Source organism: Castor canadensis, chromosome 8, assembly GCF_047511655.1.
Source record: "Castor canadensis chromosome 8, mCasCan1.hap1v2, whole genome shotgun sequence".
NCBI lineage: Eukaryota > Metazoa > Chordata > Mammalia > Rodentia > Castoridae > Castor > Castor canadensis.
This window is the reverse complement of record NC_133393.1, coordinates 47,737,082-47,809,170: the sequence shown is the minus strand read 5'-3', so window position 1 is coordinate 47,809,170 and position 72,089 is coordinate 47,737,082. Positions and strand designations below refer to the sequence as shown.

Sequence of the window (72,089 nt, the reverse complement as noted above, 5' to 3'; positions counted from 1 at the left end):
TAGGCACCACCAAGCAACATCCAACCAATCCCACAGTGACTGGAGGTACCCTGATCATCAACTGATTAGATACATACCTAGAAGCATTTTGTAAACTTGGCTGTCAGAACTTAGTCATTAGAAGGTACAGCAACATGGATGAAATGAAAAAGCCAGTCATTCATGTTGAGTGACTAATAGTCAAATAATAAGGGTATACCTACTGTAAAAATGTCAACACGCTAGGAGAATGTTAAAAGAGCAGAAAACTTGAGGCAGACAATGCAAAAAGACAGAAGTAGAGAAGTTGGGAGGAATTCTGCTGGCCTTGGATCAAGACAGTAAAGAGGTTTCATGTCATGTGTCGTGGTGGTTCTGCCATCTCTGGGCTCAGCTGTAAAGATGATGGACGGCCATCACAGGCAGAGAAGGAGGAAGAGCCATGCATGTGTTTGCATGTGTGTATGGCACTAGGGGGTGGCCAGAGGCAGGAGGTGACCACAAGGATAATGTCAACAACAGAGGAGAACTGTGACCCATGAAAAATCTGTCTCTGATTTTTGTTCTATAATATCATTTCTTTTTTCAACTTCTGTGATGCGACTCACAAATTTATATTCTCTTCACATCTCCAAACCCGTATCTCCAACTGTCTGGTTAAAATTTCTATATGGATGTCTAAAAAGGTTTCTACCCCAATGTGTCCAGAGCCAAGCTCTTCATCTTCTTAACAGGCTTCTCTTCCAGGCTTCTCTCCAGGCTTCCCTGCCTTTGTGGCATCCCTGACCACTCTTCCCTTCATACCAGAACCCCCAGTATAGCCTTGATTCTTCCCACTGGCTCCCCACCTGACCTCTGAACCCATTCACCAGTCTCCATTTTCCCAGCTTCCACTGCATCCAAGCCATTGTCATTACTTGCCTGGACTTCTGTCATAACCCCCAAGTTGTCTCCTTGCTTCCATTCTCACCTGCTCCCCCAGAGCCTAGTCTCTACAGGGCCAATGGAATAACTATTTGAAAGCCTAAGTCTGATGGCCACCTGGGTGGGTCAGATGCATTCCATACTCCATGAGCTGCTAGACTCTGGTCCCAGCCCACTTCTCACATCTCCTTCTGGGCAGAGAAAATGCTGCATGTCTGGGTTCCATTCCTAAGGCTCTTTCTTCCATTTGCCTACCCTTTCCATAGAAATCAAGTTCCCTTTCAGGCTGAAATGTAAGAGGTTGGCTTATCTCCTCAGGTCAACGCTGAAGCCAACCTTGTAAAATCTCTTGCCCACTTTAAAATTCTTGAAAAGCAATCTTGATCCCCAGCCAGACTCCCTGCCCACATGCTCCCCACACGAGTCCTCCAGCACCATCTGTCCGCCTCCTCGGGTCAGCACCACAGCTGGGCCTGTCCCCTCAGAAGCTGACGCTCCGGCAAAGGCGGTGGATTTATAGTGCAAGGTTACCGGGTGCGTAAATCTGGGCCTCAGGAATCAAGGCCTGTGACATTTTTACTGCCTCCTCCCCCAAGTCCCTGCATGGATATGAAGCAACTGAAGGGGAGAACATCTGGTTTCACTTTTTTATTCACTACCATGGCTCCCATCTGACAAAACGCTTGATCTTGACAGCAGCGTTCTGGTTCCTGGCTGAATCAATGAGCACTGAGGCCACACTGCCAGAGGTCTTGATTTTCCTGTCTCATCATGGTGTAAAGAAGCTACCAGGAATAAAATCTACTGAAACAAAGCATTTTCCTGAAACCAGGCCTGGGTGGTCACCCGCCAGCTTGACAGAAGTTAAGGGGCCTTTCTGGGGGAGGCAGGCAGGGCCCCTTCCCCACCTTTTTCAACAGGGGCTGTGGCTCAGGAGAACCCTGGTGCTGGGCTTTGCAGTCTTTGGGCAAGATGGCCGTGTGGGAAGTCATGGTACCAGATGCAAGGCATGGGCTCTTTCTTACAGCATGTCCCTATACTACTGTAAGTCATGAGTATCATGACTTGCTCAGAGCACTACCTCATGACAAGGAACTTTCTTTTCATCTGACTGAGAAAGTCATGCTGGAGCCAGTCCAAGAAATGTGTCCCACCTACCCTGTCCACTTGTAGCCAGCAGGGGTGATGAAAATGATGAGAAACAGGTCACTCTGTACAATGTTCTTCTGCATTGAACAGAGCACAGGATCTCCCTGTCCCCAGCCACTGGTGTGGGGTTCTGGTCACAGCCTGTAAGGGAGACAGTGACCTTTCTCATCTGTTCCCCAATCTATACATTGTCTTCAAGATGCCAAGAAAGAAAGAAAGAAGGGAGGGAGGAAGGAAGGAAGGAAGGAAGGAAGGAAGGAAGGAAGGAAGGAAGGAAGGAAGGAAGGAAGAAAAAAAATCTAAGCAGAATGGAGCATGGTGGCCCTGTGAAGAGAGCCAAAGCCACCAGAGCTGCCTACAAGCAGGTCTCCAAGCCACTTACTTGCCAGGACTTCCAAAATAGTCTGCAAGTCACTCCAGCTCCAAATCCCTCCCAAGTCCTCACAGCCTATGCAGTGTGCGCCTCTCTACACATTTGTTTTTATGGCCCTATCTCCCTACTTTCCTATGCACATCCTGAATTCTAAACAAGAGATTTGCTACTGTGAACAATGGCCTTTTATCATGTACTTATTAAATGCTATGAGCTATAGAAAATATGTATACCCATTATCTCATTCGATACTATATCAACCCAAGGGAGATACTAGTATGCCCATTTTTCAGATGATGAAACAGAGGCACAGCAATAAAGGTCTTCACATCACCTACTGTCATCAAACCTGCAACCAAGCAGATAATTCTGTGAGAGGTAAGCATGTGGCCAGTCATGGGAAATACAAAAGCCCCTCCACATTGCTTGGCAGCATTCATAAGTGCCCTCTTTCACAGGTGAATCCTGGGACCACTCTCTGTCACCCCCTTTACCAAGGTCATCTCATCCACATCCATAGCTTTCCTGCTCACAACCCCAGATCAACACACAGAGCCCCACGTGGACTCATGTCTTACATGTAACATGTCCTGACCATACTCTTCCTCATGGAGATGGCATCTCTTCCAGATTGACCCCAGCCCAGACTAACTGCAAGGATTTCCAAATCTTGTCCACTCCAGCACCTTAATTTAGTCTCTCAAACTTGTGCAATATTCTCACTGCTTCAGGTTAGAGTACAACCCCTTTTCTTTTTCACCTGAATTACAAACAATATCTTATTTTAAAAACTCCACAGAGGGATATCTAAATTACATCCAGCTGTTTGGCACACCTTTCTTTGAATGGTGGGCTTTAGTTCCTTTAACCTTGAATGTGAGCTGGACTAAATGCTCTCTTCTCGTGCACAGAATGAAGCTGAACTGGTGGATCATGATTTCTGAGGTCAGGTCATAAACTGCATTGCCACTTTCCCCTTGCCGTCATGGGTCATCCATTCTGGGGACAGCCAGTCACCATGTCATGAAGACACTCAAGCAGAATGCAGTGGGTTCTCTAGTAAGCGAGTGCAAAGCCGAAAAGCACAACCAGGAGATAAGAGTGAGAAAGGTGCACAGAGATAATTCTCAAATCAGTGGATCCATAAACAAAAGTAAGGGGCTGTTATTGGGGAAACTTACACATACTCCTATAAGAAAGACTCACCATCACATAGAAGCAAGCACATTCCTGAGCATGCTCCGTTCATCCTTCTTCCTACATTGAATATTAAGAAAAAAAATGGCAGATGGGACTGCCTCTGGGCAGAGAATGTAGTATTTTTATGAGCACGATTTATTCTCAGTCACCTACAAAGAGTGGGCCAGAGTGACTTGGGATTCAGACTGGTTCCTGTAAGTTTCTCTGGAGGGCTTTACCTGAAACAAACAAACAACAACAACTTTGAAGGAGTGTTAACCATCATTTAAAGGGGCCACGCCTTCCACACACACAAGCATAGGTGACTGCTTCTAAAAGTACCTGCCTAGACGTTAACAGCCTGTGGCAAGGTTCATGTAGAGAGGCAGTAGTGACCCATGGACAACAAGCCCAGCAAGAGAGCAAGTCACTTAGAAATAGCCTCCACCCCAGTCAAGCCTTCCATTGCTGGAGCCTCAGCTAGTGTCTTCACAGCATCTTCCTGGCAGAACCTGAGCCAAACCTCTCAGCTAAGCAACTCTGGGAACCCTGACTCTCTCTTCCCCCAAAAGCACTGTTGTTTAAGCCACTGTGCCTTGAGGTAATGTACTGTGTCCTCAGCAGCAGTAAGTCCATTCCATATCCCTTCCCCACTTATCACAGCCAAGCTGTATTTTCAAACTGTTAAGTGCAATTGTGTCATTCCCTTTCTTAGAATTCTTTTATGGCTCTCCATCACCTCCAGACCAACAGAGAAACTCATTGAAATAGCATCCAAGGCTCTTCAGGGTCTGGCCTCTGGCCTCAAGTCTCAAGAGCTCACTTAGACCTCTTTCCTCTAGCAAGCCAGAACTTGTTTTATGTCTGAAGCTCCTCTCTCAGAGATCCCCCTTGAAGTGTCAGCTCACACACCTAAGAGTCGTTCCTACCCTGTTTATCAACACACCCACTAACATTTGCCAGTGCCCCACCCACTCCTAACTGGAAAGATTGTCTTTCTATCCATCTCCCCAGCACTAGAATGGTCCTGAGCTCCTGGGAGGCATTCCATGAGCAACAGAAGATAAAATGAACAGAAAAAAAAAATTATTGAAGATTGACTTCTAGCAATTACTGACTGACTGACTCAAAGAGCACAATTCAGACATTCGCTGTCAACTCATCTCAATAAAACCAGCCTCGCTGGAAATTCTGTCTATTCTGAAGGCTGGGAGTCTGATAAACTTAGGCTGTTTTGCCTTTTTGGGGAGAAGAGTCAGAAGATAGTGTGATACTCTAGGGAGTGCCTACATGGCAACTCATAAGGTAAAACTGACACCTGGGTGCCATTTGAAACTGATGTGAACTTGGAAGGCTAATTTCAGGTTCTGTGTTGGTTTGTGGAGTGCACTTATAAGAGGGAAGGTTGGCTGGATCTGGGAGAAGGCAGTTTTAGCATGCTTACTTTCACCACAAGAATACAGCTGAGACATTACTAAATCCATGACCTTGAGATCATTTATTTATTTTTAAAACCCTTTGTAATGTTTTTTATGTATTCTTTTATTTTTAAATTGGCATACAATATGATAATTCAATGTATACAATGCATATAATGTATAACGATCAGATCAAAACAATTTGCATTTCCATCTCCTTCAACATTTATCTAGATGTCTCTTCCAGTTCTTTATAAAACATATAATAAATTGTAAACTACCATCATGTCATGTTGCTATAGGATATTAGAACTCATTCCTCTTGTGTTTTTGTTCCTGTTATCCAATTTCTCTCTATCCCTTCCCACTACCCTTCCTATTTGCTAGTGACCACTATTCTACTCTCTACTCTTAAGAAATCAACTTTTTTAGATTCCTCATATGAGTGAGGCCACACGGGATTTGTCTTCCTGTTTCTGGCTTATTTCATTTAAATGATACCCTCCAGTTCCAACCACATTGTTATAAACTTGTCATAAACAAGTTTATGGCTGAATGATATTCCACTGTGTATACATGACACATTTTTTATCCATTCAACTGTGATAGGACCTTTTTGTTTTGTTGGTTGGATTTTGGTTTTCTGAGACAGGATCTTACTATGTACCCCAGGTGGGTCTGAAACTCACTATGTACCCCAGGTAGGCCCTGAATTCTAGATCTTCCTGGCTTGGCCTCCAGAGCACTGAGATTACATCAGTGCTCCACCATACCCAGCTGGAAACGCTTATAAAACAAAAATATCTGTGAGTGGAGAAGCCAGAGAGGTTCTCCTTGGAAGGTCACTTTTAGATTTGTGGTTGCCTCACCAAAATGAAGGACCTATGACTTCCGCACTTAGAAAAATCCCAAATTGTTCATGGCCTACATGGGCCCACTGAGCTACATGGCTGCCCAGGTGGCTGTTTGGCACTTTCCCATCACCCGGACCTTTCCTTTCATTCTGGGGAACCTTATATCTCCTCCTCCTCCATCAAGGTTTTGCAGTGCTGGTTCCCTGCAGCCATTCAGTCCCAGCTCAGGTGTCACCTTGGGGGCTTATTCCTGTTCCCTCTTTCAGAAGGGCCCCCTCCTTGCCTCTCTCTATGTAAGACAGGCAAGGAATTTGAATTGAGTAAAGGAATCCCTGATAAGGATGACAGAGAAGGCAGGAGGAATGCATTTCTTCATACCAAAACCTTTGATGGAGATGGTGTGGTGAGAATTCCTTTTTGCGTCAGCTCTTTTTCTGCAGTGAATGCTTAGCCATTGGCTGTTGAGTGTTTAGCAGTTAAGGGAGGAGGGACCTAAGATGTTCTACTTTTACGTAATTGTTTGTTTTATTCTCAAGTGTTTGTCTAATTGCATTTAATCAGCAAAAGCTAAAAGATGCTGAGGGCTTAAATACTGGCAACCGATAACACTTGCTTACACAGTTATTTCACCTTGAGGCAATGGATAGCGTTTGTGCCCTAGGGTGGGAAGGGCAAGAGGGTGCAGTAACCTCTCTGGGCCAGGAACACCCCATGGGCAAGTCTCTGGAGAAGGTCAGAGGAGAAAGTTCTTAGCTGAGCATTACCATCTGGGTAGAATCATCATACCCTCACCTTATTAGTGGCTCTTCCAGTTTAATTGTAAGCTTCTTGTCAATTATAAATAGATGCTCCTTGATAAAAATCAAGGATTTAAAAAAAATAAAAAACAGCTGCAACATCTGTCTTCTCCATTCTAAGTCAACATCAGTGCTCTTTACGGGAAGGGAGAGATGAGAGGAGGTGGGGTGAGCCCCTGGTGTGTCATTTGCCAGTGTCCCTGGTGTAAATAGTCATGCATGGCCCAGCATCTGGGGAGTTGCTGGGAATGTAACTCTGTAGTAGAGTGTTTGCTTAGCGTGTTCAATCCCCAGGACAGCAATTAAAAAAAAAAAATTCAACTCATAGGAATCCACACGAGGGGGCAACACACACTACTGCAAAACGCCACCCCATCGTGTGCATTTACAGACTGTTGCAATCTAAGCTCTACCACAGGCCCTAATGGCAGAAAGTACAGACCAGCCAACTCCACAAATGCTAGCAGATTGATTTTTCCTAGAGGAAATCTGAACTAGTGTGTGAAAATCTGGATACGAGTGAGCATTCATGAGAAATAACCCATAATCACCACGAACAAATGTGTCCTATGAGAAGAAGATGGATATTAATTTCGTGGCCTGTCCTGCTTCTCAGTTTGTTGCTGAGTGTGGGGCCTGAGGAGAGTTTCTGGGAGCCCTGCTCTTGAATACTTTTTTGCCTCCAGCCTGGTAAGAAAATGCTTGACTCACAGGGAAGCTCAATTATGCTAAGAATAGATAGTGGCCCTTACTAAGCAAATTGAGAGCCACAACCTATACAAAAGAGTTAGATCAAAGCCAGGAGTGAACTTGACCCAGAAAGAGTAGCAGGGCAGAATCCCTTCCATCTAACAGATGCAAACAGCTTTCATCTAGACAGATCTGGAAGGCAAAGCCTTGTGGAACCTGGCCTGGCTCCAGCTCAAAGTTCACTCACACACCTGGACCTGCCCCAGGTAAACTGGAAATTTCAAGGCTAGGCCAGGTATGAGGCTGTGCAGAGAAAGATAAGACATGTATGCTGTACCTCACCCCACACACTCTCCAGTGATGCTAACCACATCCCATCTCAGCTGAAGGGGCAGAAAACAAGACAAAAAGCTAAAACCTTCAAAAAGAAAAAAATTCAGCAAACAGCTCTTGGGACCAGATGCCCAGCCCTGCTAAGGAATGGCTCTGTGCTCTAGTTCCTCCTGGTCATGGAAAAAACATATGCAAGACATACATGTTCTGCACTCATATGTTACATGTGGATTAGAACAATGAATCTGCTGTTTCCTGGGCTGATTATGTAAACTTTCATGGAGGCCTTACGAGGTATCAGTGTCTGGGCAAGGTGCTGAGGATACAAAGGCAAAAGTACAGTCTGTGTTCCCCTTTAGAATGCCTCTCCCTGGCAAGCACAGCTGGGTCCCTGTGTGAAGAGGTCTAAGAGACTCTGGGGTGCCTGAGGGCAAATGGGTGTCTGTAAAAAATGTGGAGCCAAAAGTAGCAAAAGATGGAGCCCAAAGGTGAAGCCAGGCAGAGAAACCAACACTAGGAAGGAGATGAAAGAACTAATCACAGCCACTGAGACAGAGGCAAGGGGCCTTGGAGTGGAGAGTAGAAGACTGGAAGATTCTTGGAATGGTAGAGAAGGAGCCTGTGACTTCCCTAGTTGGGAAGTAAGCAGTTAAAACCACTATCCCTGGTTCAGAATTCCCAGGGTTCCCACAGTCAATTCTCCAGCGAATCTCAAGTACCATTCATACTACCATTATCTGGTGTGCCACAAAGAAAGAAAGAAACCGAACAAATTATGATCCTCCTAAATGTTCAAAGAAGAAACAACATGTATCTTAGTATCAATGAAATAGAGTAGTGAGGCATACATATTTGCAGACAATATTACCAGGGAACATAGATATTGACAGTGAATTGTCAGAATGGATTGAATAATGACTCACTGCTTGGAATATACTTTGATAACATTGGAAATCCAATGTTATATAATGGGGGATGAGGTGGTGGCCACTGGTTGGCTATCTCTAAAGATAGGAACATCATCAAATCTACCAGAGATTCCAATCTGCTAGTTAAGGGACCCTTATAACTTGGTCTGTATGCCTTCATCCATCCCTTCTTCTACATCCAATTTTTCCTCTTAAATCATTTCCATCCATGGTGGGGAAATGCATATGAGTACCTGGATGGCTGAGCAGAGCATTTCATACAAACCCTGTAACCTGTAATCCCTTTCCTCAATGTGTATCAATTCTACATATTTATGCATAAAACACACCCACACACAGTCTGCTCTCCAAATCGATGGGTTTCACATCTTTGGATTCAACCAACCATATACTAAAAATATCCAAAAAATAATTGTGTCTACTGATCATGTATGGATCTTTCACTGTCATCTTCCCTTAACAATGCAATATAAGAACGACTTACTTTGCATCAAGTATTACAAGTAATCTAGAGATGATTTAAAGTATTCAGGAGGATTTGCATAGGTTCTGTGCAAATACTACGCTGTTTTATATAAGGGACTTGGGCATCTGAGGATTTGGGTATCTGCAGAATCCTGGAGCCAACCCCTTATGGATACTGTGTATTAAAAATCTGGCAAGACAGAGGGTGTGACTCAAGGCCCTGAGTTCAAACCCCAGAACTGTAAAAAAAATCTGGCAAAAACAAGGAGTGATATTTCTTGACACCCATAAGCTAGGCATGGTAGATGAATGACCACAAGTGGGAAACAGCTAGCAAAAAGTTAGGTATAACAAAGCTACAACACAAATTGAAAGCAAAGACCAGAAAAAATCACTTTGAGTCCTGAAGACACGCACTGAAGACCATGAGGAATGGAAGGAAAGATGTTGCTATGGATTGAATGTGGAACCAAATTTCATGTGGGAACTTCGCCCCCAGTGCAACAGTGTTGGGAGGTGGGATCTAGCCAGAGGTGTTTAGGTTAGTGCTGTTACCACAGGAGTTGGTTAGTTATCAGGGGCCAGATTGTTATAAAAGGAATTTCTGTCCCCTCTTGCTCTCTTGCCCTTCTACCTTCCAACAGGGGAAGAAACCCTTGTCTGATGGTGGTCTTTTGACGTTAGGTTTCCTAACCTCCAGAACTGTAGGAAAGAATTTATTTTCTTCATAAATTACAGAACTGTTATAGCAGCACAAAATGGACAGATGTCTTCAAACACAGACCACAACTGTATTCACTACAGAAAATTGATCCTAGAAGAACCAATAGCTAGAAAGTCATGAAGGGTCTCTTGCCCCCTTCCAACCCTCCCCTGGTCCCAATACTATCAGCATGGAGCTGCTCCTTGTTGGGGATGGGTGGGGGGCATTGTGAAGCCAAGAGGTACTCCTGCACTGAGCTACAGCCCCATGAGGACAGGTCCTATGTCCTCACTGTGCACCCTACCCATGGTAGAGTATAGGCCTTTAAGGTCCACACAGAGCAGGGCTCTGGGAGGATTTCTGGGTTTCTCCATTACCATCCCCCTCAGCAGTTGTGACCACTGGCCTTTATATACTAGGATGTTCCTGTGTAAGGTATCTGGGCCCACAGGCCTTTGTCCAGGTTGGACCACCAGGCACCTGCACACGTTTGCCTTCAGTAGAACAAAGGCTACCAGGCTCCATTTAACCATCTGGGTCAAAGCTAGAGAGGCCTGGGGCTACTCTCCCATGTCATGTTCCCTGTAGCTCTCTGGTCACCACATGGTCCCCTTCAAGTGGGTCTGCACATGCTGGTGTCACAGGATCAGCCAGCCTGCTGGGAGCCACCAGCAATGAAGGGACCCAACCCTGAACATGCAGAACGGCAAGTCTCAGACACAGAGTCCCTGCTGAAACAGGGGATGCAGAATATGGTTTGCCATAGAAAATATTCCTTCTGTTTAAAAAACCTAGATGGCACCACTGTAACAAGAGATAGAGCAGAAACACTGGGGCGATGCTGTGTCCTAGGCAGCTTCCCTGCCCCCCATCATCACTCTCCTTGCTTTGTGCCACTGCCCTAGGAGAGCCCCTCTTGGTGGCTCTGCAGAAGGCCACCAGCTGATAAGGACAGTAGGTCTGTGTCTGTTTCTCTTCAGCCTCTTTGAGGTCACTGGGTGCCAGAAATGGAAACATAAATGGCAGTTACTGTGATGAAAACAGGTGGCTGACTCTGACGTGGGAGGAGGGGGTAGAAATGATTTATGTGGCCTGGGAACTGCAGAGTAGAAGTAAGCACTTAAGTGGTCGTGTGTGGCTATATTCATGTCGTATATGCCTGCAAGTGTTGGTGTGTAAGTGATGAGCTGTAAGCTCCTGGTGTCTCTCACATACACACAGACACACATGTGTAACTCACTACACACAGTGACACATAAACATCACACCCAATTGTAGTGTCCACAGGCTTCCAGACAGCAAGCAATCAGTGCATATTTGTTGAATGCTGAATGGAGGTGGAATGATTGGGCAGGCAGCCAGGGCAATGGACGCATCTGCTTTTAAGTGCTGAGTCTAGGATTTGAAAAGTACGGAAGCACCACAAAAGTGTGTGAGGTGATGAATTAATACAGTCAAGAGCCAGTGCACAGGGAAAATCCTTCCAAGGAAGGAGCTAGAAGGCCCAGGAGCAATTTTTCCAGCCCCACCATCTGTGAATGATTGATGGGAATTAAAAGTTAGGAAATTTAGAAAATAAAAAGGGAAACCTCCTGTGCAGTGTGTTAATGTTCTTGTTTTTCTAAATATATAAATATACACACACATATATATACACAGACTCTGCACCATATACTAGACTCACCATCTGTGTGTATATATATATAGATACACACATACACATACATATACATAGAGTGTATCTATGCTATATGGTATGAAGTATTTGTGTACATATGCATGAATATGTATATATATACATACTCTGTATAACACTATATGTGTATATATATATATATATATATATATATATATAATATATATATATGTGTGTGTGTGTGTGTGTGTGTGTGTGTATCTCCAGGTAAGCAAGGGCATTTAATAGTCAATGTATAGTTGGTATATAGCATATAGTGTATGCTGTATATCTACTATGTAGTATATATCTAATATATATAAATGTGTATATATAAAAACATGTATGTACATGGTATATATAATAAATACAATGGTAGTGTATACACTGGCTATTTCCACACAAACAGTATCCTAATTTGAACTAATTAAAAGTATTGATACTGTAAATCACTGTCCTGATTTACAACCAGTTGAGTCCTGGCAGAATTTCCCAGGACTGAGATGAAAAGCCCTGAAAATCCCACGTCTGGTGGCCCCTTCATGCCAGCTTAACCCTAATTGCCTACAGTAAGTCCAATTAGTGGCAATCAGATTTCCCTTCATTTCATCTGATGAAGTAAGCTTTGGCAGAAGCATCTGCCCACAGCAACTGGGGCAAAGAGGGAGGAAGAACAAGGCAGCAGAGAGAGGGGCAAAGAGTGCAGCCGCAAAGGCTTAGCCCGGCCCTCCTGCCTGAGACCCACAGGCTGTGACACCCCACGTGGCAGGCACCCTGGTTCCTTCCTCTCCTTCTCACTCCTCCCCTCTTCCTCACTGACCTGCTGATGCTCCCTTCCATTTCCCACTATTCCTCTCCTAGCATCAAAATTTTCAAGAATGAACTTTCTTGCAAGGAGCGGGAAGTGTTAGAACTGATTTTGGTGAGAATCCACTGTACAAGGACAGTCCTAGAAAAAAAGTCACCTGATGCCCTCTGTCTCTCTTCCCTCTGTCTCTGCCTCTGTGAGTCTCTCTAACATACGTGCACAGCCCACTCAGCCTGTGCCGTCCTGCAGGCCTGGATGCAGGTGCCAGCCCAGAAGGATGCAGGATGTCAGCCACAGCCACGCCATTGACACCAGGGCACAGATACCAGGGACTCTGGCTCCATGTGCAGAGCGTCCTGCCAAAGCCTTCCCTCTCTGCCTGTCAAGGTCACAATAATAGATTACGAAAGAGTGGAAAAGCACTGCTCAGAAAATGGGCCATGGGGACTTTCCTCTGGTGAGGAAGGAGAGAACAATGCCCTGTGTGGTAGCAGGCCGTCTGAACCCTCTCGAGGAAGGAAACGTGGACTATGGGATCCCCAAGTGCCAACATCTGCCTCAACTCCCCTTCCAACAGCTTTGGAAAAATATGATATGGAGAAGTGTCAATGATCAGACCACTGGAAACTTCTTTCTAAGGCATTCTGATGTAAGAGAAATTCTATCACAAATATTAACATGTTTCATAAGAACCAAATGGTGTTTCATGGCGGCTACTTTTTTTTAATCCCTTGCAAATTAAGGTGAAATAAATGTTCTCATAAAATAAACATTTCCCCATCTTCAGAAACCACTGATAAATAGTGCAGGCCTCTCCTCAAAAGTTATTTTAGAGCAGCAAATAGAATGGCTCTTCTAGCTCCCAGAGAGAAGACAGGATTGTCTTCTCTCACTGAAGAATGACATCAGTTCCCCAGATTGGCAGCAGTCACATTCAAAGACAGTTTATGATGTAGTTACTACCTTTCAGATCTTGACTTCAAAAAATAATACAACTCAACAACAAAAATACATTTCCTCCATACATAACACTTTTTTAAAAAATCAAGCCACATTCAGTAGCTTGAAAATATATTGGGGTCCTAAAATATTTTTCCTAAGTTGATAGCAAGTGTTTAGAGTAAATTGGACCCTGAGAAAATCCAAGGCATTTGGATTTTACTCTCTGGGCAACTTGTCCCTGGGGTGCAAAATATCCAGGGGAGATGACCAGAAATAGAGTTAGGGATTCCAGAAGGTCTGCAGGCTCTGCCTCCTGCCCACCCCAAACATTTCTCCTAAAACCACGTCCTCCTGGCATCTCCTGGCAGCTGCAGGTTTGGAAACCAGTCTTACCAGTTTCTGAGCCACCAGCAGCCTTCTCTGAAAGTCTGAACTAAGGCCCCTTTTCCCCTTAGCAGACCTGCAGGGGCTGCTGAGCTGGGTGCTGGAGTGTCACCTTGCAGTGCTGACTAAGGGAGACATATTGTACAAAGAAGCCACCAGCTGGTCAGGTTCGCACAGAGTGATCCCTACATCATGACCCAGGCCCTTCACAGCACAGTCAGGCCCTTCTCAGAGCAGAATGGATCACCTCGCCAGCCAGCCCGAAAGCCCAGCTGGGGTGTCTCAGCTCAAGTTTTCCCTCCAGGTTATTTATCTTCCTTCTGTGGCTTCAGACCCGCCACCCTGTGGAGCTGCCACTCCCCAGCCTTTGCAGAAGTGGAGAAAAGAGTGTTGACTTCCAGATGATTCATGCTGGATGTTTACAGCAGGGACCAACAGAGACAGCGTGGTGCCTCCTCCTTCCACTGCATAGAATTAGCAAGTGAGCTGGGAGGGTGCAGAGAGGCCTAGCCAAGATTCCCCAGTGTGCCAAAGTCTGGGTGCTCTGCTGCCCTGCAGACCTGTGAGGGGGTGTGGGGGAAGCAAAGCCTTGATGCCCATGAATCCAGCATTCCTGGCCCTGCCTGCAAACTCCACAATTCAGAAGGGGGAGCCAGCAACGCACTGGTGAAAGGACCTGGATAAGACAGACTTCCTCAAATCACTTCTGGACAGAATAAAGAAAGCCCATGCCTTCTTTTTAGGTATATTTTTTCTTAATTGCAAGATAATTTACATATGTAGAAGAGTGCAAAATAGTAGAAGAGCAAAAGCCCAAATACCCACCAATTGTCTTTTCACATTTTGCCATATTTACTTCAGGACTTTCATTTAAAAAAAAAAAAAAACACAATCACTAAGCACACAGCAGCTCCCTAAGGGATCGGAAAGGACACAAAAGTACTTGACCACATGATCCCATGGCACTTCTCACAAAGCAGCTGGGCTCAGAAGTGCTGTTTTTCCAGAGTCTCTTCTGCTGTGTGCATGTCCCCAGGACTAGTGCTGCAAGGTCCAGGCTGTGCTGTTGGTACTAACACTGTTCCCTGGGTTCCCTACCTGGATTCAAGTCCTGCCTGTGAGCTGTACAAATGCAAATTGGCAGCTTCAGAACCCTCTGACTCAACAATCTGGCTCCTCCTCTCCTCCTGAGCCCACGGCTATCCATGCCCTTGTTCCAAGGCTTGTCCACAGGTGTCATGCAGTTCCAAGTCCATGCCGTAGCATTTCTAGGAATTCTAGGCTTTGTGAGATATTCATTTGTGGGGTGTGAATCCTGTAGGTGTGTTCCAGTGGGGCATGGTGACACACATTGTAATCCCAGTACTTGGGTGGCTGAGACAGGAGGGTCTCCAGTTCCAGGCCAGCCTTGGCTACATAGCAAGACACTGTCTCAAAAAAAAAAAAAAGAAAACAACAACATTTTTTATTAGTATTTGAAACAGGAGCTGGTGGCTCACACCTGTAATCCAAACTACTTCAGAGACTCAGATCAGGAGGATCGAGGTTCAAGGCCAACCTAGGCAAAAAGTTTACAAGACCCCATCTCAACCAGTGGGTCCAGTAGTGCATGTCTGTCATCCCAGCTACAGCAGGAAACATAAATGGAGGGTCATGGTCTCAGGCCAGACCAGGAAAAGCAAGACCCTATTTCCAAAATAACCAGAGCAAGAAGGGTATGCTCAAGCAGTAGAGCACTTACCTAGCACGTATGAAACCCTGAGTTCAACCCCATACTGAAAAAAAAAAAAAAGCAGCACCTTGATGTCATTATCCTTGTTAGTCTTGGATTGGCTGCTGCAGATGTTAACTGCAGCCCACTACTAGGACTCGCTCAGATGAGACTGGGACAGTGGTGAGCAGAAGACAGAAGAGAGCTAGCCCTTCTCAGACTCCACGACCTGTAGAGCAGAAGGAGTCCTGGTGGAGCACTGTGATTCCAGTTCACAAGCATCCAGATGCCCCACAAAGCCTGCTTCCTAAGCTGGGCCTGGAACAGAGGACTAGGCACAGCAGGTAGTGGGGCTACAGTGCCCCTCCAAATATCTGGTCACTAATTTACCCAATCCTGAGTCTCCTCAGAGTACCCGCAATCCAGGTTTTTCAAAGTGAGAGTACCACCAGCCAGCCTGCGAGAAGGGTAGGGGGCCAGCAGCCTAACAAATGTGATGCAATTCCCAAGAGCCACCCATGTTGGGTTAGGGGGTGGCATGCTTCAGGAGCAGCAGAGAAAAGGGCTGCAGTCACCCCCCTTCCTCTACCACAAGCCTTGGGTCTGTGCCTACAGAACCACCTGCATGTGGAGGTGACAGGCCTGGGACTGCTCGTAATCACTTGCTCCCTTGACATTCCATAGAGGAAACTGACCTAAGGCCATAGAACTATGATAGAAACTGAAACTGTGTTCTGTTTATGTCCCAGCACACACATTCCTCAGCACACACCAGGTAGAGGGTAGGAGGACCAAGCCCTGCCCAGCCTCCACTAATGGCTCACTGACATCCTTTTGCATATAGGCCTGGCTGCCTGGTGGGCAGGTGTTGTATTAAAAAACCTACTTTTAAACAAATCCTGTGCTGACCATCCTAAGACTTGACAAGTACACTAAATAGAGGTCTCTCTCCTTAACCAGGCCACAGGGCACACTCCATTTTGTCTTCTCTTCTTAGACACTGACAAGATGGAGTTCCATGCAGGTGACAGGGTGGTTTCTGGAAGCACAGGAATTTGCAGTAGTGAGCTAAACTGTACCTGTCAGCGGAGGTCTGGAAGGAAGCAAGCGCTCCGAGTAAGACTCTTCTAGAAATATGCCAGCTCCCATTGCAGCCAGGGTGATGAGGGGGAAAATGCTGAGGTCCTCTGGTGCAGCGTGCCTGAAAGGAGCATGAAGGAAGGGAGGAATGACAGGAGGCAGGGAGATGGGGAGTGGAGGGGAGAAGGAAGAGGAAAGGAAGGCAGGCCATTCACATTGTCAAATCTTAAGGACTTTATTTTTATTCGACCATTAGTTAACCTTACAAGGTATTATATGAATTCTGCCTTGTCTATTAAAACATACCTGAAGGTAACTTCTCAGGAGCCAGCTCAGTCCAGGCTGATACCTGTCCCCAACACTGGATAATGACCTGCATTTCTTTCAGCCTATGTGGGAGGGATGCCTGGAAGTCAGGCAGCCCACCTTGCTGCAGACATGGTGAAGGGTGTGTGATGAGTTGGTGTTGTGAGAAATAGGTATTTTGGTCATTGTCCTCAGTTCCTGGCACAGAGCTCCCAAAACCCTTCCAATTTCCTGAGCAACAGCCTCCTTTGACCTAACATTTGGTCTTTGACTGGATTCCTGACACAGAACTTCTAAATCCCTTGGGATTTCCTGGGTCATAAGAGCATCTTTTGTGCTAATAAGTAATTCTTGGTGGAGTCTTGCATGGGGGATGGTCCCAGAATGATGGAGCCACAGTTAGAACTTGGAACTTTTGGCCCCACACCGTATCCTCTGGAAAAGAGAGGGGCTGAAGACTGAGTTAATAATCAGTCACATGAAAGACTGGCAGAGTTGCTCAAGTGGTAGAGTATCTGCCTAGCAAGCACAAGGCCCTGAGTTCAAACCCCAGTGCTTCGAAAAAAATAAAAATAATAATCAGTCACATGACTACACGGTGAGGTTTCCATAAAAATCCCTGAACTGTGGGGCTCTGGAGCTTCCACGTTGGTAAATAAGAACACAGATGCCTGCCAGGAGGGTGCCACATCCAACAGCACATGGAATCATTGTGCCCCTTCCCCTGTGCCTTGCCCTACGCCTCTTCAGTTTGGCTGTTCCTGAGTTGTATCCTTTTATAACAAATGGGTAAAACTAAGTAAAGTATTTCCATGGCTTCTGTGAGCCATTCTAGAAGATGATCAAACCCAAAAGGGGATGTGTGAGCCTCAGATTTTCAGCCAAGTTGGACTGAAGCTTTGGATAACCTGGGAATGTACTACTTACCCTTGTACCTGAAGTGGAGAGCAGTCTTGCCAGGCTGGGTTCTTAGCCTGCAGAATCCAATGCTCTCCAAGTAGATGGCGTCAGAATTGAATTGAATGGTAGGACGCCCAGCTGGAGGCAGAGAATTGATGGGTGTGGAAAAACCCCACATATCTGTTGCAAGTGAGGGAACAGAGAAAGAAAGACAGTTTGGCAGTTCCTGTCTCACAAATGGTCAGCAAGATCTCAGCCTATGACCTACAGAAACCTGGGGGTGAAGGAAGCCATAATCTACCAAGCATCGTCCAAACCATCACATTCAATATGGCGGCTACACCAGCTACACCATCAGCTGAGCACTTCACAAGTGGCCATCGGGATGTGCTAACAGTATAAAACACATATGGAACTTCAAAGACAGCGTGAAGGAGAGAATGCAACACTTCTTAGTATTGATTATATGTTAAACTGATAATAATCTGCTTTTAATGGCTAAATATATTATTAAAATTATTCTTTTTATTGTGACAAAATACATACAACATAAAATGTACCACCTTAGCCATTTTGAGTGCACAGACCAGGTGCTGAATCTGTGGCATTGCTACACTACCATTATCACCATCCTCACAGAATTTTTCATCTTCCAAAACTGTTACTTTGTAATTTGCATTTGCCTTGCAAGTTCAAGGCCTGGAGTTCAATCCCCAGTATGGGGGATGGGGGAGGTGGACTCCAAAGTATTGCTTTTTGTAAGTTTCCCTGAGTAAGCAGTATCAGAGGTCCAAGACCCTCTTCCTTTTATTTTATCTCCTATAGAGCCCCCAGTGTCATGAGCTACCCACCAGGGAAGGACAAAGGCCTACAAATGCCATAGCATGTCATTTAGTTTTGATTCTATTCTATTTTATTTATTTGGTGGTGCTGGGGATTGAACCCAGGGCCTTGTGCATGCTAGGCAAGTGTTCTACCACTGAGCTGTGGCTGCTACCATCAGCCCACCTATGACAATTTAAAAGGAGAAAAGGAAGGAAGAAGACTAGGTAATATGGCTTTAAAGGACAATGATGACAAATGCTTCAATGCCAGGTAACAAAATGAAGATGACACAAGAATTAGGAATCTTATTTATTTATTTATTTATTTATTTATTATTTTTGTTGGCAGTACTGGAGTTTGAACTCAGGGTTTTACAATTGCTAGGCAGGCTCTCTACCACTGAGTCATGCCTCCCTCCCAGTCCTTAAGAATCAAATTTTAAAAATAGAAACCGGTTGCTTATGAAAATTTGATGTAAAGAATAATACTAAATAGGAGAGTGTATTTGGAGGAAAATGCTGTATAAATACAGCATTAGGACTTACGTGCAAAACATATCTCACTGTGGTCTTGATTCATATAAATACAGGAGATCTGATAACTTAGAAATAAGGACAACTCTTACTTTGATAATTCCTTTGTAACCCAGACTTTTAAACCCATAATTCTTCTGTAACAGAGTTCTCTAATCTCCCTTATGTCAGTTTCCTCACCAGAAGAATTAATTAGAAGATATAATTTGCTACTTGTGATTTTGGGGGGTGTTGAAGCATCTAATGAGATAATAGATGTATGAACACTTCAAAAATTAAGAGTAGCATGAAATGATTATTATGAAAGTAAGTCATCTCTCAGTATCTGCAGAGGACTGGTCCCAGGACCCCCTACAGACAGAACATTCGAAGATACTCAAGTTCCTTAAACAGAAGGGCATAGCATTTACTATTACATACTCACATCACCCCTCATTCTTTAAATCATCTCTACATTACTTAAAACACCTAATACAGTGTAAGTGTTATGTAAATAGTTGGATGTATTGTTTAAGGAAGAATAACAAGGAAAGAAGTCTGTACATGTTCAGAAGATATGTACATTTTTTCCAAATGTTTTTTGATCCATGGTTAATTAAATTTGCAGATGCAGTGCCCACAGATAGAGGGCCGATTGTAAACACAGTTCTCTACACTAGTTTTCCTATTAGTGAATGAGAAGAGACTGGTTTTCATAGAAAGAAATGAGAACCTATAGTGGCAACACAAAGGGCAGAAATGAGACAAGATTTACCCCTTTCCCCCAGAGTCCTTGGATCATCTTTTTAGGAGGTCTATAGAGAGGTGGTGGTACAGTGTGCATCACACACTTTATGTTTAAAGTACAAAACCTTTTCTTTAAAACAATGTGGATGAGAGTGGGAGAGAATTAACCAAAGAAAACTGAAATAACACTGGCACCTCTGCTATTATGGGCAAGTAGTAGCCAAGTTCCTGGGGAGGGAAAATAAAGGGGGGAGGAGAGAGAGCGTACTTTATAATTACAAAACTCCTAAGGACTGTGTATTTTAGGAAGGCCTTTCTCCATCCATCCTTCCAAAAAAGGAAGCAGCCTTAATGTAAGCAGCACAGACATCGTCAAGCTTCTGCCTCCAGCCCTGCCTGAATTATTAAACCAAGGAGGAGCCAAAGACTGTACAGCCCATTGCTCTGGCATGGATGGCATCTTAGCCTGTAGCAGGTGTGGCAGCAGCACAGGTTATTTGTTTTCCAGGGTCAGGTTGGCACATTTCTAGCCTAGGGCTGTGGGTAAATGTTTAGATTTTATTTTCAGTCGTCTGGTGTTCAATTCCTTAGCATCAAAGGCAAGCCCCTGCATGCTGCCCTCCTACATACACCCTTTGTCTCCTCCAAGGCTGATGGGAATGCAAGAGGTGAGAGGAGAGGAGAAGGGAGGGGAGCAAGTGGGTGCTTTGCAGTGTCTCCAACTCTTCCCAAGAGCTACTTCTGGGCACATCATATTCCTCCTTTCTCTTTTTTCCAGGGCTTGTCTTGCTCCAGCACTGGGAATTGGGCTTGTTTACAGAGCTCATTATTCTCGCTTTGCAGTTGCTATAGCAACCACCAGGGGTCAGTTTATAGAAGGCAAGGAAGTTCACTTTCAGGGAGTTAGCTTTCCAGCTCCCGTGCAAAGCACAGCAGAAAACAAAAGCCCAGATACCCATGGAGGAAACACATTGAAAAGCTTCCTATGAGCGCAAGCGTGGTTCAGGGCACAAAACTTCCCTCATTGGTGCCACGTTGCTTCCTGGCTGAAAGGGCTATTCTAGAACAGCTGATAGGAGAGGGAAGGTTTTACCATTACATTCTGCAGGTTTCCCCCTCTCCTGCTTTCCCTTTGCCCTAGTGGCCTGGAGGCATTTGTTAGTGAGAATAATAAGGATGACTGCCAGGGTTCATTTCATGCAATTACTTTCATTAATATTATGTACGAACTGAGAATCAGAGAGATCTTCACAAACGTTGTTACTCCCATCTTTTTTCCTGGGAAGGGAGGCAGCACATCATTGAACAGCAAGTGATGTCAAGGTCCAAACCAAACCTAATGGAGCACCTCTCCCTCTGCAGATCATGCTGAGAAAACTACCAGGATGCATGCCCAGTAAACAATGTCCAGCATTAAACCGCCTGGCTAACCTGATTTAGCAAATAAACACAAATGACCAATTAAATTTGGTTTTCAGAGGCATCACTTTAAAAATCTGAGATAAGTTAAATTTAACAAAGTTTTTTTGGACAAGAAAAGTTTCTGGAGGGCTTGGGGGAGTGGCTCAGTGGCAGAGTGCCTGCCTAGCAAGCACGAAGCCCTGAGTTCAAACCCCAGTGCCGCCAAAAAAACAACAACAAAAAAAAAAAAAAAAGAAAAAGTTTCTGGAAACAAGCAGCATTCTTTCAGAAGATGGAAGAAAGCTGGTTCAGAATGTTCCCCTGTATCAACCACATGCATAGGCTATATTTATAGACAGAGAAAAGGAAGTGATATGCAGAAACAGCCTGATTGGCTGCAGTCAGTTCTTGACTTCAAAAGTCATGTTTTGCCAGCTTTCAGCCTCGATTGGCTAAAAGTTCAGTTACTATGATTGGCTGAGGCTCAGTTACTTGGCTCTCAGAATGTACTCTTAGATTACAATTTGCTTGCACATCAAGCTAGGTTTCAGTTCACCATATATGGAGGTTACTTTGGGCCAAAGTTTATCTCTCAAGACCAGAAACAAATTTAGGCTAAACTTCTCAATTTAACACAATGAATAAATTTCTGCATGTTCCACACAATATTTGGGAGATCCATATAAGTCCATCTAACTCAATCCAAATCTATCCTAACCCTCCTCTTCACCATCATCTGTTATCCCAATAGCAGATGAGTTCTCTCTCATATGCAAATCAAATGCCAGATTACCATTTAGGATCATCTAACCCTTGGACTATTATACTGATCATGAAAAAAAAAATGAAAGGTGCTATTAACATAAAATAAAATTCAAATCACAAACTGAAGTGGGTCAACCTAGCCACAGACAGGATCTTTCTTCAGATCCAAACATTGACATAAGTTACTTGGTCAATAAAGAGAAAATAATTTAGTTCTGCATTTTTTGAGGTATCTACTTCTACTTTTTCACTAGTAGTAAAAAGCTTTCTAAAATACAGTAATTTTTATTTATTTGACAGGAGAGGGGTGTATGTATGTGTATATGTGTGTGTGTTAAGGAATAAATAGCATTTGTTTCTGAACATTAGACAGGGAAACATTTGAGGGAAGAACAAAGCTGGTTGAGTTGGTATACTATCTATAACTTTTTGGTTCTTTGTGTGTGTGTGTGTGACATCCAAACACATACACATACTGGCAAAAATAACATTTACATTTATCAAAGTCACACTCTTTCCAGCACACTCTTTCTTTTGCTAAGATAGTTTTCCTGCTTCTTTACCAAGAAGACTGGCTCAGTGAGAATTTGTAGAACTCCTAGAAAACCTAAATTGGTTGTAATGCAGTTACCTATGGTAGCTTTACAATTGTTTTGACCCTAAACACATACTCAAAACTTTAAGGCAAAGAAATCAAGCTGTTCATGCCTGTAATCCCAGAACTTCAGAGGCTTATACAGGAGTACCAAAAGTTCCAGGCCTGTCTGGGCTACATGGTGAGACCCTGTCTCTAAATAAATAAAAAAGTTTAAAAAATTTAAAAAATCAAGAAGTGGGTTAGAGCACAGTGGTGAAGCATGTGCTTAGTGTGTTGGAAGCCCTGGATTCAATCCCTAGTCAATAAATAAATAATGAATAAATATCAAGAAGCATAAGTTTATATGAAAAGAAAGCAAATAGCACCAAAAATACTCCATCAGACCCTGCCAACTCAGACTACAAGAGTTCCCACAGCTCTAACTCAAAACAGGTAATTAAAGGAAAACTGTCAAGATAAACATCATGTACAATAAAAATGTTCTCACCTGATACTAACTCTAAAACTGTCAATAGAGTTTTTACCAAAAGGTGGGAGAAGGAGTATAATTTTAGAAGTTAATGCTTCAAGTCTGGAGCTGTGAGTTCTAATTCTGTTCTGAATGTGGCTGTGAAAGACCCTGGGGTTTTTTTTCTAGGATTTATTCCCTGTAGACAGAGTGCAGCTATGGAATCAGTATTATAAGGGCTGCTTCTCTAACTGAAGGGGTATTGTATGAGTATCTGTAAATCACTCTGAGCATTCAGACAAAGGGCAGGAAGTATGAAATGTGATTATTTGTGCTATTCACTTTTTGAACAAGCAAATTGATTTAGGAGTTGGAATCAGTTTAGTTTGGTCTAAAGAACTTTGAAAGGACTTCATTTTTGAAATCCTGTTTTCATTTATTTAAAAAGCCAATAGTTCTTTTCTCTCTTTTTCCTTAATCATTTGTTAATAAGCCCCACATCTGAAGCTCAAGCTGTCAGACAGTCTCTACTTAACACCGTTCGGCAGCTGTTAAATGGGCTAATCACCTGTTTATCCTCATGTCACTAACTCAGATGCTAATTGCACTCCAGACCCTGGCTTATTCAATCCCACTCAAGCCTAGCCAGGTGTGCTGCACTAAGAGGACATTGCAGGATCACTGGCCTCCATTGGTTCACTTTCAGTGACCCAGACAAAACAGCAACACACACACACACACACACACACACACATGCACACGAACAAACGTACTGCTCATAACTGTGAAAAACTAAATGACCTAAGTGTCAAACTACAGTGAAAAATAAAACAAAATAAACAACCATGGAATGTAGTTTTATGCAACCACTAAAAGGATATTTATCAAAATGATTAAATAACATAAAAATACTTTCTTATGTTAAGTGAAAAAGCAGTGTGCAAAATTATTACGTGATGACAAATATGGGGAAAAATTTGCAGACAAAGGCCTAGAGATGAAGCTCAGTGGTAGAGCATTTGCCTAGCATGCCAGGAGCCGTGGATATAGTCCTCAGCAAGAGATAGAAGATAGATGATCGATAGAGAGATAGATACACAGATAGATAGATGATTATAGATAAGACAGATAGATAGGAAGAGAGGAAGAGAGGAGAGAGAGAGAAGAAGGAGGAGGAGGAATGGAGGGAGGAAGAGAGGGAGGGGAGCTCTACCACTTGAGCCACTCTGCCAGCACTGTATTATAGTCTTGAATGTAAAAATCAATCAATATTTAGAGTTCTGATGAAGAACAAGGACAACCCTCAGAGCTGGTGATATGTAATAAGCTCCTGCTTTCATGGAGCCTACATTCTACAGGAGGAAGACAAAGAACAGGAATTCAAATAAGTACGAGGTATTCATAATAGCGGTCCTGAGAAGAAGATTTACAAAGGGCTATGGTGCAGAGACATCAGTTCTGCTTTAACTTGGGTCATGAGAAACCCCAGTGAAAGTACCCAGATGGGGAGGGCTTGTCGTGGTTAAGGAATGGGCAGGCAACAGATTAGTGTGTGCAGAACGAGGGAGAGAGTGGTAGAAGGTGAGTCTGGAGAGTTGAGAAGGAGTCAGATCACCTGAGGGAAGAGGGAAAAGTGGAGAGAGATCACTTACAGTTACTGCAGGGGCTCAGGTGTGAGAAGAAGTGGGGATGCAAGCCGGGGTGACAATCATGGAGATGGAAGATGTCAGTGGACACAAAGACATGTTTTGAAGGTAGAGCTGGCATGACTTACTGATGAGCCTTATTTGGGGTTAGATAGGTTAGGGGATGCTGAAAAATAAAATCTCATATAACTCCTGAATTTGGGGCTTCAGTGATGAATGCACTAGAGTTCCACCTATTGAGTTGAGAATGACTAGTGGAGGAACAGGTTTGTGGTGAGAAACTGAAGGTGTATTTTGGCTATTAGACATTTGAAATGTCTCTTAGCTCTCCCAACAAGGATGTTAGGTAAGCAGCGCTAGAGTCTGGATCTTGGGAGGAGTCAGGGCTGGGAATATCTTGACAGAAGCACAGAAATTTATCGGGTCTGGGGGCTGGGAAGTTCAAGATCAAGGAGATGACATCTGATGAGGGCCTTCATGCTGTACCATCATGGTAGAAGGCAAAAGGGCAAGACAATGTTAGAGAGCAAGGGGAGGCAAATTACCTTTTGTAATAAACCCACTTCTGCCATAACAACACCAATGCATTCGTAAGGATAAATCCCTCATGAACCTAATCATTTCTTAAAAGCACCACATCTCAATGTATGCATTCGGGATTAGTTCCATGGACTTTGAGGGAGAAATTCAAATCAGAGCAATGATATTTAAAGCAAGGAACGGAAGGGAATGATCTAGAGTGACCACACAGAGAGGAAAGACCCCCAAGACAGAACTAGAGACTAGCTCAGGAGGAGGAGCCAGAAAACAAATGACCAGCACGTTAGCAAGAAAGACAAGGAAGGATGGTACACCAAACCCAAGAGAAAAAAGTAGACTTAAAATAGAAGAAAGCCAGTGGGAGGCTCATGCCTGTAATCCTAGCTACTCAGGAAGATCACAGTTCAAAGCCAGTTTGGGCAAATAGTTTGTGAGACCCTATCTCAAAAAAACCCATCACAAAAAGGGTTGGTGGGATAACTCAAGGTGTAAGCCCTGAGTTCAAACTCCAGTATGACAAAAAACAAAACAAAACAAAACAAAAAACCAAAATGGTGGCACACTCTTGTAATTCCAGCTTTTCAGGAGAGGCAGGAGGATCACAAGTTGGAAGCCAGTCCAAGAAAAGTTAGCAAGACCCTATCTCAAAAGCAGAATACAAACAAAAGTTCTGGGTTAGGCCTTGGCTCAAGTGGTAGAGCGCTTGCCTAGCAGGGATGAGACCCTGGGTTCAATCCTAGTAACACACACACACACACACACACACACACACACACACATGCATACACACAGAAGGAGGAATTACCAAGTGCATCAGAAGTTGCCAAAAGTTTGAGAATTAGCAAAGAGAAGTTGCCTCTCATTTTGGCCACAAGGTGACCCTTACAAGATTGGGTTCAGTGGAGTGGTGAATGGAAAGGAATGGGGGGAGGGGATGCAGAAAACACTTGTGAATGTCCCTTGGAGGGAGGCAGAGGCAGAGAAATAGATGAGAGTTGTGCTGACTTGGTCAGGGAGGACTACTTCAGGGGATGACTTTACAGCAAGTTTTTCATATTTGGTATCCTAAATATCCCCCAAAGGCCCATGTGTTAAATGCTTAGTCTCCCACCTGTGGTGCTTTTGGGAGGAAGTGAAGGAAGTTAGGTTGTTGGGATGTACCTCTACGGGGACAAAGGGACCTTAGCCAGTCCTTTTTTCCTTTTTGCTTCCTGGATAGCATCATGAGTGATATTGCCCCAAACACATGCTCCCGTCACTGTGTGCTGCCTCACCACAGGCCCAAAGTAACTGGACAAATCAATCATGGACAAAAACTTCCAAAACTGTGAGACAAAATAAATCTTTCCCCTTTATAAGTTCATTATCTCAGGATAATGAACAAAAAGCTAACATAATATTTTAACACTGGTAAGAATGATCTAATAGAAAAGGATTAAAAAAAAGATGAAGGAAAAAGAGAGGTGACAGAAAAGCAAGAAGGAAACAGCTATAGAGAAGGTGGAAACTGACCTTCAATGGCAGCAGGGAAACTTCATCCACAGCAACATGAGAGGAGACAATGGGGATGGACGGGTTCTGGTAGGACAGGCGATTCAAGAGAACAATGGACAGGGGTTCCTTTCTGAATGTTTTGATTTTCTTGGTGCATCAAGAGAAACTCATCAGTGGGGAGTTCTCAGCTCTGCAGCTTCAGGGTGAAAACAGTCGCCAGTGATACTTAAATGAGCACACATAACTGTGTGCCAATAAAACTTTATTTATGGACACTAAAATTTGAATCGCATGTAATTTTATCTTCATAACATATTCTTTCTTTCTTTTTTTTCAGCTGTTTAAAATGGAAACACAGGGCTGGGTATGTAGCTTAGTGGTTAAGTGTTTGCCTAGCATGCACAAGGCCCTGGGTTTGATCCTCAGTACCGCAAATAAATGCATAAGTAAATAAATACATAAATGCATAAATACATAAATAAAAATGGAAACACTAGTCAAAGCTCACAGACCATATGAACACAGATGGCAGGCCCATTTGGCCTGCATACCATAATCTGCTGACCTTTGTGTCAGATATAAGTGTGCCATCCATTTTAGTGACAGACTGAGGAGTAAGCAAGGGTCTTGGCCAGGGCTCAGCTCCATGGGGTCAAGGGACCTTCTAAGCAAGAAAAGAAGTGGAGCTCCCTCTTAACTCCTGCTAGCAACGTCTATTTTGTCTTTCAACCTCTGTTTTCCAGTTGCCTTTTTAAACTCTGAGTTATCTCCACTCTGAGAAGTTAGAGAGAAACAATTAGTCCCTTTGCGCTCACCCAAGTATGGAAGAGAACTGGAGCCTGTGCCAGAGTCCCCACCCCACCCCCACCCTCTCATCCCACACCCCAGCATTCCTCATTCCCATCATTGTGTGGAAATTCCAAGACCATTATGGGTATATTTTAATAATTTTATTGAAAATACTGAAGTGATCATTTCTTTTCAGTATTCTAATTAGCACTTAAATTAAAAGGAAAAAAAGAAAACCCTACTCAGATTTGTTTGGGTTTGGTTTTTCAGATAGTTTCACTATGTAGGCCAGGCTGGCCTCCAAGTCTCAATCCTCTTGCCTCAGCCTCTCAAATGCTGGGATTACAAGTGTCATTCGGCCACCACATCTGGCTTCAGATTATTTTTTAAGGCCTGTATGTTCATGTGTGAAGGAGAGAATGAACACAGTTTTAAATAAATAGATGAACAAGACAAAAATGCAATTCAGAAAGAAAAGTATACAAGTTGTAATTTCCTTTTTAAAAAAAAGGGAGTTGAATTAGAGATAAGGGCAAAATAGTTTCTGCAGGGTAGCGAGGGGGCGAGGGGGGGTAAGGGAGGGGGTGGCAGAAGGGGGGAGAAATAACCCAAACATAGTATGCACATATGAATAAAAAAAAAGGGAGTTGATAATGAAATTAAATTCAATTAGAAGATCAAAATTTAGGGTAAGGTCCACTTATGACCAGTCTAAAGAATTTTTAAATGTTTAAAATAGCTTGATTTTTTTTAAACAATTGTAAATGCTCTAATTTTCTTAAAGATAGAATATAGTTGTATTTTTCAGGCACATTTTCATGTTTTAATTTCTTTCCAGTAGTTGAAATAAAATGTATGATATTCAATGAATAAAATGAAACAAAATATTTCAAAGATGAATCATTAAAAAAACACAGTATTTTTTAATATGCTTCAGTGGAGTTAGGGATCTGTCTACACTGAGTATATTTCAGTCCAGTGTTTCCTGCATGCCTACTCCCATTCACAGCTTTGAGAAGGGCTGCGTAGCAACCTGGACCAGAAAGAATTAATGCTTCTGTTTGCAGCAGCTTGAGGTAGTATAAAAGCCCAAGATTTGCAAAGAACATGGAGACCATCCATCCTGGTTGCTCCACTTACTGTTTGACTTGGGCAAGTGACCTGTACTTCTGCGCTTTGGATCAAGCCCCCACGACAAGGAAAATATAATAACTAACACTTGGGATTGCTGGCAAGATTAAACAGATAACATAAGAAAAGCTTGTAGACAGTGCATGGAGACAGGCAGATTGTCCCCACGAGGAGGACTTTTCTTCAATTCTCAACATGAAAGTACCTAAGGCTCTGCAGCCTCTGTCCGTCATAGGGAAGGGACAAAGCAGAGTACTTGGCACATAGTCAGCATCCCATAAACATTTGGAGGTTGATGAGTTAATTAACTGACTAATTAATCAATATAACCAAGGACCTTCCATAAAAGAACAACAAAATCACAATGTTTTATTTCTCTGGAGGTTTTACAGTCTCCCCAGTGAATGAGTCATGTCTAGAGGACCACATATTGCACAAGGAGGGATGGAAGCTAAACAGTGCCAGAGTTGTGAGCTGTGGAGAACGATGTTTCTCTCTTCATGTTCCACCTATTTACTCTTTCATCCAATTTTCTTTCAATCAGTACTATAAACTTGTTTTATTGGCTGCCCACCACAGTCTATAAAAGAGATAATCCTACCAGGATTCCCACCACCATTCTTGCTTCCTTTCCTACCATACCCCTACCAGTAACCCCAGAGTGCCCAATGACTTGGACGGGGCAAGGGGTTCAAAAGCTTGCCAGAAGCTGGGCATAGTGGCACACACTTGTAATTACAGCACTCAGGAGGCTGGGGCAGGAGGATCATGAATTCAAAGCCAGCCTGGACTACATAATGAGACCCTTGGCCAACAAAAAAGAAAGAAAATGTTTGCCAACCAGTGTCTTTCAAAATATTGAACTGAAAGGTACAAACACAATTGACAAATGACAATGAATTCTACAGTCATTGGTAATGTTGAAAAGTCAAGGTTGGTGGCATTACTGAGCCATACTCACAGTAAGTCAGCAAAGGAAGCCAGTTGAAAGAAAAGTAAGAGCAGGTGTACAAGGAGAGGCCACATGAAAACTGACACATAGGGGCAGGCGGGAGGAACAGCTGTCCCAGGGTCAAGTCTGTCCTGGTATTAGCTCTCAAGCCACCGAGACCCTAAACATCTATGGCTGTAGAGTATCCTCTCTGGATCTGTGACACTGCCATCTGGGCCCACAAGACATACAATAAAGTTAAATATCCACTCCAGTCTCATCCGACCCATGTTAAGCCATGCCACTGGGAAAGCAGAAGTTCATCTTCAGTTGCTCATTTGTATTATCACAACAATCCAGCTGTAACTCTAGGCCTTCCTGACTTTTATATGACCACTTACATGGGAGTGTTTTGCACACTCACAGCTGAATAATGGCTTCTCTCTACTTGACTTCTTGGTGTCAGTCTGTGACAGCCCAAACCAGGATCACAGTGGCTATGCCTTCCTTTTCTCGTTCTCTCAGGGTGAAATTTACTCTCACCACCATTAAAGTTTAGGAAATATCTGAATTATTCACTCAGAGGAGAAATGCACCATGTGCCAGAGGTAAAATTACTCTGTAGAATACTTAGTCAAAGAAAGGGCTTATAAACTTAAATCTATCTAGTCTGAAGAAAGCAAGCAAGCCCACACACAACCTCTGTCCAGTCTTACATTAGCTCAGGAAAGTAAAAGCAACACTGAGCCAGGGATTTGCATACCAGTGTTCAGAGCTGCACTAGGGGTTCAAACATTCATGTTCACAGCTTCACCAGGCACAATAGCCAGAAGGTGGGGCAACCCAAATGTTCATAAGAAGATGGACAAATAAACAAAATGTTATATATACACACAGTGGAATATTATTCAGTCTTAAAAAAGAAAGAAAATCTAACATTCTACAGCATAAATGAACCTTGAAAATATGCTACAAAAAATAATCCAGTCACAAAAGAACAAATGCCATATGTTTCAACTTATAAGAAGTGCATAGAGCAGTACAGTTCAGAGACACAAAGAGTAGAATGGCAGTTGTCAGAGGCTGGGGGAGAGGAATGGGGAGTTGGTGTTCTATGGGTAGAGTTTTAGTTTGGGGAAATGTAAACATCCCCAACACGGGTGGTGGTGATAGAGGCAGGCACCCTGCAAACCCTTTCTATATGCTGAATATATTCCTATTTCATTTTAAAGTTTACATTTAAAGACTGAAAGTAAGAGAATAAGAGACACAGAATTCCTGCCAAGAAAACCAGGGCCGGGGTAGAACCAGAAGAGGTTCGGTTCATTTTATTCCTTAAACTCAATGTTCCCTTCCTCCAACTCCTCTTTTCTCCTCTCAGGGCGGGCAGCAGACCAGACCTCCACCCCAGGGCCTGTGCTGATGTCCTTGGCAGGACTGGGGAAGGAGCTTCCTCCCCGTCACCCTCTACCCCCAGGAGAACATTGCCCAACTGGCAGGTGGAATGAAAGGAGTTTTGTCTGAGATGAGGACAGTAAAATCCGACTCACATGCGTGAAGTTTTCATGAATAAAGAGCTTTCATCAGAATGAGTTTGAACTTTGAAATGAAAGGTTGAAAGGGCTCAACCGTATCTCTCAATAAAATCACACTTAAAAGTTTTGCTTATAGTCATTGTCATTACTTAATTAAATTTATTTTAATCTCTGCTATTACTAGACGTGTATCATACCTCTATATAGGTAATGTTTCTAGATATGCATGCTGCTTTTTAGCCCAAATGTCCTCAGATTTTACAGGCTTTTTTGATGTTCCTTTTTTTTTTTTTGAACTCAGGGCCTCTTGCTTACTAGGCAGGTGCTCTACCACTTGAGCCACTTCCCCAGCCTCTTTTTTGCATTGCTTATTTTTGAGATAAGGTCTTGCTTTATGCCAGTGCCAGCCTGAATCACAAGCCTCCTATTTGTGCTTCCCATATAGCTGAGATGACAGGTGTGTACCACCACACCCAGTCATTGGTTAAGATGGGGTTTCATGAAATTTTTGTCCAGTTGGCCTCGAACTGAGATCCTCCCAGTCTCTGCTTCCCAATCACAGGCTTGAGCCACCATGCCAGGCCCCTCACTCTTTAATCATTAAGTGAGTGTGCTCAAGCCACGATCTCTGATGGCTATACAAAGACCAACACCTCCCAATATTAAGGAAGAAGGGAGGCTCTGCAGGTCACCAGGCTTGCCTTGCCTCTTTCTGCAACACCCAGCTCTGGCCTGGTGCTTGGGAGCATCAGGTGTTTATCTCTCTCCACAGTCACCACATGTAATCACAGCCCCTCTCTCCCATCACGTTCCCTGAGAACATATGTCATTGTGTGTGGCAGCCAATTCATGAGGGTACAGGAAGAACCCAAGACTGAATATAAGACCTCTTGCTTCTAGAAATTACTGCCATTTTCTGGTGCTAGGTGCAGGCCTCTCACAAAGTGGCTGGGAATATCACCTGTCTCAGGGCACTGCTGTCCGACACCTTCTCTCCCTGGAGGCCCTAAGCCCTCATCTGTAGGGTTGCCAGGAGGTAACACAGAATTCTTATTTTATTGTGCAGAGCCGTTTACCTAGAGAGGTTTCAATGTCCCCATTAAATAAAAAAGCCCATTAATGTGTTTTCCTTGTAAATGAGACATTTACCTTGACTTTTTACCTTTAGCAATCCAAAGTAAAACCAGTAGAAATATTTAAATTATGTGTTAATTAATTGAAGAACGCTCTCCTGACTTCAAGCTTTGCCAAAGAGCACCTTCTCAGTGAGGCTGACGATGGTCATGTTCTCTGATAGGCAGCCACCACTCTCTGGCTTCTGAGTTTCCTACTCTGCTACCTGAGGTTGTGTTCCCTGGAAAGGACTCTGAGATGAGATTGGCCTGCAGGAGGCTCCTGGGGACTTGCACCTGTAAGGCAGAAAGAGAAGCCTGCAACCCACATAGCTGACTGCCACCAAGGCCTCAGTCAGCCCTGCAGGGAACTCTAGAGCTGGGATGGCCCTCAGAGAGCCCAGATTGAGGAACAGGGCTGAGCTACATCCTGGAAGGGCATTACCCTGGGCAAGGCAATTCCCAGAGGCTGAGAGCAGTTCCTGTGAGGGACACAGCTCTGAGCCATCAGCAGCCAATAATCTCAGCAGCTGGGGGATGGGGTACCTTATCCCTGAGGCCTAGCACCATAATATCCACTGTGCCTGCTCTGTCCCCCCACCCCCACCGCACAGCACCTGACATTTCCTATCTTACTGTATAAAGTACCGAAATATTCACTACAACCATTGTTTATTGGCTGGCCCAGCTCCTTCCCCCACCATGAGAGCCCAGCTCTTTCTGTTTTGCTGGAGAAGTAGCAGAAACAACAAAGATGGTGCCCAGCACCTAGGAAGCATTCCATTAAGTCTTTGCTGATGAATGAAAGCATTCATATGTCTCCAGTGAAATACTTAGATAAGGTTCGGGTACTTTCCTCCACTAGCCATCTCTATAGGGAAGCAAGTGGATCTTTTCTCTCTATGTTTCCAGAGCAAATCTTCTTCCTTACATACTAATGGTTTATTTTCACTCTTTGCTTGGTGATTAAAAACTACATGACCTTGACCTAGTTACCTGGTCTCTCAGGGGCTCTTCCTCTCTATTTAAATTCCTTTGTGTATATGTGTATGTGTGTGTGTGTGTGTGTGTGTGTGTGCGTGTGTTACTGGGATTTGAACTCAGGACCTACCCCTTCAGTCACTCCACCACTCCTTTTCTGTGATGGATTTTAGTCTCATGAACTATTTACCTGGGCTGGCTTTGAACCATGATCCTCTTGATCTCTCAATCCTGGGTTGCTAGGATTACAGGTGTGAGCCACTGGAGCCCGGCTTAAATTCCTTTTTATTTGATTGGTGACATTAGAGTCAAAGTCATAGATGCCAACTCCTCTTGCTGTTTGCTTATTCAAAGAATTTGTCATTGCCCAGCATTCTCCCTGTAAGTGTTTGAAACATTCTAGTTTTAAAATTCTGCGAAACAGGTCTAGTGCACACAAAGCATTTTTCTCATCCTTGGTGATTGGGTAACTGTGGCTCCTGTTCCGAGGAAGAACTTTGCCGAACCAGTCCTTACAATGTTCAGGAGCACATTCTAGAAGGTGAAACACAGTGAAAACGCTTCCTTTTCCTAAATTCCTCCTGCCACAATTAGTCTGTGTTTCTCTTTGAAAAGAATTATTTTTCACTGAACTGAGTTCTTCTTAGAAAAAAAAAAAAGGTAATTTATGTGGAGATGTGGAGTCTGCAATACAGCAGGTTCTCAGTGAAAATTAAAGGATTCATTTATTTCTAGGCTTGAAGCCTTAAACTTGAGCATTCTCTTTTCCCAGTAAATCAACCTGGTTAACACAACTAGGCTACTCCCAATCACAGCACTGGAGAGCAACACACCAGGACAGTTAGACGGTCAGAGCTTACCCTTCATAGATGAAAACATTTTGGATTGTCTGAACTTCTAATAAATCTATATCCAGGGCTGGAATGTAGCTCAGTGGTAGAATGCTTGCCTGATATGCACAAGGAATGTATTTCTAGCCCCCAAGAATAAAGCGAGTTAGAAGCTATAACTTTGACTATGACAAGGCTGTTGGAATAATGGCAGAAGTGGGCACCACACTTCCACAATGAAGAAGAGCAAAAAGAAATGCACCAGACATCAAAAGCTCGCAGCATAACACTTTGACCCCAGGGGAAACTTGCCTTGCTCTTTCACGGGCCCCCTAACCTGTTTCACAAGATTCCTCAGTGTTTGCCCGACTGGCAGAAGGTCTGCTCCATGGGTGTGTATGGACAATCAGGTATATTGGTGAGGTTGTGTTTTTTACATTTAGAGTTAGTGGTTTTGTATTTGTTACTTCATTCTTGGAACTGAATGAAAATTCAGCAATCCTAAAAAACACACAGTGGGCTAATGGGTCATTACCTTATCTTGGAGTCCAGACCTATTTAGTCTTAAACCCAAATCACACTCCTTCTGCTGGGCATCCAGGGCGGTGAGCATGGATTAGAACTTGAATGGACTCTAACAGCAAAATGGAGTCAATGCTTAATAATCAATAACACTATTCAGAGACCCAGTCCCTCAACATTTACCTTAGATATAAGGGCCCTTTCACCCAAATTGGTACACAAGGTGCAGAATGGACTTCTCAAATCACTGTCACCATCACTACCAAACACAGACACACCTACAACTGTTCATGACCTACATAAATGCCTCTTCTCTTATTAGAAAATCACTTCCGGTAGGTTTGATCAAAATGCAAATACCTCTAAATGTACCCTCAGAATGGTAAGAAGAGGTGATCAAGAAGAAAGAACCATGGGTGTAGGATTATGGCTTCCAAGGTCATGTGAAGAAAATGGTTTGGGGTGAGCCAAAAATAAAGCGTTCTAGATGAATATGAAGTTAAAAGTTAACAGGGACCAAGCTAACCCAGCAAGAAAAAAGAACTGAGGAAATTAAGCCAGAAGGCTCTTCAGAAAGGCTGTTCTGAATGAGAAGAGAATGGAAAGTGCCAGAACACACCAGACAGGAAGAAGATCACATAACTCACGGAGCAGAAAGCAGATTGTGGAGAATCCCTCCTCTCCTTTTCCTCTGGAGGGTTCTAGAGACAGTTAATGCGCTTCACTGATTGAAAAAACCTCTTCTGTCCCAGCCTTACCACCCTGCACATACGAATGTGGCTTTCACATGTCTTTCTTTGGTTCCCTAAATGGTTTTGTGCACAGATCATCAGAAAAAGACATTCTTCTAGATAGCCACAATGCACTCAATGCATCTAAGAAAATTAACCATAATTCCCAGGCTGGGAGTGTAGCTCAGTGGTAACTGTGTGCTTAGACTGCTCAAAATAGTGGGTTCAATCCCCAGCATGAGAAAATAGTAATAATGATAATGATAATGGTAATAATAATACTATCATCTTATATTCAGTCCATATTCCAGTCTCCCTGAGGCAGGAGAGGTAGATGAGGAGACAGGGAAATTATACTATTTTAATCAATATTTAAAGGGCCAGACTCAGACACTGGAGCAAGGAAGTAAAGACTACAGAACCAGAGCAGCTAGCCCCCTCCCATCTTCTTTTATATGCTAAGTTACAGGAACAGGGAGCCAAAGAGGAGCTACCTGCTTCTGCTTTCCTCTTTCAGATGTTAACAAGCTGTAAGGATCCTTGGATGGGTAGAGAGTAATGAAAGGGAAGGTCTAAAGCACATCTACTGTCTCTGTGATTTGGGTGGATGTGGGTGTGATTTGGGGTATGATTTGGGAGGATGATCCCTCCCTGTTTTAACAGCCATCTAAGCCACCCAGACCCATTTCTTTGACCAGTTGTATTCCTCCAGGCCTCCAGTACAAGATTAGGAGATGCAGACCACCATTTTGAGTCTTTGCTCCCATTTCCTACATGGGGAACAGGAAATGTTTCTCTTCTCTTTTTCTTTCCCCTCTCCTTGTCTATACTTTATCCTGTTATACTAAAACAAATCCTTGCTAAAACTTCCACCTTGTGAGACTCCTTGTTGCGAGACACCATGAAATGCTTTTTCAATGTTTGTGGATCTCAAGGACTTGTGATTTTGCATGGAAACTGGGAAGCTGTGGGAGCACCCTCATCCATCCTCTGGTGACATAAATTGGTGAGCCAGCCAGGAGCTGAATCTCATAAAGTATGAAAAGGGTTTAGCTTTAGAACTTTTCTGTCTTACCTTTTGTGGAAGTTTCTAGCACCTTTCCTACTCCATAGCCTGCTTCTGTCTCCTCTCTAGGACTGGCCACCCGGGTGAGGACAACAGAAGCAAAGATGGAGGAGGAGCAAGGGGAAGGGAGAGAGCAGTCCTGCTCAAGTCCCTTTGTTAGTTTTCTCAACCTCCCAAGTGACTCACAGGGTCCCGGGGTTAAAAACATAAAATCAATTGGTAATCTAATGGCATGTGGCTGAGGTTTGGAGCTGCTTCTCTTCTCGGTTTTTTTACCTAATTCTAAGTCTCTAAATCTATCTAAACTCTCTACTAACAGTTAACTCCTGTAAGTCTTGCTTTCAAGATAGGACACTTTCCCCATCACAGACCAGGAGAAGGAACAAACAGGCCATGCCCAGGTTGCTGTAGGCAGTAACCATGGCTAGCCTGTTCACTTTCCCGGCCAAGACACCACACAGCCACTAGGCGGGAGGAACCAGAAAGGGAATTTCAATTTTCTGCTTAAGCTTTCTTTATCTCCTACAAATGCCCATGTATTTAAAATTGGGACCTTAGTATTTCAGGTTATTACATTGGCTAAAAGATAACAAGATAGTCCCCTTCTTGGGTTCTGCTATGGATTGAAGAGACATTTGAGTTTTTATGATTTTAAGGGACCTCTTCCCTGAAATTAACTCTTGAGGGACTAATTCATTCTACCTTTTCTTTCCATGCTTACTGAGATAGCCAGTTAACATCAGTTTCAATGATGTAATCCATTTTTCTTTGCCTGACATACAAATTCTGATTTGAAAAACTAATTTTTGGTGTAAATTAAGAGGGTGGACTCATCCATCCTCTATCCTTTTTCCAGAGGAGGATATAGGATGCCAGCTCTCCACCCAAAACTAGGCTCTCTAAATTTACTTTAAAAGTTTGGCTAATAAGAAAGTCACTAATGCGACTGATTGATTTTCAACATACAAAAATCAATAAACGTAATAAACCACATTAACAGAAGCAAAGACAAAAACCACTTGATCATCTCAATAGATGCAGAAAAAGCCTTTGACAAGATCCAACACCATTTCATTATGAAAGATCTAAGAAAACTAGGAATAGAAGGAAAGTACCTCAACATTATAAAAGCTATATATAACAAACCTACAACCAGCATTATACTTAACGGAGAAAAACTGAAACCATTCCCTCTAAAATCAGGAACCAGACAAGGATGCCCACTATCTCCACTCCTATTCAACATAGTACTGGAATTCCTAGCCAGAGCAATTAGGCAAGAAGAAGGAATAAAAGGAATACAAATAGGTAAAGAAACTGTCAAAATATCCCTATTTGCAGACACCATGATCGAATACCTTAAAGACCCAAAAAACTCTACTCAGAAGCTTCTAGACATCATCAATAGCTACAGCAAGGTAGCAGGATATAAAATCAACATAGAAAAATCATTAGCATTTCTATACACTAACAATGAGCAAACTGAGAAAGAATATATGAAAACAATTCCATTTACAATAACCTCAAAAAAAATCAAATACCTAGGTGTAAACCTAACAAAAGATGTGAATGACCTCTACAAGGAAAACCATACACTTCTGAAGAAAGAGATTAAGGAAGACTATAGAAAGTGGGCAGATCTCCCATGCTCATGGATTGGTAGAATCAAATAGTAAAAATGTCTATACTCCCAATAGTAATCTACATGTTTAATGCAATTCCCATCAAAATTCCAATGACATTCATTAAAGAGATTGAAAAATCTACCGTTAAATTTATATGGAAACACAAGAGGCCACGAATAGCCAAGGCAATACTCAGTCAAAAGGACAATGCTGGAGGTATCACAATACCTGACTTCAAACTATATTACAAAGCAATAACAATAAAAACAGCATGGTACTGGCACAAAAACAGACATGAAGACCAGTGGAACAGAATAGAGGACCCAGATATGAAGCCAGACAACTATAACCAACTTGTCTTTGACAAAGGCACTAAAAATATATGATGGAGAAAAGACAACCTCTTCAACAAAAACTGCTGGGAAAACTGGTTAGCAGTCTGCAAAAAACTGAAACTAGATCCATGTATATCACCCTATACCAAGATTAACTCAAAATGGATCAAGGATCTTACTATCAGACCACAAACTCTAAAGTTGATGCAGGAAAGAGTAGGAAATACTCTGGAATTAGTAGGTATAGGTAAGAACTTTCTCAATGGAACCCCAGCAGCACAGCAACTAAGAGATAGCATAGATAAATGGGACTTCATAAAACTAAAAAGCTTCTGCTCAACAAAAGAAATGGTCTCTAAACTGAAGAGAACACCCACAGAGTGGGAGAAAATATTTGCCAGCTACACATCAGACAAAGGACTGATAACCAGAATATACAGGGAACTTAAAAAACTAAATTCTCCCAAAACTAATGAACCAATAAAGAAATGGGCAAGTGAACTAAATAGAACTTTCTCAAAAGAAGAAATTCAAATGGCCAAAAAACACAAGAAAAAATGCTCACCATCTCTGGCAATAAAGGATATGCAAGTTAAAACCACACTGGGATTCTACCTCACCCCTGTTAAATAGCCATCATCAGCAACACCACCAACAACAGGTGTTGGCGAGGATGCGGGGAAAAAGGAACCCTCTTGCACTGTTGGTGGGAATGTAATCTATACAACCACTCTGGAAAAAAATGTGGAGGCTTCTTAAAAAGCCAAACATTGATCTACCATTTGATCCAGCAATACCACTCTTGGGGATATACCCAAAAGACTGTGACACAGGTTACTCCAGAAGCACCTGCGCACCCATGTTTATTGCAGCACTATTCACAATAGCCAAGTTATGGAAACAGCCAAGGTGCCCCACTACTGACAAATGGATCAAGAAAATGTGGTATTTATACACAATGGAATTTTATGCAGCCATGAAGAAGAATGAAATATTATCATTCACTGGTAAATGGATGGAGTTGGAGAACATCATTCTGAGTGAGGTTAGCCTAGCCCAAAAGACCAAAAATCGTATGTTCTCCCTCATATGTGGACATTAGATCAAGGACAAACACAATAAGGGGATTGGACTTTGAGCTCATGATAAAAGTGAGAGCCCACAAGAGAGATAGGAGGATAGGTAAGACACCTAAAAAATTAGCTATCATTTGTTACCCTCAACACAGAGAAACTAAAGCAGATACCTTAAAAGCAACTGAGGCCAATAGGAGAAGGGGACCAGGAACTAGAGAAAAGGTTAGATCAAAAAGAATTAACCTAGAAGGTAACACACACACACAGGAAATTAATGTGAGTCAACTCCCTGTATAGCTACCCTTATCTCAACTAGCAAAAACCCTTGTTCCTTCCTATTATTGGTTATACTCTCTCTACAACAAAATTAGAGAGAAGGACAAAATAGTTTCTGCAGGGTATTGAGGGGGTGGGGGGGAGAGGGAGGGGGCGGGGTAGGTGGTAAGGGAGGGGGTTGGGGCGGGGTGGGGGAAGAAATGACCCAAGCAGTGTATGCACATATGAATAATAAATAAATAAACAAATAAATAAATAAATAAAAAGAAAGTCGCTTAGCCCAAGGTCAACTATTAGAGATTATTTAAAAGCACTCTCTAGGGGTAAATATGAAGTCTTTTAATATTAAAAGAGACCATTATAAGTTAAGATCCAGCTCCTTGGTCTTAGTTGAGTTTCTCAATATGCCTAGTAAAGGAACTCCCTAGTGGAAGAGAAAGTCCAGGATCCAGTAATAAGTACTGGGACATGCAATGATTAGAATGTGATGCCTCCATAAAAAAAATCATTGCAGGTGTATTAATCATGCTCATTAAGGTGTAAAGAGACATCGTCCTTTAGGGTATAGATTAATTGTTCTGAATAAAGGAACAGGGTCCATTGGATTGAGGGGAAGGAAACTTCCCCAATCCCCTGGCAAATGATGTAGCTATGCACGACTCCATTTCTTCCTTCTCTTCCTTTTGTCTTTCTTCTCCAGGCAGAAATTGAGGCAGCATAGGAGAAAACACATTCCTGGCAATTCTCCCCCAGGATTTTAGGAGTGCTGCTTACTGCACTAAGGGTACTACTAAACCATGTAAAATTTGAAAGAAGGAGGGATTAAGAAAAATAATATATAGCCAAACCTAACATTAAGATGCCTCAAAATTGGGCCTTAAAAGACTCCAATTTCAGCTTTGATATTTTGAGCCATTTGTGTTACTTTTAAGCTGATTTTTGAGTTTCTGCTTTTTGTATAACAGGGAAATTTAGATTCTATTTTGGTCTTTAGCAGGGAAGGGATTGTACATATTAAAACAGAAGGTTTAAAGAGATCTGTTGTGATTTGCCTAAAAATTAACAGCTCTGAACTTATCTTATTGCTGCCCTGAAACTGTCTTGTTGCTACCATAAAGAAAAGTCTAACTTAACGGTTTAAAAGGTTCTTCGTGTTTTTATGTATCTGTTTGTGTATGTCTATCTTATGTTTATGATTGACTTAAAGGAGGCTAAGATTCTAAAGGCAGCAAGAACATCCTTGTAAAAGATTTTCTTTTGCTTCAGTCACCAAGATAAGCCTCTATCAAAGTGAATTCTAAAACAGCATTGGACACAACTTAATTTACTCCTGGAATTCCAGCTCATCTTATGCAGGCTTAAATTGACATTTTTTAGCATACCTAATTTATAAAACTTGTTCATGTGTGTGTGTGTGTGTGTGTGTGTGTGTGTGTGTGTGTAAACATCTTAAATAGTTCTTAAACTGCTGTTAAGGTCACTGTAATTTTCAAGGTTAACAAATACAGGTATTCAAGAGGTAACTTTTAAGTATTTGGGATTAAATTAAAATTATTTTTTTAAAAAAGCGATTTAAAACTGCTTAAAGGGGGCTGGTGGAGTGGCTCCAGTAGTAAAGCACTTGCCTAGCAAGCCTGAGGCTCTGCATTCAAACCCCAGTACCACCAAAATAAATAAATAAATAAATAAAACTGCTTAAATATATGTGGACAAGTGATCTTAATGTGTTTAATTCTACTGAAATTATAATTCAGATCCTACTCAATATTTGGTTCGACTAGTAAATGTGTTTTTATAAATTGTCATTTAAAGAAATGAGTGCTTTTAACAGGTCTTTATTAAATTATAAGATTAAAAGTACTTTATTGGGAACATTTTTATTTAAATTCTTAAACCTTTAATACAAATTAAGATTTCAGCAAGAAAGGAAATATATAAAAGTATTGGGTATGTTTTTGAAAAAAAAAGGTTAAAGGTGGAAGGAAATGACTTTTAAATAAAAGATTTTATAGGATAAGATTTGTCCTAAAGTCTTGTTCCAAAATAAAAAGCAACAAAACCTCAATGTTCAAAAGTTATCAAGATATATGATGTAATTAATATGGCTATAATTTTAAAAGGTTATCTAAATGATTTCCTAAAATCAAAATTTAGTAAAGTAACATAAAGCTTGCATCTAATTTTATCTTTCAAATATTCTGCTCTTAGTAATATTTGCTAAAAAATCTGGCTTATAGGAGAGATTTTATGTTTTATGAAGATAATTAATTGCTTGTGGAATTCATCAGGCATTTGACTCTATAGGAAACTGAGTCCTAACTAAATCAGCTAATTTAAGTATCTGTCTTTTCAGTGATTTTAATACATTTAATACCCTAAGTGTGTGGGTATATGTCTAAACTTCTTTTAAATGCTATACAAAAGTCTACAGGGTTAAAGTTATGTATGTTTAATACAAAGTGACCAGCACTTTTCCAATAGGAAACAAGTCTCTTTTTTGTGGTACTAGGACTTGAACTCAGGGCTTTCACTGTGAGCCACTCTGCCAGCCCTTTTTTGTGATGGGTGTTTTTGAGATAGGGTCTCACAAATGATTTGCTGGATTGGCTTCGGTTCTGCTGATCTCTACCTCCTGAGTAGCTAGGATTACAGGCATGAGCCACCAGAGCCCAGAGAAAACAAGTCTAGTTAGAGGCACTGACAATGTCTGCCTAAGTTTGTAAGAAGTCTAAAAGCTTTGTTAAATCCTACTCTAAAGGTAAAAATTTAAATTAACATATATATATATATATAACATCCTTGTAGCTGTGCTACTGTTACTGTCTTTAAATGTTAAAAGTACATAAGTTCTCTAAGTATATGTTTCCTTAAGTTAAAAGCAGTACAATTTAATTAAGGAGTGAACATTGGTCACTCATAAAGTACATCTGTAATAACAAATTATAATTTATTTAAAATTCACTTACTCTAAAGGCGAAATTGAAGGGGGGGCTTATTCTATTAGTAAGATGTATATTACATCATTTTTAACACTAAAATAGGAGTCTTAAATATATGCTTAAGAGAAAAGGTGAGCTTTAAGGTACTAATTAATGCATCCATCATAATTATTATCCTAAAATGTTATAATAAAAATTGGCCTCTGGTGACATCCCCAATTGCCCCCAACTGTCTTTTATAGATTCTTTTAGACTATTATTCACCATCTCCTTCATTGTGTTTTGAGCCCAGATCTGGTAAGGTGAATATACCAGATTTAATTGGTATGTCTCTTTAGACCCTAATCCTTTCATCAACAATAATAAAAAAACAGCCCTGTTTTTATTCATGCTGTTGATTTTTTCAAGAGTGCAGGACAGTTTTTTTTAATTCCCATGTTTTGATTTGTCTGATTGCTTCCTCATACAACTGTGTAACTTGTCACTAGCTTATCCCCCGTATATCCTGTAAATCGAAGGTGAGGTCTGGAGGCTTGATTAGATTCATGTGAAACATTTTTGGCATGAACCTTTGAAAGGCGAAGCCTGTGCTGCTGCATCACATGGGAAGTTGTACTGTCTCACTGCTTATTAGTGCTCGGACCAAGTTCCATCACTTCAGTCATGTGGTGAAAGCCACATCTCTCCATGACAAAGGCTCCTGTACTCCATGCAACTAATAAGTAACTCTGGAGAGTCATGCCCTGTCTCCCAACAGGCTTCCATCCATGGTCTTGAGACAGAAGGGCCCCTGGAAACCTCCATTATGAACTCCCTGTGACTGTAAAGTGTGGTAAGGAGAAAAAGCAGGATGGACCAGCGTGAGGACATGTGAAGGTTAGGACTGACCAACAGTACTTGCAGGCACAGCCAGCCAGAATGCTGCTTTCTACACACCTAATTACCGCAGAGGCTGAGCAACACCCTGACGAAAATGGATAAAAACCTCAGCTCTCCTCACTTCTCTGGCACACACTCGGGACCCTCCCACCAATTCTGGGGGCTCCACTCTCCTGCTTTACACTTTTCTGTCCCCATAAACTCTCCCGCTTTACTGCTCTCGTTGTCTGTGAAATTCATTCTTCAGTTTCATGAGACAAGAACCCAGAACTCCAACCCTCCCTCTGACTAAACTCCTAAGTCAGCAGGATTGAGTGGAGGCTCTGGGTCCTACACAAATCCCCAGTTTCAGTCTGGCATTCATTGATGATCCTTGCTGGTAGAATGAACAGCCCAAGTGTAAAATGCCTAAAGGATGACTGGGAAGAAAGAGAAAGGATTGAAGGCAGAAACACAATAGAAATAGGAATAGAAAGCTAGAAATATGGAAAACAATTCCAAGAGCTCTGCAAAGGCCCTCCCTGTTTACATTCTCCTGAATCCAGAGTCCTGGATGCTTTAAGGAAACAGTCCTGAAGCAATGAACAAAGAGAATCTTGCTCACGACTGGCACCTTAGTAAAAGTGAATGCATCACATTTCAGTGACTTTGAATATCTAAATCTTGTTCTTACCTTCATCCTTGACCTTGGGCAAGAAAGACCTAATGAATCAGGAGGAATGTGCATCCATGTTCAAAATCACAGTGGAGTTCCACATGACAAGGAAGAGCAGTGGCAGCTAGCAGCTTGGCACTCTGGCCCTATCCACACAGGGACAGTTTACAGAACACACCCAACACAGGCACTAAGCCAGAACTCCAATTCCAAATCGGTACTTCTTCCAAAAGAGTGTTTGCCCCACTGTTGGAAAACAAGTTTCTTTGAAAGACACAGTGACCATTTCAACCTATGCATTGTCTTAGGAAAACTGTTCCCTTTCAGATTTTAGGCAATTAAGTCTAGCTCTAGAAAGTGTTTCAGGGAATGCCTGCATCAAAGACTAGTTCTCATGGGCTCATGTATTTAAATCACTGCTGGTTATCTCAAAACACAGGTCTCTTTTAAGACAACTAATGTTGAAAACTGTTCTGATTCTGGACCATTCTGATTCAACCTACAGCAAGAACCCTGACCCTAAGTTAGAAATTAAAATTTACTTCAATCCATATAAGGAGCAAGCCCAGGCCCTTGCAGAGCTGAGACTTGGGGGGACGTGAAGGGGGATTGGTATCAGTCAGAGTCACATTAAGAGACATGGGGGGAGCAGGGCAGGAAGCTGGAGAAGGGCAGCACAGGTCACTTCTCTGACTTGAGGAATCAGAGAAGGTGTTTCCCAGGGAGGGACTCCCCAGGCATAGATGATTCCCCAGGGTAGGAAGGGACTCCCGGGACATCAGCCAGTGCTGAGTCACCAGGTCATGGTGAAGGTCTGAAAGCAGGCTGCTCTCTTCAAGCCATGATTCCCTAGAGAAGACTGTGATTATTTCGGGGGAAATAGCTTCATAAACCTTGAGCTTAAAAAAAAAGAAAAAGTACTTTAAGAGAAAGGAGTCAACTCATCAAGAAAACTGCTTCAATTCCTAGTGAGCTGGGAATTTGGAATCACAGCCCCACACAGCAGACGCTGGATAAATGCTGAGTGGACAAATTCTTCAGATTTTTTTTTTTTAATAGATAAAAGGAACAATTTACTCTACCTCTGCCTTCTTGCCTCCTGCCCCCCACCAATCTTTTGTTCCTTGTCTTGTGTACTGTCCTACACTAATTTCTCACCAATCTTCCATTTCCCTCCTGCAGAAGTGAACACACAGTTCCCAGAGATGAACTCTACAGTGACTCAGAAAAACCCAGCTAAACAAAACATCCTAACTATTCAAAAGGGAGCTGGCTAGAAACTCTTCATGGAAGAAATTAATGCCAATTACATAATCTCACTATCAGTATCAGCAATAGAGCACTTTAGACACTGGAAGCCAATTCTGATTTTAAAAATAAAATCCAGATTGGGCATAGGGGCGGGGGGGGGCTGGTGTATGTTTCTGATACATGTTAAAATCATGTTATCTTTTTTCTAGCAGATATAACTAACAATGTTATTTCTAATAATGAACAGAAATGGCATCCTTCTCTCTTTTAGGGTTTAGGTCTGGAAAGGGCCCCTTGTGTTAGGAATGAAAACTCTATTTGAAAGTCTTACTCTTATTTTATTCTTCCTTTTCATTATTAAGCAAACAAACAAACAAATCCCTGTGCCATCGCCTGTTGTATGTGACATCTGGCATACAACAAAGGGATACTGATATCCTAGTTGGTTTAAATCAAATTGTCCCCTTCATTGTAGTGAAGTTTAAGATCCAAGACACAAGCACAGTTTTACAAACGGATTTCCTTCCAACTCACCTTGAAATGTCCTTGCAAGGACAACCATTTTCCTTGTTCTTTGCTTCTGAACACAACAGGAATAATCACAATATGCCTTTGCCCACCAAACACAGATGCATTTGGATTAAAGCATTGAAGACATAGTTAAAAAAAAAAATCTAGAGAGGGGTGAGGCTGGAGGTAACTGCCACCAGTGTTGCTGGCTATCTTTTCATAATTTTCAGTTAGTTCTGTTCCTAGCGCCATCTTTGTCATTCGAAGATGTGTGGGCACTTGTGAAATTCTGGGTCCACCCAGACAAATATTCTGACCCAGCAAGAATAGGAGACAAAAGGACTTCCCATGCAGCCATGCAAGAATTATAAATGTGATAGTGAATAAAAATTGTAGAAGGCCATTATTTCGGACTAAGCTCCTGCACTAGACCCCAAAAGACCAGGTTCAAAATCAAATGGAGCCACTCATATCAGGGTTCCCCAGCACTAAACTGAAAGTGAGTTATTTTCATGCCTTCAGAGAAATGCACAGAGAGAGCACAAGTAAACTTCTCAAACACGCCAGTTTCAATCCACATGGGAATACATTTCTCTCTGCTTTAATTCTTATCAAAAAATACCCTGAAGTAACCTGATGTTAACCAATTAGTTATTTTTCTGTGGTCTGTCTCACTGTCCCCTCCTTCTAAGAAAAGTAACATTGAAATGACTAATCTTTTGGAGTGTGTTTCTGGAGTCTTCAGTCCTTTTCTGACTATAAAACCAAGCTCTGCTCAGCTTATTGGAACATTTATTATGAAAGAAGGGTTACCAGATTCTAGGATTAGAAATAAAGTCAGCTGAGATTTTTAAACTAAATTTGTTGAGACTTTGTCTTTTGACAATGCAAATGATCAAACTATACTTCAGGAGAGAAATTCAAGAGATTTTTAAAAATATAAAAACTCATGTACAAACATGGTAACCTTCCTAAATTTGAGCTATTAAGTAATTACTGCTTCATCTAAATCTTTTTTTAAAACTTCTGTTTCTGCTTCTAACTTTTCTGTTCAATTTGAAGGTTTAAAAAATAAGGCGGCGGGGGGACAGGTCTTTGTACCTTCGTTTGTTTATACCTTTGGCATCAAGAAAGTTCTGAGGACTGGAGTTGGGAGTCAGAGGAAAGTATTTACCTAGCATGCACACAGCCCTAGGTTTGATCCTTGTACTGCAAACAAACAAAACAAAGCCTAGACATTCCTAAATACCAGTTTACAAGTGACAGACGAGAGCTTCCATGGGCACACAACCTTATGATCCATCCTCATGGTAGTAGATGTCAAGGCCCTGGTTCAAGCTGCTGAAATTCAATGCTAGCACTAACCTAATCCCATGGTTTAGCCACACTCCATGTATACAATGGAGACAACCAAAACACCAATCTCACATTGTGTGGACTAAATGAAAGGATCCAAGTGAGAGTTTGGCATGATGCCTGAGGGCAATTTGAAAGTGTTTGTTACCACTTCTACTTCCATCACCCTCACCAAGTGCCTCCAGAGCACCCCAGCTGATCCCTGAGCAATCTGACCTTCGATGCTTCTCCTGAAGAGCTTTGGACAAAGAAAGGAATCTTCCCCTCCAGTAGATTTTGGCTATAAAACAAATAAAATGCTGGATAAGTAATTAAATAATTAGTTAAAAAATAATGTTGGCATTTCCACAGTGAGTGATCATAGGGAAAGGCTGCCTTCTTCTGATGGATAAAAGTTTGCTCTGGAAGTTAAACTTTTAAAGTCATTTACTTTTCAACCATAAGACAGAAGAATTCAAATATAAAATTATCACATGGTTTCCTTAGAATCCAAATTTGTATCAGTTGAAGAAAGGAAGAACAGAGGCACTTGATGGTTGCTTGGGAAACAAGAAGCTTTGTGAATCAACTGTTTGGTTAATTTTTTAGGTGAAATGTTTTAGGTTATATTTTCAGGCCTTATATGTTTCTTTGTCAAAGAGGAAACCAGGTTGATTTAAGATCTGATTCTTTATCTGAATAAATTTTTACCAAATGACTAGTCAACATTAAACAAAAGTGCAGTGAAAGGCAAAAGTAAAGCAAATCCCCCAACTAGATGAATGCTCTCAGTCGCCAAACCAACCACGTTCCACCATCAGCAGAAACCCAAGCTAAGTGTGATTCCTCCTTTCTTCATTCAATCATGGAGCCCTCTCTCTGTTCCCAAAAGGTTCCCCACGTTTGCCACCTTCCCAGGTAGAGTGCACCTGAACTGTGACTGACCCATCCCTCATGTTTACACCCTCCCAAACCTTTTGTGGTTATGTTTTCTTCCTACACAAAACACAACTGCAGAAAGTCTGGGATGTGGACCAATTTAAAGCAGGGCATGCCAGAAGTGAGTTGACACAACAGCCACAGCCTTCAGTGCTCTACTGCATTCTTATCGTTCTTCTGCAGAACCACCTGTAGAATTAGTTTCACTTACATTATGATTCTAAGCATTAAATCTTGCCCTTAATCCTTTACTGTTCCCTTCCTACCACTCACCGTGGAGTAATAAACTATCTGGCACTCCTTCCTTAGGATTCCAAGGGTTAATAATTTAAAAATATAAAAGATTCACAAAGGCTTAGTTTTACCCCCACCAGAAACCGGTGGTCACTTCTGTCCCTGCTTTTGATCTGTTTGCTAGTCCATAATAGTAACACATGTGCATTGCCTCATCAACTCCAGACTGAAGTTCAAATCTTAGGTCTCCTAGCTCTCTGAAGCAAGATAAAGTAAGAAAATTCCTTAATCAAAAAAGAAGCTGACAAGGATATGGAAAAGTAGACTGAGAAATCAATGTAAACACTTGCTGACTGAGAACGGACCTGTTTACATCTATCCACTCTAAAACAGGAAGCAGTAGTATCAGCCTGACTAGTGAGGCCATTCTCAGAGAAACAAAGCAAAAGATCCAAATCCACTCCTGAGACCAGTAGATTTCAGAATTTCATTTTATTGCTTTTATCAGTTTTCATAGATAGATAAAGCTGGAGATGTGGCTCAAGTTGTAGAGTGCTACCTAGCAAACACAAGATCCTGAATTCAAACCCCAGTACTGCCAAGGAGGGAAGAAAGGGAAGGGGAGGAGAGGGAAATGAAGGGAAAGAAGGAAAGAAGGAAGGAAGGAGAAAAAATATAGGGACATTTGGACCTGGCAGCTTCTGGCAATGGTGCCTTCTAACTCCATTCAATTTCAGTTTTTAAACATTGGTGTGACTTGGTATGTTACTCAGTTTTCCATCACCTTGTCAAAATACCTGAGGTAAACAACTTTAAAGGAGGAAAGGTTCGTTTTGGCTCACAGTTTTGGAGGCTTACTCCATGATGACTCGGCCTGCTGTCTTGGGGCTGTGATGAGTCAGCAAATCATGGCAGCAGTATGTAGTAGAAGAAGCCATCACCCCGTGGAAGTGGAGTCAAAGAGGAAGTCAAGAAGAGGACAGGGTTTCAATACCTCCTTCAGGAGCACACCCCCAATCACCCAGTTTCTTCCTACTATGCTCCCCCACCTCCTAAACTTTCACCAAAGGCTAGGGGGCCAAGCATTCAACAGGTGGGCCTTTGGGGGATACTTATCACATAGCCCTCACTGATTTTCACTACCTAGCAAGGGATGGTAGCTCACAATTCAGAAAAATCATGCTCTGGAAAGTCACGTTCTACACAGCTGTCCCAGTACAAAGGACAAGCAAAAGGCTCAAGGGCAGCAGCCAGCTGTCCCACCCCATTGCAACCACTGATTACACTGACTGCACACTGTACAACTGATTGTACACTTTCCCAAATGCCAGTGCTACACTTATTTACATGATAATGTAAATAACCAAGACTGTTGCAATGAGGCTAGTGCAAAAAGAGAGAGTGTGGGCTCAACTCCAAAAACCACAAAGACAGCTGGGGCCAGGGAGAAGATGGGGAGGAATAGAAAGAAAGTTAATAGGAGAACACAGCAAGGGTAAGGAGATTCTTATGAAGCTGACTTAATAGCAGGCCAAGGACAAGCCCCTCAAAAGTTGGAAATGAGGAACTTGATTAGCTATTGTGTTATCCATTTCCCATCACTGTAACAAATTCCTGAGGTAATCAGTTTAGAAAGAAGAAAGGTTTCTTTTGGCTCACAGTTACAGAAGTTTTAAGCTGTGGTTACTTGTTCCTGTTGCTTATGCCACAGTACATCATGATGGGAGTACATGCCGGAGAAAGCCGCTCACCTCATGGAGGCCAGGAAGCAAAAAGAGAAAAGGGACCAGGGTTCCAAAATCCCCTTTAAGGGCATGTTCCCAATGACCTAACTTCCTCCCATTCAGCCCCAACTCTTTTTTTTCAGTACTGGGGGTTGAACTTAGGGCTTTGCACTTGCTAGGCAGGTGCTCCACCACTTAAGCCACACTCCCAACCCTAGGCCCCAAGTCTTAAAGGGTTCACTACTCCCAATACTGCCATAGGCTAGCAACCAAGTCTTTAAAACATGGGCATTGGGGAATATTTAAGATCCAAATCAGAACAGATATCAAGGATGGGATTATTCTTGTTAGACTAACTTGGCAAAATTCTTGCTGAGAATAAGCAATGCAGGTCTAGCAGTGATGGGGACCAAGGTCCCCAAGGTTCCTCCTTGGGAAAGCTCAGCGGAGCCTGACAAAACTTTGGACAAAAAGAGTGTCATTGTCATTATCTGTGGTAAACAGAAAAATGGAGATAATATCATTACTACTGAAAGACAAAAAGTAAAACCTTCAAAACAGATACAGAAATTATCTCACAGAAGGCAGGATTATCCATTCATTCAAAGCATGATCTTTGGGACTTCTAACTAAATGTAGCAGATTGACTTTCAGAGTCAGAGACTAGAGATGATGCTCTGGAGACAATAAACTTGGATTTTCTAGACTTGGGGCCATCGAATGCAATGCCAGGTAGAGGTAAATAAGAACATAGTGGAGATAGACATGCAGGAATCTCTGCTCCATCACCCCTGCCTGGGCAAACATCTTTCCAATCAGGTAAAAATATGGATGTTTATTTCTTGGATAAACTAACTGGTCCCAGAGAAAACATTAGATAGTAAAATATGGGCAATCCCAAGACAAGTGTCCAGCTCACCACTTGCACTACTTTGAATGCCCAGCAGTTATAAGGTCCACCCTCGAAAACACAGAGCTTCCAATCAGTTCAGGATCTCTAGTCATTTGAGGTAAGAACTCCAAGATCAAGAAACACAAACACACACCAAAAGTAGGAACTCAGCAGAAACTGAAAAAGTACTGGAAACAGAAGAAAAATTTAAAAATTAAGAAACTCATTACTCTCTTTAAAAAGGAGAGGGAAGATATTGACCATGTAAAACCAGAACAAAATGATCTTTTTTTTTTTTTTGGCAGTGCTGGGGTTTGAAGTCAGACCCTTATACTTACTAGGCACTTGCTCTGCCACTTAAGCTATACCCCCAGCCTTTTTACTTTGGTTATTTTTCAGATGGGATCTGGTGTTTTTGCCTAGACTGGCCTGGGCCGTGATCCACCTACTTATGCCTCCTGAAGAGCTGGATTTGTAGGTGCATGCTACCTGGCTTACTGTTGAAACGGGGTTCTTGCTAACATTTTTGCCTAGGCTGGTTTTGAACTTCAATCTCTACCATATCTGGCTCACAATATGCTTTTAAAGGAAACAATTAAAAAATAAGAAATAGGATCATTAAATTTTTAATAAGCAATTGGAAGAAATCTCACAGGGGAGAAAGAGAGAATTTTAAAACTCAATCCATAAGTCTCAAGTTGAGTTGTAGACATTCCCATGGCAAAGTATAAACTGGAAGGACAGTAACTATATAAGCTATGAAAGAAAAGTTCCCATAACCAAATGCTAAAATTCCCGAGATTTAAAAACACGACTGAATGCCCAGTACAATAAATTTTGAAAGACCCCAACCAAAGTCATGTGCCATAAAATTTTAGTGTACTGAATTGAAAAAGAAAATTCTAAAGGGAAACACAAAAGAATGGGGTCCAGATAGCTTTAGATTTCTTTCTAGCACTACTTGCTTCTAAAGGTAATGAAGCAAGGCTTTCACATTTTTGAAGAAAAATAATTTGAAGTCTAAAATTTTATACTTGTCCAAATACAAATCAAGCCAAAAGTAAGATAAATGTATTGTTAGCCACGCAAGAATTCAAGAAAACTTACCTTCCATGCATTCCTTCTTGTAAAGTTGCTAGAGGATATGCTCCAGCAAAACAAGGGAGCAAGTCAAGAAACAGGAAGGAATGAATCCAGTAAGCAGGACAGCCAGCACAACAGGGAACAAAGGGATGCAGAGGGTGCTGGAGGCTAATTCCAGCATGTTGACCAACAAACAGAGGGCTCCTGTTGTGGAGGGGGGGGTCTCTAGGAAAAGTTGTTGGAAATAAAACTATATGCCATGGTTTGAACATACCCTCCAAAGTTTACGTTGAAATTTAACTGACATCGTATTAAGGAGTAGGACCTTTAAAGAGGTAATTAGGTCATGAAGGCTCTGCACTCATGAATAATCTGTTACCATGGGAGAAGGCTCCTGATTTAAAAAGGATGAGTTCAGTCCAATTTCAGTGTGTGTGTGTGTGTGTGTGTGTGTGTGTGTGTGTGTGTGTGGTCAGTGTGTTGTCAGTGTGTTTGCTAGCCCTTCACCATGCTGTGACCCAGTAGAAAGGCCCTTGCCAAAGCCAACACCATGCTCTTTGACTTCCTGGTCTCCAGATCCATGAGTTAAAGGAATTTCCACTGTTTTAAGTTTATCCACTTTGTAGTATTCTATTATAGCAACAGAAAAGGGACTAATAAAATAGTTTCAAAATTTTAAAGTAGAGACTTTATGTTTTTAAGAACTAACTGGCAGAAAGTATGTGGTAATCAGCCATACTGGATCCAACTACATTCCAATTCATTGACAAACAAAATCTGCTGACTTTGTTTTATGGACAAGTACATCCAAAAATTGCTTTGCGGCAGTGAAGCCTCAAGATGATCAAGTAGAGAAGGTCAGGTCCTTATGATTCTCAGCAGGCTAAGAGAAGGTGTCCCCTAGAATTAAAGGTTAGTGGACTTAAAGCATGTTATTTGAAAGGGGTGATGGTAATACACATTTGAAAGAGTCATAGTTTTTGTGTAACAGAATAGAACACAGAAAGAGACTGGGGTGTAGCTCACATAGAGCATACGCTTATCATGTGCAAGATCCTGGGCTCCATCCCCAGCACCACCCCAAAGGTGGTCACAGTGCTTTCCAAGGGGAATAAAACCTTTAAGACCAATAAAGGGATCCTTGGGTTAAATTTCCCAACTTCATTACTTAGTTACATGTTAATTTCAGAATATGATGTTATGAAGTTCTGTTTATTATGGAAGCTAGTTTACTTCACACCATGCCCTCACCCAAAGATAAAAATAGAATTGATAATGTGTGAACCCTTGGAAAACAATTAAAGGCATTTAACAGATCTGATGAAGCAGGTGGAAAAAAATTAAAGATATATATATATATATATATAAAACTAAGTCATTTTTCAATGTAGGCAATGAAGTTAAAAAAAACACTCAGTGAAGAAACTATGTGGTGATTTATGAAGTCTACTTAACTATGTAGTCAGAAATATATAGTTTAATAACATAAACACTGTACAACTTATGATGTCAACAGAATACACTATAATTATATTGAGAGGATGATGGAAGGTGAAATGTATTTGTGTGGAGTGGGGTAGAGGTAAACAGTATCAAATAGTTGGATGAGGACTATTCTCCAAAGACCCATGTGTTACAGGCATAGTCACCATCCTGTGACACTATTGGAAGGTGGTGGAACCTTTAAAGTGTGGAGTTTAGTGGGGAGAAGCTAGGGACATTTTAAAAGGGATTGTGGGACCCCAGCATCTTCCGAGCTCTCTCTTTGCTTCCTGGCTGCCATGTGGTTTCCTTTGCCACACACTCCCACCAAAATGTACCGTGCTGCCAAAGGCCCAAAGCAACAGGGTGCAGTGACATAGCCTGAAACCTCTGAAACCATGAGCCAAACTAGACCTTCCTCTGTTAAAGTTGATTGTCTCAGGTATTTCGTCATGATGTAAAGTTGACTAACATACCATAGTAAAAGAACTATTTACAAGAGTGGATGGGATTTAAGAAAAAGATGATGCAGAATCTAGAGGTAAAGACAGCAGGAAATCATGGCTCCCTCTTAGCCTGAAAGCTCAAAGGCTAGAAGAGGAGCAGTTAAATAAATTCCCAGCCCCTGCACCCCTCCAATCCTGTCCACTGATCTCAATCCCCCTGCCCCTTAAGCAGATGCAGCCCCAAGCCCTGTGCCAGGCAGCCAGTCTACTGTATCTGTAAGCGTTAGCCTCCCTGGGGAACGCCCAGGTGAGAAACCATCTAGAAAAGGCAGGCAGACAGTCCAAGGCAGATAGCAGAAACGTCACAGCCAGAAGCCAATAAAAGTCTAAATCAACAGATGAAAAGTGCACCTTGCATGCATTATTTAGAATAGAACTAGCTAACTCCTGAAAGCGGTTGCCTCTGGAAGCAGGAAGAATTGGAGAAGGTATACAGGAAAACACCGCTCATCATCATAAATCTTAGAGCTACTTGAATGTTAAAGTATTCGTGTATATTACTTGGCTTGAAATAAATACTAATACAGCATAAAATATTGTAAAATGATAAGGAGAAAAGAAAAAAATTAAGAAAAAAAATGTTTTAATCATCAGGCTCAAGGCTGAGATCCTGGATTCAAATCCGCCAGCTGTAGGGTCCTGGGTAACTGTGCTTCTCTCTCTGGGCCTCAGTTTTTTCAGTTGCAAAACAAAATCGACAATTCGCACTTCGGAGGGCAGAAGAGAGATTTGAATGAGGTCATCAGGCATGAAGTGAGTCCTCCGTGAATGAGAAAGGGTCACACAGATATACACACACAGAAACTGAAAGTCACCAGAAGACAATGGGTAGCCTTATATTTGTTAGCTTCTGTCTTTTCTACCTTCTCCTGGGTCTTCAGCACCTATCAGAGTCTGGCTCATGAGTCAGAGTCAGGTTCAGTGAAAATTGGTTGGATGAAAGCAAAGTGTTTCAGAAAACACTACAGGGCTGTCTTTCTTCCTCTCTCCTCAGTTTGATGTAAGAGACCAAATTTCAAGTCTTTGTGATCTGCTTCTTAAGGTTTTACCCTGAGTCTACCAGAGGTCTTTCTCACTGAACTGATCACCTCAACCCAGACTCCTAGAATATCAGGACCCTGTTTTGCATAGCCACACCACATCCTGAAGCCCCGCCCACCTTGCATACCTTGTGCCTCCACTCACCACTCTGGAGACTCTTCTGTGTGATCCTGAGGCATAGACAGATCCTGTGTGATCTGCCTATGGGGCCAGAGAATTGATGATTCTCTGCCAGTGGCCTTGGCTTTCTGCTGGAAGGATGTTCTCTCATCACAGTGACAGCCGCACTGATGAACCATGGGGACATCTACAAGATGCTTCTGTGGCTGGTCAGATTTCTCATCAGCCCATTCTTCAAGGGCTGCTCCAAGGGCAGGTTCAGATTCCAGCTGCAAATCTAGATCTTATGGATTGGCAAGGAAGAGCTAAAATAAATTACCCAGTTGGAATATCCTGGTTTATGTTGGTCAGTGGAAAATTCCAAATTGTTTAGCATTTTGGATGCATAAAACAGAACCAAGCTGCACCCTGTAGCTTCGCTGTTTTTTGTTTTATTTTGGTTTTGGTTTTGGTTTTTAATGCTCTAGAGAGAAAAATAAAGCTCCCAGTCAAAGCAGAGAAAGCAAAAAGAAGAAAACATTAAATAACAATAATAAGGGTGAAAACAAAATATTAAAATGCACTCCCAAACAGAATGCTATAGTTTGGATCTGGAATGTCCCCTAAAGACTTATATGCTAAAGGCACAGTCCCCAGGGTAGCAGTGGGTGGAACCTTTACTAGGTGGAACCTAGTAGGAGAAAGCTTGGTCATTGGGAATGTGCCCTTAAGGGGGGATATTGGGACCCTGGCCCCTTTCTTCTTCTCTCTCTTTGCTCCTGCCCACCATGAGGTGACCAGATTTCCTCTACTATGGGCTCCTACCATGATGTTCTGCCCTGCCACAGAGACAAAAGCAATGGAGCCAAGTGGTCATGAGTGGAAACCATGAGCCAAATAAACCTTTCCTCTTTATAAATTGTTTATCTCAGGTGTCTTGTCATAGTGGTAGAAGGTTGACTAACACAAAGGAATTGAAGACACTCTCTGGGTGTTGTTTATGTGGGGTATGAGGTTATGTTGGTAGATAAATGAGCAGGAATGAAGTCGAAAATGGTTCTAGTGCAACTACCCACAGTCAGCCAGGACAGTCTTTCTTTAATCTTGTGAGCACCTCATGTGCACTCTTCTCACCTAGGGTAGAAATGAAAAGCAATTAAAATAAAAACGTAATATGTGGGTTATCTGTAATTCTCCAGAAAGGCCTTCCCACCCTACCTACTCCCCTGCAGCCCCTCTCTGGTTCTTACAGCCACTGAGCTAGGCTCTTTCTCTCTCCTGCTGCCTTCTTCCAAAGAGCTGCTTGTGCCCCAAAAGTTTCATTTTGAGCCATGAGCTTAACCTCATCTTCTTTCTCCTTTATTTGCATCCTAATGCCATCCATCAACACTCTTCTAGCTTCTTCTCAGACTCCTGTACCACTTCTACCTCCAAATCCTATGCCACACTTGCTCAGATGCAGTGGCATAACCCTGGTTCTGAGGGAATTCCAGCATTCCAGACTTTATGCCACCAAAACTCTTTGAAGTACACTCACCAGCACTGCCTGAGCCTGGCCAAGGGCCAGGAAACTGAGGAACCTCAGCCTTTCTGTTCTCCCAGCCTCTTTTCCAGTCTCTGTCATCATCACGATGTCCTCATGGGGAGTATTTCATCTCCCTTCCCCTCCCTACTCAGTTACCCAGTGTCCCAGCCACTGTGGCTGTCTTTCTCCACTCCCTCTCCCTTCTCTCCCTCCATTCTTTCTCCCCTGATCAATCTATCCTGAAATTCAGGTCTCTCCTCTAAGGAGCCATTGCCCCCTCTTCCCCAACCCCCCATCTCCCCACCCCAAGCACCTCAAACTCCTTACCCAGCCAGCATCTCCTCCTAGACATCTGCCTTCTGTTTGTGACACCTGCTTTCCCTGGCACAAGAAAAGTGTCAAAGTAATCTTTGACACTCTGCTGCCCCCAGCTTCACTCTCTTACTCTCCCTTTTCTGCTTCTCTCCCATCTGTTTCTTTCATCAATAGCACCATCTTTGTTTTTATCTTGACCAATCCTAGTCCTGGCTCTTTGGCTACAAAAAAGAAATAAGTCACCAATCCCAGGTGCGGGGAGGGGTACTAACAGGAGGAAGGCCTCTCACTGACACAAAGCTAGAAATGCAGGGGGCCTTGAGGGAAGTGAGCTGAGACCTGGGAAGATATCAGGGACAGGGCTACTGCTTCCAATATCCCCAACACCACTATGCCATTTACTCTTTTGCTTGGACTTTCTGCAGATTTGTCATTTTTCTGCTTTTCTCTCCTAGTTTGTATATATCCCGACCCTTCATGGCCGTTTGGTTCAAGTGCTCACTGTCTTAGTATGTTCTCTACGACTTGCTTCAATTCTAGAGGGAGAGATTTGGTGGACAGCCAGCCAGCACACAGATTGCACCAGGCTTATAAGTGGCACTCAAAATGCTGTGGCTGAAAAGCACTGACTCCTTACTTGGTCCCACAGATTAACTAAAAACAGGAGAAGCTTGGCATCCCTGCCTCCATTTTGTATCTGTCTTTGCTCTAAGTCATTCTCTTTACAGTCACTTTGTTATCACCTTGGATTCCAGAAAGGACAGAACTGATAACATGTTTATGACAAGCAACCAGAGCCACCTGGAGCTGCCACCCTCCCAGTGACGACAATTCACATCCTGAATCAGAGTAATCCTCTCAAACAGGAACCAGATTACTCCCTCCAGGTGATACCTTCCCAGAACTGGACCAGACCACCTGCCTAACCAAGATTGCTGGCCCCACCAGTCACAAGACCAAGCAGACACATCCGTGATTGGGACTGTTTAACTATGCATACCTTTGTCCCCTACCCCCACTCCCCCAGTTCTTTTGTCTACTTAAACCTATAGCTCATGCCTGTACCCTGAAGATGGCTGAAAATGAGCTGAGTGCACACTCTGCCTCTTCCCATGGCATGTCCTGAACCGTGTAATAAATCTTTCTCGGCCTTTGCCATGCCTCTTTATTTGGCATTTAGGGGCGGGTGGTTGGACCTGGCATATGGAATCTCAGGGGTTTGGGCCTTGGGTCCAAAACTCCAGTTTCTGTTTCAGACTAGCCATGAGCCCAGCCTTGGTGCCAGTATCTGGTCCCACCCAGGTGACTGACAGACTCCAGGTGTGCTCTCTTAAGGGCAGCTATTGATAAGAAGTGTTTCAGGAGGGCTACATGGGGGGACCCCATAATATTTCACTGCAGTGGGTTAAGGATTGGCAGCACGTTCAGAATCAAGAAAAACAGAGTTGGGAGGAGAGGTTCTGTATTGGTACAAGGTTCCAGATGTCTTTTTGGGGAAAGGCTGTCCCTACACAGGTACATCCTTCCTGCTAATGGAGGATGCTATAATTTGAATCCAGAATGTATTCTAAGGTTCACATGTTAAAGACTTGGTCCTCAGCCCTGGGTGGTCTTGGGAGGCAGTAGAACCTTTAAGAAGTGGGGGCTAATAAGAGGAAGTTAAGGCCATTGGGGGTGTGCCCTTGAAGGGGATTATGGGACCTCAGTCTCCTCTGCTCTCTCCCCTTTGCTTCTAGCCACGAGATGAGTGGCTTCCTTTGCTATATTCTCCCCACCACAGTGTGCTGACTCACCACAGGCCTAAAGGCAATGGGGCTAATAGAACATGGACTGAAGCCTCCAGAACTGTGAGCCAAAATGAACCTTTCCTCTTTTTAAGTTGATCATCTCAGGTTAATTTGTAACAGGGATAGAAAGCCGACTAACAAAGAAGATTACTTAGACATGTTTCTCTTATGAAGTGACAGTGGGATTCAGTGCTTATCTTTGTTGCTTATGCTCTCATTTAGCAAAATAAAATACTGGAGTGTCTATATCAGTCTCTTTACATTTTGCAGATAACTTGGCTGATCTATACTGTTTCTTGGTTACTTCCTAGGTGACCTCTCCACTTTCAAGATTTTTTTTCTCCATCTTTTGTGCACATCATTGCCAAAGTAATGGCACTAAAATGTTGCTAACTGTATTATGATATTTCTTTATTAAAACCTACAAGGACTTTGCAATAGTTATGAAATAAAATGGAGCACACTCAATCTTCACAGCTCCAACTTAACTTTGGATTTCTCAGGCCCCCAGCCTCTGTCCACACCCATGATATGCACCAAACAAGGTGCCTTCATGCCCTTCCCACCCCTGTCCCTTCCCACTGCTGTGCCACCTTTCAAGCTTACCCAGGCCATGGCGAACCTCCAGGAAGTCCCCTGACTTCTCAGCCACCATGACTGACTCCTTTTATTAGAGCATCTGTGTGTTCTTGGGACCCTGCCCCATTTTCTACCATCTTGTGTTATTTTGTGCATTTCTTTCCCACCCATTGATAACAGACCCTTGAGGGCCACCACCATGTGGAAAACATGGAATCACAGGACACACACAAAGCATGAGATATGAGAGCTTGGTATAAGGTAAGGATATTACTTGGCTGGTATGATCCTCCATCTGTTCATCTTTAAAGTGGGGATAACACCAACTGCTTGGTGGTGTTGTGGGGTGATCAAGGTGACCCAGGCAAAGTCCCTGGAGTACATATTCAAATCCTATACTGTCCTTCCTTGCCTGCATACAGGAGATACTCACAAATTTGCTCAGCTGAGAAGCTTATGATTGTATAAATCAAAAAGAAGGCTTATTTGGGTTCCAATATGAGATCTCACCATAAAGTTAATTTCATATTTTATGAGATTTACAATTTATCTCTGCAGAAAGTTCCAGAAGAGTTCAAAATCATTAGAGCCACACAGCACACTGGGAGAAGTGCCTCACTGCTCAGATGGCCACCTCCAAGAACACTGCTAATCTGGAATCATGAGCCCCACTTGTTTCTGTTTCCAAAAAAGTCACTCCCCCAACATAATTGGGTCAACTGGGCTTCTACCATCTCCCCAGTCTCTGTTCAACCCTGTAGGCTGGCTAATGGCTGCCAAGTGGCTCAAAAATCAGGCACAAAGATCAGGAAATACCAAACTGTCTAGATGACCAGTCTGCCTCTGAAAGTCCTGCTATGTAAAAGTCGATGTGTGTATGTGAGAAGCCACTTTTATTAATTGCAGCTAAAAACAGCATAGCTGCTATAAACACGAAAAGCAGTCACACCCATAGAAGTATTTGGAGACCTCCAAGGGGACATGGGCTTAAGGAGTCATCAAAACTGTATCCGTGTCTTCACCAGTGTGTGGTGCCCTGGCTAGCAGCAGACATGATCCTAACCTCTTCCTGCACTTCCCTCTCACACCCTTCACAACATCCCATAAGCCAGATTCTTCTGAGCCTTCTATAGGTAGGGAAGCTAAAGCACAGAGAAGCTACGTAATATACCCAAGGACACACTGCTAGAGGACAGAGCACGTGGCTTTGCAGTCAGTAGAGTCCACCTGCTTTTCCTTTGACTCCCTAGTGAGAAAAGGTCCCAGGATGCCATCACTTGAGGGTCAATCTGGCCTGACAGGGTCCACAGTCTTCTCTTTTGGTTTCATTTTCAGAGAGAGATAAATAAAGCCTGAGCATGAGATGTGAGGATTATCTTTCTCATGTCCAGAGTCCAGGTTTCCTGTCTGGTAGTTTCCACCTCTTCCCCTCTGTCTCCAGGCCCTTCTATGCACCCCTTCTATGCACCCCTTCTATGCACCCCTTCTATGCACCCCTTGCTCGCTCCCTGCTTGGGCCCCAGTCGCTGCTTCCCCATTCCTGTGGCTTTGTCACCCAGCCTTTCTGCCAGCTGCAGGAAGGCCTCTACCAAGGCCAAGGCCACATCACTCTTCTAGATGTTGACTTCAGTCTGTTCTTTTTGGAAATGTGTTCCACCCCCAGATAGACTAGAAGAAAACTCAAAGTTACTGAAAATAGAAAAAAAAAATGACAGTGTGCAGAGCCCTTCATTCCTACTCAGTAGACAACCATTAAAATCACGGTGAGGATGCCTATAGATGTATTTTATGGTAGTCCTGGGAATTGAACTCAAGGCCCCACTCTTGCTAGGCAAGAGCTCTACCACTTGAGCCACTCCCCAGTCCTTTTGCTTTAGTTTGTTTTTAGATAGGGTCTCATGCTTTCATCCTCCCAGCCCTGGACTATAATTCTCCTACCTTCACCTCCTAAGTAGCTGGGATTATAGGCATGAGCCACCATACCCAGCCCAAGGATGCCTTATTTCTAAAGTTTAGTTTACTTCTACGTACTTCAGGCTTATAGACACACAAACATCACACTTAAGGTGTGTTGAAAACCTTTTTTATTTAAAAGAATCTCACCAGTAAACTCTGCAGCAGTGATATATTTAGTGTAGTCCATTCAGTGTAGTCACAGTGGCCTTAGGGTCCCTTTTCTACCTGACAGAATACAGCTGCCATGCCTTAGTCAAGGGATGACTGTGCTTCACTGTTGTGACAATGGGAGCGATTAGGTTTCTAACATGATCGTGCTGTCACAGGCTCCAGGGAACCAAGTGTGTGAAATTCAGTCTTTAGGGCTGATGTGATGCAGGGTTAGATGATGGTGGGTGTCCTCACCCAGCAGACTCCAAAACAGGTGTGAGAGGCAGCAAGACACCTAGTGCACCTACCCCCTCCACGTGTGTGGGGCTGCTTGACTCTTCTTGCTGGTCTCTGTGGGTGAGCCCTCACTTACCCTCCAAATCCAAGCACAAAGAGCTCCCCTCACCCCCGTCTCCCCCCCGCACCGCCTGCCACCCCCATCTCCCCAGATGCAGCTCCTCCCGTTCTGTCTGCAGGTCACAGCCACCTCCTGGCCTGTCCGCTACAGATGAGAGAACTCACCTCATCCATACTCAGAGCACTTGCCCTGTCACTGTCCTGTCCCTCACTCTCCTGACACAGCAGCTGGCAATGGAAGATGCTGGATGTTGGATGAACCAGTAGGTAGAGTGTGGACCACTGGTTTATTCCAAACTCTGGGACCATCTCTTCCCTTCATCTCCCCTCCTGTCCCTAGAGAGACACATGAAAATTGAGAGTCTTTGACGACACAGCAGCCTTCCTGAGACATTTCTCTGAGCAATGTGATGTTTTTACAAACTCTAGCTACTTAACTTTTATGAGGCTGGAAAAATCAACCGTGGTTCTAGGAAAAGATTTGCCAAGCACAGCAAAACCCCTACCATCACTGCCTGTATGGTTGACAGCGTCCCCTGTGATTTCCCCAGAGCTGGGGAGCCAGGTGTACTGAGAGTTGTTCTGCCTGTGGCAAGGTGGGTGTGCAGAAGATCCAGCCCAGAAGCTTTGGCTGAGAGGACAGAGGCCATCAGCTATTGTTCCCTCTACCCTGAGGCCCTCCAGTGTCTCCCAAGGCAGATGCCTAACTCACACTGAAGGGCAAACAATGCCAATGTTATCTCTTCCAGGAAGGTGTCCATGCGCACTTCCAGCCAGAATTAACAACGGAGCTAAAGACACTTCTGCCTGGGTGCAAATGAGTGACTGACCCAGGAGTAACAGCACTGGGTCCCCACGCCCTCCTCCCTGGGCTCCTGCCTCAGTTTATTAATCTGAAAACTCCCTGAGGCCTGTCCTCCACCCAAGGGTGGGAAAGAATGGTGTTATGGAGGTGAAGGAGACAGCCTAGGTAGCTGGCCATGCACATGTGGCCTACTGTAGTCTCCCCAACACCCCTCCTTCGGGCCCCTCCCTCCCCTCTCTCCTACTCCCTGTCCACCTGTCCCCTTATGGCTCTTCTCAGACTCAGAGTGACTCAACTGCAGCTTAGTCACCCATTTTCCACCTGCCCCACTTCTCCCAAGACACACCTGGAATGGGAGTGACCTGGCTGCCTCTCCTCTCCAAAACTCTTCTGCAACACCTCTGTTGTTCACACCAGTCCCCAGTGCCTCATCTCACCTGCCAGGCACCAGCCCTGTGTGCACAGAGACAACGCTGTCACTGGGCTCATCCCACGTCACTGTAAAACTCACAGGGGCAAAGGGCTCTTCAGCCCACGCCACCCTGCCAGCTGCCTGAATAAATAAGGAGCAGGGAGATGGCACAGGTTCCTCAGGGTCCCTAGGAGCTGGCATCAGAGCTGGCGTCATTGCCTGCATGTTCAACATGCCCTTTTCATCCTTGGACTTGTTCTTGGCGGGAGAAAAGCAAACATGGAAGGATATTGCTCTTCCATTGAAAGATCAAAGAGAAAAGGTCCTAGGGAGGCTGAGAGCAGGGGAAGAGGGTGGTGTGGGAACTGGGTTCATAGAGGGATGGCAAGGCAGCGCCTGCTACATCTGGAAACAAAGGTGTACCATGGGTGAGGTGGGCTGCCTCATCCCCATGGCACTGCCAAGGGGCTCCCAGCAGGATCTGAAGGGTGAGGAGCATGTGGACCAGACGTTGAGGGAAGGCCCACGACTGGGAAGAGTGTGGATCAAGCTGGTGCTCTGTCCCACTTTCACGTGTGTAGCATGACACCAGCACACAGAAAGGAGCCCTGCAAACTGCCCTGCCCGTCCTCAGTCCTACAGATGTGCACCATCCTGCCAGGGAGGAACTTTGCCTTCTCCTTGCGAGTGTTAATGGGCTGGTGGAGGCAGCTGCCCAGTGCCCATCCTCCCAGAAGAGGCACAGCAAGCTGCCCGCCTTCCTGGAATCGAGTGAGGAGGAAGGGGCTCAGGAAGAACCACAGGGTTCTTTAGAACAAGTCAGGTGCCTTCCAAGCATGCTTTGTTCAGTCCTCACTGCAGATTAGTTAGGTCTATGGCATGGCCTGGACTTGAAGACTGGGGCCCAGACTAGCTGTCTCACACCAAGGTTGCACAGCAACTGCTGCCCTGCAGGTTGCACTGCAGCGGGGTGGGCAGGCAGCACCTGCAGCTATGGCTGGAGGCAGGTGGGAAGGAGGAGCCCTCCACTGCCTTGGGGGAGGGACCCAGCCAGGCCAGGTCTGTTCCCAGAAGAGGCCTCTGAGTGACAGCGGCTCCGCCTTTGGGGAGGAAGGAGGCTGCGACAAGGGAGGCCTGGAGGCCCCAGGTGGTTTCAGCTCACACAGGCCAGGAAGCCGGGCTCGGTTCGGTACTAGATGGGGCGGGCGCTTCTCTTCGCGATCTTGCTTGGCATCCTGATCACGCGCTGTCACACGACGCGTGTTTTTTAAACTTCCCCCCAAAGTTTCTCATAACAAGAAAGGCCTTTTCAGAGCACAGAGGAGCCACCGATGATCCTGAAGTTGAGCCAACCTGACGGGGAATCCAGACCGCAGAACCCCAAGGAGGGGGAAGCAGGCTAGTTTGGGGTGGGCCAGGTCTCAGGACAAGGGAAGGGGGAGGATGTGCAGGTCAAGGTCAGCATGAGGTCAGATCCTGGATCTGCTGGTAAGAGCCTGCTCTTCCACTGTCTTCATCACCTGCCCATTAGAGGTTGCTGGCTTCCATAGAAACCACTTCAGCCCCGTCTTCTTGCCCATCTTGTTCTGCATTCATCATCCCCCATCTTACTTTCCTGCTCTTCCCTTCCTCCTCCACATCTCTTCCCCTGGAACCCACCCCCTCCAACCCCATTCACCTGTCTCTACTTCCCTTCCATCTTCTCTTTTGCATCCCAGTATGAAATAGAGCCTCATGGGTTGGGCACATTCCTCAGTGCTAGCTCAGAGGCTCCCAAACTTAACTATTGTAGCAGGTGACCCCAATATCCTGACCCATCCCTCTGCCAGTTTTTAGCAGGGAACAAGACCACCCAGAATAAAAACTACACTTTACTTCTAAGTGTATGAATAGAACTAAGTCCTGGCCAATAAAAAGCAACTTGATTATGTGCAACTTTTCAGAAGTAACCATCATCAGAGAAGATGTGCCTGTATCTTCCCTCTCCACTTTCTTTGTAAGCCGGAATGTGGACATGATGGCTGGGGCTCATGCAACTAGTTTGACCTACGAAGTGTATGTCGGAGCTGTTTTACGTAGTTCCCAGCATCTGCCACTAATGAATCTCCAAGAGGATCAACTGACACCAACCACATTCTTGTAGGCCAGGGAAGGGTTTCGATTTTTTTTTCAAAGGAAACTCACAGAGTGCCATGCTATCTGTCGCAGAGGCTACAGTGCTATGGCATTTTACCTGCTTGACTAGACTGGGTCCATTGTGGCAGTCATCTGGTTCCCATGTTGCTTGCAGCCAAAGCCCAGCAGCAATTGCTTCATTCCTTGCATCACCTGCCTCTCACCTCCTGCCTCAGGGTTGCCCTATTGCTGCTGAGGAGCAAGGCACTATCGGACCATTTCAGCATGCAGGTGCACTGCATCCAGGCCAGACAAGTCGTGCTGTAGACAGCTGACAGGTGCCAAGGTCTGCTGACTCCCGTTGACTCACCAGCTGGCTCCATGGGCTGTGGTTCACAGCCAGATGCCTCTGCTGCTGTCTCAGGGTCTGACTTTCCCTGCTTCCTCTCACAGGAGATGCCACACAGAAGCATGGGGTTGTGTCCTTGTGAAGCCCACTTGGATGCACAGGAGACTTGACTGAGCAATTCTTCTCCATCCTCCTACCACACTTACTTTTCTGAGCCCCAGTGGGCTTTTCTGGTGCCATCTCAGGAGACTTAGCAATTAGCTGCACTTGTGAAAAGCTGGGGCCAGCCTGGCAACACACCCCTTTGTATCCCGTACATCTTTCTCTGCCTCAGTCTCCCCTTCCCCTCCCTGTGACTTCCTGGGCCTGCACTCATCAAGAAAGCATTGCTGCATTAGCTTTTGCCTCCAGCTCTGGTGCTGAGAACTGAGCTAAGACCTAGAGACACATGGAGAAAGGCAAGGAGATAGTGTGCAAGGAGTCAGAGCCAGAGAACTGTGCACCCCTGGGCTTCTTACCCCAGAGAAACCAACACAACTGTGTTTAAGCTATAGCTGTTTGGACTTTCTCTTACCTGCCGCCCTATCCTAATGGATGCTGTGCAGGTGCAAATCACGTGTGGGCTGCGACTGTCTGGAGTGGCCTTTGGCCCATCGTTACAAAGCTTCCCTCCCATTCCTTTTCCCTGGCTTTGCTCTACTAGATCCCTCTAGAAAAATTGACTAGGTATGTTATTCCTTTCTATTTTCCATCCCTTCCTACCTAACTAGCATCTGAAGGATAAGGGAACCATATCTTTAGCAGGCTGTGATTTGCCTAAAGTCAAGCGCTAACAAGAAAAATGCCTGGCCTTCTGGCCTCCTGTCCATTAGACAGAATGTACTAAACATCTCTTCCCCCACCCTGCTCAGGCAGTATAGTTTAGAAGTAACAAGATTTCTAATTCTTCAGGCATTCTGTGGTGTTGCCTCTCCTGCTGACTTGGAGTTAGAAATGACTCTGTGTCAGCCGGGTGTGATGGTGACATCTGTAATCCCAGCTACTCATTAGGCTGAGGTAGGAGGATTGCTCATGCCCAGGAGTTGAGGCCACCTTGGCAACAGAGTGAGACCCCAGCTCTGAAGAGTAGAGAAGAGGACCCGTGTCTGGTTTAAATCAAGGAAATGCACAGAAGTGACATACGTCCAGGCAGAAACTTCAGAAAGCAGTGGCAGTGGCTCCCAGGCATCTCTTCCTTCTATCTTGAAAAGGGAAGATCCTAAAATGGTGTCTTCCCAATTGTGGGGTCCTGAAATGAGACTAAAGGGGAGACGGACACCAGCCCAACCCTATGGGTATGGAATGAGAAAGGACAGTGTAGTAGAGTCTGCTTACCCACAGTTACACTGTCAGAAATTTCAGTTACCCATGGTCCCCTGCAAACCCGAAATATTAAGTGGAAAATTCCAGAAAAAAACCTTCATCAATTCTAAGTTGCCTACCATTCTGAGTAATTTGATGACATCTTGCCCTGTCTTTTGCTTCATTCTGCCTGGGACATGAATCATTCCTTTGTCTAGTGTGTCCACACTGTATATGCCACACACCCGTTAGTTACCTGGTAGCCATCCCGGCTATCAGATTGATTGCTATGGTATCACAGCGTTTGTTTTCAAGTAACCCTGATTTTACTTAATAATAGCCCCAAAGTGCAGAAGCAATGATGCAAAAGAGGCAGCAGGGCATGACCTGTGGCAAAACAGGTTAACTCTGATGCGCTATGGTAATGCTGCAAGGCATGTAGGGAAAAACATGGTGTACAAATAGGGCTCAGTACTATCTTGGGTTTCAGACATCTGCTGGGGGCCTTAGAATGTGTCCACTGTGGATGTGGGGTGGCTGCTATAAAACCTTAAGTTTTAATCCCCTGAGACTATGGGGATGTTTGTTCGCTGCAGGAAAACACAGCTCTACCTGACTCATACATGCATTAAATACATGGGCCCTGTTCAAAGATTCTAGCTCATTTTGATTTATTTTTAAAGGAGGAAAACCAAAGGCAGTTTTATTAAAATATCACATTCCAACACCCCAAGGTCCTCAGGAAGGGTGTGTCTATGTTGGTTGAATCAGTCCCAGCCAGGGCTCTGCAGAGCCCATGAGATGAAAGCCAGAGGCTTTGCTTTTGTTTCTCTGCTCACAGACCTGCTTTGAAGCAAAGTGGCTTCCAGGTTCCCTGCCACCAAACTTTTCCACAGCCCTAAGTGGCAGTCAAGTTGGACTAACCCAAATGGGTTTTCTAAAAAGAAAAAGCTTTTTGAAAAGCAAGTGACCCAACAAAAGTCCACTTGCTCTCCACCTCACTCTCTGAAGAGTCAGTCCACTCCACAAATTCCACGGCTGCTGGGCTAGTCTGCCCCTGAGAGCTGAACAGAATAGGGGGAAATAAATCCATTCCTCCTTAATATCCCCCAGCTGTCTGGAAGCTGCAGCGTTCGTGGGAAAGGAATAGGCTGGCTCCTTTTACAGGGATGTATCTTAGGAGGTGTCAGCCAGCTTTCTGTCACTATAACAAATACCTGAGATATTCAGCTTATAAAAAGAAAAGGGTTTTTTTGCCTCGCAGTTTTGGAGGTTTCAGTCTAGAATGAGTTGGCCCCTGTACTTTGGGCCTGTGTTAGGCAGCACATCATGGTAGGAGCACATGCAAAACCACTCACCTCATGGCCTGCAAGTGAGAAGAGAGAGGAAGAGGAAGCTGCTGGGGTCTCACAATCCTCCAAGGGCATGCCCCCAGTGACCTGCCAGCCTCCCAGAAGGCCCTACTTCTTAAAGGTTCTACCACCTCCCAATAGCTCACAGACCTTGGGGATGCTTATCCAAACCTGAGCCAGAAGGAAAGAGCATTTGCTTCTATGGGAAGCAGACTAGCCCTAGCATACAAGGTTCCCCTTTATTGGTGAAAACTTGCCAAAATTGGGGGCCCGCTTGCTCATGCTGTTTTAATCAATGTCAGCCACCCACAGAATCTCCAACACTTAATGATATTAGCAATTGTCTCAATGTGCCATTTCCTTATCCAGCTTCCTTATAAACTACACATAGCAGAATTCATAGCTCATTTGCTTTTTTGCTTCTTTTCATCCTACCCTGTCCACAAGGATTTTGCTGGGGGCAGAAAGGTCACTCAAGAAACACTGACTGCTTCATTTCACACAGAAGTTGAACTCCAGGCTCTTTTCTCTTCTGCATTTATTAGAACAGATGATGAGGGTCAAGGTACCAACAACTAATACCACTGGGCACAGAGACCCGCATACCACACCTGCCTCACAGTGAAGTGCACTGTACTTTCTCTTATAACCTGTGGCTTTCTGTGGACAATACACCAAGATCACCAGGCTCTCGTCCCTTCTCAGTTGGGCTCGGATTGTAACTCTCATAGCTTCCCTTGGAGTCCTTCTGGCCCCCTAGAACCTGCTGTCCACTCCAGCTAAATGATTTCTCTTCTGCTGATAAGTGGCAAACAGGGTAGACTAGCCAGGGATCGGCGGATACCTGGATGCTAGTCCTGTCCTGACCTCTGAGAGTCTCAGATCCCACATCCACAAAACAGGGACTAAACAGGGATCCACTGGGCTCAAAATTTCCTCCCAGTGTGAGCTCTGTACAGTTTCAGTTCAAGTTCTGGTATTTTTACAATAGCCCTTCATTTTATTATGGGGTAGGTAGTTTGAGGAAACTGTCTCCTGGAGCCTTCCAGGTGCAATGGGATGGTGGGAGACAGGAGCTCCAGACTTCTCCAGTGACCAACCGCTGGCTCTTCCATTTTGTGTCCACTTTTTGGGGAAAACATCTTCCTATTAGAAGTCTGTGAGCATGTTGAGATGATCACACTTTTCCCTGAAAGATAAGAGGGCTTCATTTAACTCCTCCACCTGTCTGCTTTGTGAGTAAAACACACAGAGAGAAAGCATGTTAGTGGGTGCTTATGACTGGCAGCTGGCAGGAGGAAAGGAAAAGGATAGCTAAAGGGGTTTCTTTCTGAGGTGGTAAAAACTTGCTAAAATGGATTGGGCGATGGCTGCCATGCCTGTGAATACACTAAAATTCATTGATTTGTACATTTAAATGAGTGGAGTGTATGATATGGAAATCACATCTCAGTGAAGCTATCTCACACACACACACACACACACACACTACATACACAGGCACTCCATGACAAAACACTAAGTACCCCTGTGTCACTGCTGGAGATTGGATGAGAGATCACGCAGGGTTGGCCCTAGATGAGGCCAGATGAGGTTAGAAGAGGTTAGGCAGAAGGTGTGGGGAGAGGTGGGTGTGAGGGCCAGGCTGACAAGAGACCTCATGAATGAGGAACGTCAGAACCCTTGCTGGCCACATGAGGCTCTCTTCATTGATCTCAGGCAGAGAAGCAACCAAGTTGTGTCTCCCCAGATCCAGGTGTGCAGAGACTCTTGACAAGGAGTGGACCCTGGCCAGGATGCCCCATCAGCACAGGGTCCTTGGGCAGCTCAAGACTTCACTGCCCAGCACCCTTCTCTCCCACCAGCATCCAGAGTGCCAGGCATGCCAGAGGCCCTCAAATCTTCATAGAAGTGAAAAGTACACTCCTCCAAAAAAGATAGATAGATAGATAGATAGATAGATAGAATAGGTACAGGGATAAATATGGAGCTAGGTAGAGAGATAGATGATAGATAGGATTGGCAGAAGGAGATGAAGCAATACCTTGATGTACTCCAAGAGATTAAATATGGTGAAGTTATCACAATAAGTCCAAAAAATGATTTGGTTCATAATTTGACAGATTACAAGCTGTGTGGCATTGGGCAGATAACTTTAATCTAACACCTCGGTTTCATCATCTATAAAGTGGAGATTGAAACAGGGCTGTCCTCTCTGGGTTGCTGTGAGATTGAATGAGAAAATGAGTGTAAAACAGCCCAGCACATAGTAAGTGCTCAGTTCCACTGGTTCTTAGTCATCATTTTATCTTCAGATCATGGTGAGCTCACTGTCCTCAGGAGGATGCAGAGGGCCCAGAACGGAAGCAAGGACTACAATTCAGATCTCTGACACATAGGTTCCGTTCTGTAGGCTTATGGGTGAAATTAGACCTGGTAACCCAAAGTGACCACACAGGGGCCACGACAATGACAGAGTTAGCATCTCCAGCTGGACTTGATCCAGGAAGGAGCCAGACCGGCACAGTTCCACCATCAGGAGAGAGTCAGAAGAGAACCCCAGTGAGACCAGGGTGGACGGGAAGCTTTCCCTCCACTTCCTGCTGACCATGGATCTGGAGCCAGCGCTCCATGCCAATGAGCCAGGGTTGTAGACTCCTGCATCAGATTCCCATCCTGCACTCTGAAGTCCAGGGGGTCAATATACAAATAAATCACTGTGATTCGCAGTCCTTTCCTGCTTCAGAAAGGCATACAGTGTTCAGGAAAAGATGTGTTGGCTTAGAAACAAAGACCACAAGCACGCCCTAGGAAAGTGATCTGGGACCAGGAGGAAGGGAGGAGGGAAGCCAGTGATTTGGAGGCCAGGTGAACTAGCATGCTTTTGAATTAAATGATTCTTTGCAGGCATCAGGACAGGTGAGGTCACTCTGAACCTCTTAGTCAGCTCCTCATTGAAAATGACTGACTCCTTCCACACTCATTTCTCTCCAAGTTTGTTCCCACCAGGCTTTCTTCTGAAATAGGAGTCCTGAGTGCACAGGATGGGATTGGGGTCTGAGTGGGGGTCATGGGGGTGAAGGGGATAGAGGAAGATAGAGGAGGGGATAGAGGAGGAAGAAGACAGGGAGGAGGAAAAGGCAGAGGACAATGAGGGGAAAGAGGAAAAGGAGGGAGAAGAGGAGAAAGAAGGGAAAGAGGAGGAAAAAGAAAGAAGGTTGAGGGTGAGAAGGGGGAGAGGAAGAGGAGGAAAGGGGAGAGGAGAAGTAAGAAGAGGGAGAGGAGGACAAGAAGGAGAGGAGGACAAGAAGGGGAGGAGGAAGAAGAAGAGGAGAAAGAGGAGAAGGAGGTAAGAGAGAAGGGAAAGGAGGAAGGTGAAGAGAAAGAAGGGAAGAAAAGGGAGGATGAAGGGGAGAAGGAAGGATAAGAGGGAAGGAGGACAATAAAGAAAAGGAAGAGGAGGGGGAGAGGAAAGGGGTGAGGAGGAGGACGAGGAGAGAGAAGTGAGGGGAGGAAGAGGGGGGAGACGAGGCACTTCCAGCCTGATGGTCTCATCACACTAACTGATAACCCAGGGATGCAGTGACAAGGAAAAGGTGGAGTGTGATGTGGACAGGACAGTGGCTCAGTTATTGCTGTGGAAGACACAACTTCCTCCCATCGTCACTTCTTTTAAGTCAGAAAACCGCCCTCAGATGTGCACACAAGCGGTCATTAACAGGAACCTGGCACACCTCAAACAGCAAAACCTGGCTCTGGACTTGAAAGGGGCCTGTTTCCCCCTCACAATGCTCAGCACTGAGTAGCTGTGTGTCTGGTGCATCTGTGTTCTAAAACGTCCATATTTTATTTGCCCCACTGGCCATCTCTGTATCAGCTGCACTGAGGCCCACAGCTGATCTGTTCCTAAGCAGGTGGTTTATAAAGTCAACAGAGTTTTTTGCTGCTCTCTTTCTCACTCC

The 72,089-nt window shown here is 43.7% G+C and overlaps 1 long non-coding RNA gene across 2 annotated transcripts; it reads right to left on the bottom strand.

Annotated features, from left to right (window-relative positions):
- Positions 1–14,369: 14,369 nt before the first annotated feature.
- LOC141425484 (uncharacterized) lies at positions 14,370–52,058 on the bottom strand. Of its 2 annotated transcripts, XR_012450492.1 has the most exons (6): positions 51,981–52,043; positions 33,245–33,433; positions 32,111–32,370; positions 17,627–17,779; positions 16,393–16,514; positions 14,370–15,029 (listed from the first exon to the last, which is right to left on the bottom strand). It is a non-coding gene; the product is annotated as an uncharacterized lncRNA (long non-coding RNA). The 2 variants fall into 2 exon arrangements; XR_012450493.1 differs by lacking the exons at positions 32,111–32,370; positions 33,245–33,433 and having other exon boundaries at positions 51,981–52,058.
- Positions 52,059–72,089: the final 20,031 nt, after the last annotated feature.